The following is a 70,352-nucleotide window of genomic DNA, read 5'->3' on the forward strand; positions in this document are numbered from 1 at the left end:
CCAGGGAGTAAGGAAGGGCCCTTCCTTCCCAGTGTAGGAACCTCAAGATATTTTGGGGACCTCAAGAAGAGACGAATTCACATAGGTATTGCTTTCCTAGCCCCAAGAGGCCTTTAAGTGTTCAATCTTAGATCCTTATGAAAAGTTCCAGCAAAGAAATTTAAAAGAGCCTTTAATGAACTTCCCTGGTGGTTCAGTGGCTAAGACGCCACACTTCCAAAGCACAGGGAGCCTGAGTTCAATTCTCGGTCAGGGAAGTAGATCCTACCAGCTCTGGCACAGTCAGATAAATATTGAATTAATTTAAAATAAGAAAGAAAAGAACCTGTAAGATCAATTGCTATTTTTTTTTTTTAAGAAAAAAATGCTTTTATTTATTTATTTTTGGCTTCACTGTGTCTTAGTTGCTGCACGTGGACTCCTCTCTAGTTGTTGCGAGTAGGGGTTACTCTCTCTTTGCAGTGTGTGGGCTTCTAATTGCCATGGCTTCTTTTACTGCAGAGCCCAGGCTCTACGTCACTGGGACTTCAGCAGTTGCAGCACTTCGACTCCAGGCTCAGGGCTCAGTAGTTAGAGCACAGGGGATTTGTTGCTCTGCAGCATATGAGATCATCCTGGACCAGGGATCAAACCTGTGTCCCTGCATCGGCAGGCAGAATCTTTACCACTTGACCACCAACGAGGGAAGTCCAGATCAACAGTATTATTGTTATTTATATTTATGTAATCAGGCCGCATTATTGAAACCGTACTGATTTTGCAAACAAATTGAAAGGTCAGGGCAAGGTCGGGCGTGTTGAGGCATGCCTGGGCATGCCCGGGCATGTTGGGACATGTCCCGGCAGAGAGCCGCAGACAAGCCCCGGAGGCGGGCCGACAACCAAGCCGTCCAATCAGGAGCCGACACAGAGCCCTTGGACACCAATCACCGCTGAGCCCGCGTTTTCTTCCTTATATGGGAGCCCAGCCCGGGCTATAAAACCCTTCCCCACCCCTCATACCTCGCAGACTCCCTTTGCTTCGCAGACCCCCTTCGCTTCCTTGCTCACCTGCCCCGGGGAGTTCTGCCCGAGAGCGACCGCCCAATAAAAGGCCCTGATCAACGGTCCATAGGGGTGGCTCTTTCTTCCCGCGGGGTTTCTTACACAAATTAGTCTCATTTTGATTATATTTGATGGGAATAATGGTGATTTTAGAGAGAAAAAGTATGTTTCAATATCACACCTTCATGGATATTAGGTTCTAGCACTATTAATTTTCTTTGGGGTTTCAGTATTTACCTGTAAACTGGATTAGATCCTGGGGCTTCCTAGCTGGTGCTAGTGATAAAGAACCCTTCTGCCAGTGCAGGAGATTTGAGACTCGAGTTCAATCCCTGGCTTGGGAAGATCCCCTCAAGAAGGAAATGGCAACCCACTGCAGTATTCTTGCCTGGAGAATCTCATGGGCAGGGGAACTTGGCAGGCTACGTTCCATACGGTCACACAGAGTTGGACACGACTGGGGTGACTTAGCACTAGATTAGATCCTGAATTCTCACTCCTCCAGTATCTATGGCTCTCCAAACATTTTCAGTTTTTTTTCTTCCATCCTTGGAATCCTTGACAACTAAAACTGCCTTTACCTAATCATCAGAGACATCTCAAACTCCAAAAGATGCTTCAACCTTGACATCTAGTAGTCGTCTTCAGCTGACTCCCCTCTGGTCTTGGTGGCTTAGTGCAATCTGAACTGCAACCAGTTTTACTAATCATTGTTCTAACAGTTCTCTCTTTGTTGTTTTTAAACTGTTGGATTTTGTGTTTCTTGACGCTGTTGTTCAGTTGCTCATTCGCGTCTGATTCTTTGTAACCCCATGGACTGCAGCTTGCCAGGCTTCTCTGTCTTTCACTGTTTCCCAGAATTTGCTCAAACTCATGTCCATTGAGTCGGTGATGCCATCCAACCATCTCATCCTCTGTCATCCCCTTCTCTTCCTGCCCTCAATCTTCCCCAGCTTCAGGGTCTTTTCTGATGAGTCAGCTCTTTGAATCAGGTGGCCAAAGTATTGGAGCTTCAGCTTCAGCAACAGTCCTTCCAATGAATATTCAGAGTGGATTTTCTTTAGGATTGGTGGGTTTGATTTCCTTGCTGTCCAAGGGACTCAAGAGTTTTCTCCACCTTCAGAGTTGGAAAGCATCAGTTCAGAAATAATGACAGATTGGCATCTGGAGGTGATTGCTCACTCCTATAAGATTTCTCTTGATAAAGATCCATGCCCATTTGGAACACTACCTAAGACTCTCTTCCTTGATGGCTCCTTGTTGCTCAAATATGGGATACACTCTCTAAAAGCAGACCTCTCCCACAAATCACCCCACTCCCCTCTCGGTGAGACACAACTCTCTGGGAATCAGCCTTCCCAGTCCTGATGGAGTTCATACTGATGCCCAAAACCCAAGTGGTTGACCACTGATGCTTTTTAAAGGAAGAAATCAATCAAAAGGGAGAAATGTGAAAAGAAAATCAAAGTGAAATTGGTATTGCTCAGAGCTCTCATTTTAGAGCCATTAAGAAAGTGTGACTTACGCATGTCTCAGCCTGGATGGAATCTGACCTTTTGCCCTGATGTTAAGTCATCCCAAACATCTGCCAGAAACTCATGACAGCCTGTCTACAGTTATCGGACCCTTACCCTAAAACAACTCATGAATCCTTAAGGACAAATATTTTCTGACTCGAGTCAGAATCAATCACAGTTCTTGCCAGGCAACTCTTAAGGTGCGTACTTAGTCACTTAGTCATGTCCAACTCTTTGTGACCTGTTAGACTGTGGTCTGCCTGTTTCCTTTGTCTATGGGATTTTTCAGGCAAGAATCCTGGAGTGGGTTGCCATTTCCTTCTCCAGAGGATATTCTGGACCCAGGGACCTCATGGCTTTTTGTCCTTATAAGCCCCTGACTCTTTCTTTTCTCTGGAACACTCTTTTGCAGTTACCCCAGATTTGTGTTTTCCAGACTGCAATCTTAAAACCATAAACAAGTTCTTTTCTTATTTGTGGCCTTTTGCATCCTCATCATGTCATTATTATTATTATTTTGGTTGACACAGATAAAATAAAATTGTGGTCACTGGTGGCCTTCCTGGGTCATGAAAAGCAATAGCAATTCGCTCTTATATCTTTCCCTGCACTTGCATTTCTAAGACTCCTTTGCCCTTGGGCTTCTGGGACTTTGGTTGACGGCAGGGAGGAACTGGGGGTCACTGGAGAGGAGAAGCAGGACCATTTTCCCTCCTTTCCCTGGACTTCCTGTCTCTCTCCATCCCCTGCAGCAGCAGCTGGGTCTCTGTGGCTCCAGCTCCATGTGGGAAGCCCCCTGGCATCGTCTTAGCTCTTGCTGTGTGTAGGGTGGCCAGATTTAACAATAAGACACAGGGCACTGGTTAAATTTGAATTTCAGATAAACAAAATAAAATGTTACATTCTATTTTTATGATGGTAAAATGTGCATAGCATAGAGTTCACCATTTTAAATCATTTTAAAATGTACAATTCTCTGGCATTTGTGGTATTTAATACATTATATACTAAATTTTTTTTTTTAACAAAAGTGCTTTTAGTAAGAATACTTTCTCTGAAATTTAACCAGCGTCTGGTGTTCTATGTGGGAACTCCTGCTAGAGAAATCCTTGCTCCTTCAACTCCTCTGTGCGCCCTCTGGCCCAAGGAGACTTTCTATCACTTCTGTAACCAATTCCCTGCTTTAAAGACTGAATAAAAGACCCACAGTGTCCCACCCGCCGCTACCCGCCGACGGATGCACTGTTAACCTCTCCCCAATCACTAAGGGATCAAAAAGAAGGTCTCAGAGTTCGATGTGCAGTTCCCAGAGGGTGCCCCCACCCCAGCCAGCCCTGCTCTGCCGTCGGCCCCATTTTTCTCAGCAGCTTTTAATCCTCCTGTTTCCAGAAACTGCCAGGTGGTTTTCAATCCCCAGGTGCCCCGGGGAATTCGTCCCACGTGTCTCTCCGCCTTTGTCACACGGCCCCTCCCCCTGCCCCGCGCCGCTCCCCCGCCTCCCCATCCGCCCACCTGCCTTCCTTCCTCTCAGTCCTCATCTCCGAGCCCTTCCTGTTGCACGTCTGGCACGTCCCCTGCGTCTGCAGGCTCTCCTGTTCCCTCCCTGCCCCTTTTCAGGACAGGACAAAGGAAAGAAAAGGGTGGCCCTGGCTGCATTCACTACTTTTATTAATGAATGCGGGAGCAAAAACAGCTGGCCCTTGCAAACATTTCTGCTGAGCTGGAGGGTTGCAAAAGGAGGCCGAATCCCAGCGTTTTGGGTTTGGAAGGGCCCTTTGGAGCTAGCGATTCTCACCCCTGGACAATAACGGGACACCCCTGCCCTAAGTCACCCGAACTGGAACGCAGGGCGGGACGCTCTGGCGCATCCTGAGTACTGGAGTGCGCACCACTGGAGTGAGGTGAACAGTTCAGCCTTGGGAATATATACAAGTGTTTGTCCACCCCCCGCCCCAGTGCCCAGCTCATGCCTTCCCATCCTCAGTAGCTGAGCGAGGATACAGTTAGGTGGATTAGCGTTTCTCAGTCCCTGTGGCTCCAGCCCCCTATGTGATAGGTGTAGAAACTGAACCATCCAGAAGCATTCAGAGCAATTTGCCAGTTGCACATGCCATCCAAGCGCATGACCCTTTTTCTGTTAATTCATCTATTACTGTATTTTACAAGAGTCAAGTCCCTGAGGAATTGGAGGGAAACTGGGCTTCCATCAGAGGTAACTGGAGAAGCGCTGTTAAGAGCAGACTCTGAAGCGTCTGGGCTGGGGAAGAGGCTACAGGTCCTCTGGTGTGTGACTGCTTAACCTCTCCACCGGGACTTCAGTTTCTCCTCTGCAACATGGGATAATAAAGTGGGATTGTTGGGAGCATTCAGATTCTCCACGTCCAGCAGAGGAGCACCAGGACTGCGGGCACAGAGTGAGGGGCACGGGTGCTAGCCGAGGCTCCTTGATTTGAGCTGATGGAACCTCCAGGATCATTCTCCACTGACCCTCTTTCTGGAGCTTTCTGAGGACAGAGCTCTATTCTCACTCTTTGCTATTTCAGTGAGTACTGATTCAGGTTCTCTCCCTAGACTCCCCACTTGCTGCCTTAAATCACAAGACCACACAATGACACCTGGGTCACGAGGTCAGCCCAGAGCAGTGGGTTCACGACTGGGACAGTCAGGGAGGTCAGGGGTAGACCAGGAGAGGGGAGCCAGTCACTGGGGTCTGAAGAGAAGACATCTAGAGGGAGGGATGGGGGTGAGGGTCATTGGACCTGAGTCACAGGATAGGAAGTGAAATAGGGACTCTGCAAGGACAGCGGAGGATGGCCCCAGGAGACAGGGATGGGAGATGGTGGCAGAATTCCAACAGGCAGTCTAGCCCGCTTGCAGCTGCCTTTCAGATGCTGAGCATGTAACTTGCTGCTTGAGCTTCTAGATCTTGAAGATATTCTTGGTGTCTGACAACCCTTGTTGACAGCGTGACAGATCTCACTCATCCTAGGAAGGCATGTCTCTGCAGATCCTGTCACTTGGTGGGGATGAGACATTACCACGCCTGATCTCTCCTTCTTCAAATGGCATTTGGGCAGGAAGCTGGCAAGTCTCCAGGACCCTGAGCCACTCCTTTCATCCTGGTTGCACTTGTGTGCCCCGTCCAGAGTCTCCCTCTCCTTGAGGTACTCAGTTGCTGGATGGACAGGCAACAGCAGAGCACTCACATTGCCAGTCCTAGACTGGTGTCCAACTTGGAGGCAGGTTGGGTTGCTTTGTACAAGGTTTTTCTTTTCCAAATTTTCAAATATTTTCAGCTTGGGAGAATTCAGGCAAAAGTCTGGAGAACTGGTTTTGCTTTGAACATCAGCTAGTTTGATTACCTCGAACCCTCTTTCTCGAAAGGCTACTGTCACTAGAACTGGGCAGCGGCTGACCCTTTTGATGGCACGTGGACTCTCCGTTTGCTGCGGTCCCCACCGCTCCTAACTGCCTGGCCTTTTGCCTGTGGAACTTGCGTTCACTTTCTGACACACAGAAACATTTGACTTTGCAAACTTTTGTCCAAACTTACTTTCTCCCAAAGTCCCTAATGAAAGTCTTCTTTTCATGATTCATGGGGACCTGCTCTTTTTCATTTCTACTCTACACTCCATCACCTACTTCATTCCTCTCCCCTAATCTAAGCTCAGTTGACATTAGCATCTGTAGAGCACTTTAAAGATATTTAGACCCTACATAGAGGGTCCCAGAGCCTCCAGGCCTTTCTCATCCTGGATCCCCCACCTACTTGGATAAATGTTAAAACTTATAATGATGTACATAAAGTTTTCCTGAGTGGCCAGCATAGAAAGAACTCAGAATTGTAAAGTGTGGGTTATTGCTTTTATTATACTCTAGTTGTTCTGAGTATAGATTTCTAAACCCTTCTTGAACCCCTCCCCCTATGCCTCTCCTATAACTCAATACTATGCTCTTGTCTCTTATCTGGGGACATGGCCACAGCTTTCTAACTGGCTTCTCTCCTCTCCTTGGTCCCCTTCAGTTCAGTGCAGTCACTCAGTTGAGTCTGACTCTTTTCAACGCCATGGACTACAGCATGCCAGGTTTCCCTGTCTTTCACTATTTCCCAGAATTTGCTCAGACTCATGTCCACTGAGTCAGTGATGCCATCCAACCATCTCATCCTCTGTCGTCCCCTTCTCCTCCTGCCTTCAATCTTTCCCAGCATCAGTGTCTTTTCAAATGAGTCAGTTTTTCGCATCAGGTGGCCAAAGTATTGGAGCTTCAGCTTCAGCATCAGTCCTTCCAATGAATATTCAGGGTGGATTTCCTTTAGGATGGACTTGTTTGATCTCCGTACAGTCCAAGGGACTCTCAAGAGTCTTCAGTGCTACTGTTTAAAAGCATCAGTTCTTTGGCACTTAACTTTCTTTATGGTCCAATTCTCACATCCATACATGACTACTGAAAAAACCATAGCTTTGACTATATGGACCTTTGTTGGCAAAGTTATGTCTCTGCTTTTTAATATACTGTCCAGGTTTGTCATAGCTTTTCTTCCAAGGAGCAAGCGTCTTTTAATTTCATGGCTGCAGTCACCATCTGCAGTGATTTTGGAGCCCCCCAAAATTAAGTCTGTCACTGTTTCCATTGTTTCCCCATCTATTTGCTATGATGTGATGGGACCAGATGCCATGATCTTAGTTTTTTGAATGTTGAGTTTTAAGCCAGCTTTTTCCCTCTCCTCTTTCACCTTCATCAAGAGGCTCTTTAGTACCTCTTTGCTTTCTCCCATGAGGATGATGTCATCTGAAAATCTGAGGTTTTTGGTATTTCTCCCGGCAATCTTGATTCCAGCTTGTGCTTCATCCAGCCCAACATTTCACATGATGTACTCTGCATATAAGTTAAATAAACAGGGTGACAATATACAGCCTTGATGTATTCGTTTCTCAATTTGGAACCAGTCCTTTGTTCAATGTCTGGTTCTAACTGTTGCTTCTTGACCTGCATACAGATTTCTAAGGTGGTCTGGTATTTCTGTCTCTTGAAGAATTTTCCACAGTTTGTTGTGATCCACATAGTCAAAGCCTTTGGCCTAGTCAATGAAGCAGAAGTAGATGTTTTTCTGGAATTCTCTTGCATTTTCTATGATCCAATGGATGTTAGCAATTTAATTTCTGGTTCCTCTGCCTTTTCTAAATCCAGCTTGAACATCTGGAAGTTCTCGGTTCAAGTACTGTTGAAGCCTTGCTTGGAGAATTTTGAGCATTACTTTGCTAGAATGTGAGATGAGTGTAACTGTGCGTTAGTTTGAACATTCTTTGGCATGGCCGTTCTTGGTCTCCTACAAATCTTTTATCCCCATATTAGGAGCCACCTAAAATGCAATTTCAATGCCTGCTATTCTCCTGCTTAAAGTGCTCAATGCTCCTCCTTTGTTTGGACATAAACGTTTTCACAATTCTTCACAGGACTTAAAAGTTGCTCTAAGGCCTGTCTCCCCCCTCCTGCTCCAGCTCCCTTCCCTCCATTCTGTCTTACCCTTAACTTCCCAGCAATGTCAAACCTCCGGCAGTTCCCACCACAACCCAGGCTCTGTCTACTGCCATACCTTTGTCTGTGCCAACCCAACTCTTATCTGTCTCTAGACTCTTCCTGGGTCTTATCATCTCCAAGAGGCCCTTCCTGTGCTGAGGTAGGTATCTGTCTCATTGCCCCTACCCCTTGTTCCTCCCAGCCTACGTGCTCTGTTCATTTGGCAAGACTCTGAGTTCATGGTCTAGTTTATTTTTATATCCCTAAGGCACAGGAGGGCTTCTCTGGTGGCTCAGTGGTAAAGAAACCACCTGCCAGTGCAGGAGATGTGAGTTCGATCCCTGGGTCAGGAAGAACCCCTGGAGAAGGAAATGGCAACCCACTCCAGTATTCTTGCCTGGGAAATCCCATGAATAGAGGAACCTGGCGGGCTACAGACCATGGGGTCTCAAAAGAGTCAGACATGACTTTGTTTCTGAACAACAGCAAAAGCACAGTAGGGGCTTAATGTGAAGGGATGCCTCTTATTTCTCCAATTAAAAGGTAGCTTTTGCAGCCTTGGGAGCTTCCCTGGTGGCTCAGAGGTTAAAGCGTCTGCCTGCAACGTGAGAGACCTGGGTTCAATCCCTGGGTCGAGAAGATTCCCTGGAGAAGGAAATGGCAATCCACTCCAGTATTCTTGCCTGGAGAATCCCATGGACGGAGGAACCTGGTGGGCTACAGTCCACGGGGTTGCGAAGAGTCGGACACGACTGAGCGACTTCACTTTCACTTTTGCAGCCTAGGCCTGTGCTTTTCCAATGAAAGAGGGAGTAGGTGCTATGCAACAGAGTTCTTGGGTTTGCAACTCTAATCTTCGTGAGGCTGGAGGGTTTCTGCTCAGCATTTTTATAGAGATGGATTTGGCTAGTGACTCATTTCACACTGTTATTTCTCCAGGATTTTGCATTGCAGTGGAATGTTTTCCATCACAGGTGCTGTGACCATATGACCTGGACTGTGGGCGGTCACACATTCTGTCTTTGTCCTTATATATGCACCAATACTCTGAGACCACAGATCCTGGTTGGAGGTTGAAGTGTCATGGGCACCCTGCCCTCAGCTCTTAACCCCCATGCCTGTTCACTTTTTAGGAAAGGGAGGTTTGCACCCCTCAGATGAGAAGGTCATTAGAGGTACGGGGTACAGGGAAACGTCATTCATTCAGCAGACTGTGTTGGACCAGGTCCTGGCTAAGTTCTAGGCACACGGTGGTGAGTGCAATGGTCAGTCCAGTGTGGAGCTTACCTCCACGTGGTCAGACTGTAAGGAGCTTATAGTCTGATGTGGGACACAGTCATCAGCTACGTGCCTAACTCAGAGTGAAGCCATAAGTCTGTGAAGTGTCACAGAGAGGTCTAGGGTGCTTGGGGAGTCTGTAAGGACGGTTTAACCAATGTGGGAGAAGGCCTTCCAGAAGGTTGAGATGACGGAGGAGATGGTTGAAGGAGATGCTGGCTGGTACAAAGGGAAGGGACTGGAAGCACCAGTTAGAAAAGGGAGGTGTTCGGTGTGCAGTGAGACTCGAGATGGATGGGGACCCCACCTAGGCCCTTGATGGCAGATCTGAGGCTTTGGGTCTTTATCTTAAGAGCAAAGGAAGACCGCTTTTTGAACAGGAATTTGAGTTGCTCATAGCTGAGTTTGGAACAGAATCCTCTCTGGCTGCAGCATGGAGAGCAGACTGGAGCTGGGTCGAGCTTTCTTAAAAGGAAGCCCACGAGGCGAAACCCCCTTCCATGTCTGCCAGTCATTCCTGTTCTCCCCACCGCCTCTGTGTCCCCTGCCCTCCTCCCACATAAGTTCCACCAGGAAAGGGAGCATTGTCCGCTTTGGTCACCGATTTATCCCAAACAAAGAAAACCATTCCCGGTGCATAGCAGTTGCCCCAAATTCCTGAAGGTCTCCAAACTTTCCAGGTGCTTCAGGGAGGGTTATGGCAATCTCAGATCCATGAGTGGCTAAGACAGGCATGGGTCATCTTGACTCATTTGAATAATTTGTCCTGGAGCCTACCATGGGCTCAGGCCAAGGATTCAAAGGATCCCATTGTCTCAAAGGGAGAAAGAAGAATAATCAAGGAAATGACTAAGACAAGATAATAAGGGCCTGTCTTCAGTACAGAATGATGAGTTCTGCAAAAATGAATCTTTGGGAGTTTGCTTGATCTAGCCAAATCTCATTTGGCGCCTGCTTTCTGCAAGCTGTATGCTTTGGACAGGTCACTTTAACCTCTCAGGGTATCACTTTCCTTATCTGAAAAATGGGGATGATAAGAACTGCTTTGTGGGTTTGTTCTGAGAATTAAGTAACTCAGTGAGGTTATTTTTGCAAGTCTTTTTGCTAAGAGACTGGTACAGAGCAGACCACTCAGCTATTCCACTGCCCTCTTCCCCTCCCCCTCTCCCCCTCCTCTCCCCCTCCTTTCTCCCTCCTTCTTTCTCCTTTCCCTTTCCTGTTCTTCCTTCTCTCCTGTTGCTGTTGTTACTACTATTATTCACTAGCTAGCCTCCCTGGTGTCTCTCCAGAAAGCCATTGTGTGCATGTGTGCTGAGTTGCTTCAGTCGTGTCTGACTCTGCGACCCCATGGACTGTAGCCCACCAGGCTCCCCTGTCCATGGGATTCTCCAGGCGAGAATACTGGAGTGGGTTGCAGGTCCTCCTCCAGGGGATCTTCCTGACCCAGGGATCGGACTGGCATCTCTTATGTCTTCTGCACTGGCAGGCAAGTTCTTTACCACTAGTGCCACCTGGGAAGCCCCCCAGAAAGCCACTGACCATGGTTAATTCATAATTCCTGCTTCTATTCCCTTAGAATTATACAGAGTTGCCCACCTAAGAAACAGCTCAGTTGCAACCTTGCATGTCCTCATGCCTATTGCTCTGGGGCTTCACTTGAAACCACATTTGCTTTCTCTGCTCTCAACGGCTTAATATATGTAGTGTGTCTGTCCTAAATCGGATGTCATCCCAGCCTGCCATGGCATCTCTTGTGTAGCTGCAGAAGAGAATGGCTGCCCACCCCACTCTCTGGGGAATGCCCTTCCCTGTAGGCCACTTCAAAGGGAATTTTGCATACCCCTCACAACCTATATTTTAAGTCAAATCCTTTGAAATAAGCTCTCCAGTCTGGGTGGAAAAATCTTACCAGGCATTTTTATGTGAAGTGGAAACAGAAAATCTCATTTTTATAGAAAGGACCAGTCTGGGACCTCATCATCTAGTGGAGGAGGTTGGGGTAGGCCTGAGATGTGTTAACAGGGAAGGCCTGGATGCAGAGGAGTCCAGACTGCCAGCTTTCTGGAGAGCTTCCCCCATGGCTCAGCAGGTAAAGAAGCCTCCTGCAATGCAGGAGACACAAGAGACTCGGGTTCTATTCCTGGAAGGTCACATTAAATTCCTGTCCAGCTTCTGTCAGGGCAGGCTAGGAGCACACGTCCAGGATCTGGACAAGACTGAACCCAGCCCTTCCTCCTCATTGGATGAGACAGTTTGGGTGAGTAATGGGACCCACTGTGGTTGAAATGCGCCCTTACCTCCCACTGTGGCCCAGAAGGAACTGGAATCAAATGGGATGTGGACAGAATCATAAACAACTGCACTGCTACAGGACACGGTGCTTATCTCCACAAATATTGACTTTGGAGGATCAAACAAGTGGCCAAAAAAACAATAATATTTTCCCCAGAGAGAAGGACCTGTTCCAGATGGCTAGGACCAAGCAGAGTGGACAGGCAGCAGCAGGTGGCACACTTACAAGGTGAAGGTCTCCAGAGAGGGTAGTGCCAGGGGGTGGAGTCTTCAGCATCGCTCCAGCCTGGAGGGAAGATGGGATGAGGCTCAGGTGCCGACAGGTGGCCTTGAACGATACCAGGCACCTCATGTCCTGGATCAAAGTTTTCACAGACAGGGAATGACTGTTCTAAGAAGCAAGATCCTCACAGCAAGAACCCCCTTGGGTTGAGCAGACAGTAGGTTGAACATGATTTTTGAAATAGACATCCTGCCAGAGGCTGTCATGGATGATTCCACTCAATCCTTACAGAAGCCCTTGAGCTACATGTTCTTTCGCCTATTTGGCAGATGGTTAAACTGAGGCTCCAAGCTGTTTGGTGACGTATAAAGTCATCCTGGGCAGAATTGGCACTGGGACCCCACAGAGCCGCCTCTAAAGTATGTGGGTTTGTCCTGGTTGTTTCAAGCTATGAAGTCTTTAGTGTTACAACTCAAATGCCCCTTTACACACTGAGGGTCCAGAGATCAGGATTCTGGACCAAAAGCAGAAACTGAGGTCATTTGGCTGAGCTTCTGGGTTGTAGCTATTTCGTAAAGATGTGGATGGAAATAACTATCGATTCTTCATTCTGACCGTGGACAGGAGGCACAATTTGGAAAGTATTGGCAAAATGCCCAATGCTGCACTGTGTGTGTGTTTTGTGTGTTGTGTGTAATGGTGTTAGAGTATTCACTGTGACTCTAAACCTTCCTTTCTGCCCAGATCCCAGAGGACAATACCTTAGAGTCCCATAGCCACTGATAATCATTACAATAGAGCAGAGTCCCTGGGACTCTTCTCTACAGAATGAAAGGATGGGATGTAGAAAGAGGCCTCGAGTTGGGGGTCAGCGTGGGATGAAAAGGATATGAAAAGGATATCATTAAAGAAGATAACCAGGATGGAGAAAGGAGGCAGAGAACACAGAGAAAAAGACCAAGATAAGCTACAGAGTAGCAGAGAGAAGCAACAGCAGAGGAGATAGAAATAGTTGCACTCTGGCAGTTGCACAGAAGAGAGAGAAACACTACGGAAAATGAGGAAGACAAGTTTCCCTGGAGGCAGCAATCAGAAAGATTTCCAGTGGGAAGAACATGCACTCAGGAGGCTGTGGGTGAGGGGGTGCGTGGGGGGCTGTGGAGAAGCAGCAGAGGGTGCTGAGCGCCGGGTGACACCCCAGAAACACAGCATTGCTGCCTTTAGCAGCCCCGATGTCCTGCCAACCGCTACCAGCCTCCAGAAAAGTCGATTCCAACACGCACCTGCTGTCCACGACACAAGCCCAAGGGGGTTTTGGAGCTGAGATGTGGGGAAGGGTGACACCACCTCCAGGAAGGCTTCCCAGGCCACTGTTTAGGCTGTGGGGCTCCCCCTGAGTCACCCAATGCCTCATCATCCCCTCGCTTCACATTCGTGGCTCAAGAGATTCTAATTGGGGTCAGAAATCTCTATAGGTTCTTTTATTTGTGTTTTTCATGTGGGAGTGTATTGTTTCTTTTAATAGCCTGTACATTTCTCTACTATTTCTGTTGGAGCTCCTTCGCAGGATCTGTGCAGGGCTCCTGTTCTTTTGAGTATGTACAGCATTCTCTACTCCTTCCCCTTTTAGCAACTTATACTTTTCACAATTCCCATGCTTATTAAATTTTGGGACATTCGCCTGGCTACGGTTTCTGTTAAAAATCCCCTTTCTACTTGATAACTCTGTATAGCCCCCACTGTCCTTTGTGGGGTATTGACACCCTCAGGAAGACAGAATAAGTTACTTTCATTCCCATTTTATGGATGAGAGGACTGACCTCAGAGGCTTGCTTGAAATACTTCACCTGGCCCAAAGGTTAAAATACCTTCTATACTGTGTACCAGAGTATGGTACACAAGGTAATTTTAGGTGTATTTCGAAGAACATCTTTTAAGTTATGCTTTTTTTTTTTCATGTGCAAAGGAAACATAATATATGAAACTTGTTTTCAGAAATATTACTACTGCAGTGTTTTATTATAAAATATGTGAGTTGATTTAAAGGTAAATATTAAAGAAATAATTGAAGTCACTCAAAGCTAGGTCTCCAAAGGACTGATATTTGGGAAACATTGCTAGGCATTTGTTCTGACCGCAACGGCCCGGTCATTGCAATTTATGGCCTGCCCACAGCCAAGATAAGGAGACAGGAGTGCCAGATGGAGCGGCCATTGGGAGTGAAACTGCAGATTGGCCCCCTGACCTTGAACCAGGAGGAGCTCGGTTTCCTCAAGCCGCAGCTCTTCCATGTGTGCAAAGAGGACTCGCTGAGCCTGCCCACGTGTCAGCACCTAGGCAGGGTGGGATAATCTCCATCTACTGCGGGCAAAGCCAGGCAGAAGAGGCGTGTACACTCACAGTGCATGGGGAGAGGGGTGGGACACGCAAAAACACAAAGTGGCATAAACTCGGACCTTAGAATAGCTGCCACAGAGCTCCACTCCTGAACGCCAGGGTTCAGGTGTTCGGCACCATGGGCGGGATCACACGGGGTTGGCCTCACTGCCCCGCCCAGGGTGCTCCACAAGGAGTGAAGCAAGAATGTTATTAGAAGAGAGTCTTCACTGCTCCCCCTGCCCCGCCTCCCGCCTCCCAGGAAACTTCCCTCATCCTCACACCGGCCTGTTTAGAGTCTCTAAATTGGGGGGGGGGTCCTCTTCTTCCCCGAGGGAATGACTGTTTGCTACCTCCAACCCCCTCGGTGACTGAGCTTCCAGACCGGCTGGCTGATTTCATCATTTCCTCCCCTGCTCAAATCTCCCTCCCTTCCCCCTCAACCTCCGATGAGCAGTGGCCCTCTCACCAGCGGGCTTCTGATTGGAGGGGCGAGGCTGGGCTTTAATTGCAGAGCAGAGGAGTGCGTGTTGGATCCTAGCGTGTCCCCATGCAGTCCTTTCCTGGGTGGGAAAGGGGAAGCGGCGGGGGAGGGGGGGGGCAGAAGGGCACATTCAAACCCATGTGTCACCAGCATCCGGCAGCAACTATGTAAGAGCCCAAACATGCCCACGGCAACTTCACGCCTTCCCTGACTCTCAGAGGAGGCAACAGATTTCCTGGAGAGGGGAGTCAGGGCGATGAAGTGTGTGCCACCGTGTAGGAAGCTAGAGACGACTGGAGGTAGGGGGAAGGGGGTGTGTGTGCAGAGGTCTGTGTGCACAGCTGGACACACAGATCCCTCAGCCTGCATTGCAATAGGCTTTTGTGGTGGACTTGGGTTTCAGCTGTAGGAGGGGCTCAGGGGGTGTGTGTGTGTGTACTGCTGGTGCCCTTGGGGAGCAGAAGGCAAGCTGAACTGAGCCTGTGAGCCTGCAATTCCACATGGCCAGGGCCTTGGAAAAGCTGGCTGCATCCCTCCTCCCATCCTTTATTTGTTTAGCTTTGCCTGCTTCTCAGTGGCCCCAAGGGGGTGAGGGTGGGGGTAATGGGAAGATGAGATAATTGTGGGGCCCTGAGCAAGTTTGCTCAGACAGTATTGTGTGACTGTGATCCACTGAACAAGTCAGTGAGGGAGAGAGACCCCCTGGGAAGAGTGGGGGAGGGAGTAAAAAAAAACCCAAGTAGACAATACTAAAAGTAAACTCAAAGCCAAGAATCTGTTCCCATCGAGAGGGGCCAAAGGTGGCGAGGGTGAGCAGCCTTTCCCCCAGTGGAGGGCTGGGAGTGGGGGCGGTGCGGACCTGCCCGGAGGGGAGTTGAGGGGGGTGCGTGCAGACAGATTTAGGATTAATAAGTCTGGTGCGTTTCAGGAGCTCCCCCATCGGAATAAGATGGGCTGTTGTTTGCCAGGGCCTGAAAGGTTTATTTAACGATTCCAGATAGAGTATCGCCAAACAGATGTAGTCTTGTTCCTCGAAAGAAAAGCTGCAGCCTGGAGGAGGGGGGCAGGCCCATCTAATGGGAGCAGTGGCCCTGCTCGAATTTTTCACAGATGCTGCACCCTGCTCAAAACCTTTTCAGGGAAGCCAGTGCTCTCTTGCTCGGGTCCATGGCATCTGCCTTGCCTCCTGGTGCCGCTTGTCCTGCCTTCCTCCTCCGGGAAGTCTCAGGGAGCATCCTATTGAACTCTGAATCTTGTCTTATATGACTGGGGTCGGCTGGTGGGGGTAAGAGTGGGGGTCTCCTTGGGCCTGGCCAGATGCCGGATTGAGATCGTTTTCTGGTGACACCGGGGATCTAGACAGCTCACTGTGGGATTCTGGGAAGGAACGAGGATCCCTGGAGAGGGGACAAAGGTGGTCTTTTCAACAGGCATCCTGTTGCTCCCTTGTGGTTGCACGTAGGTACTTTCTAATGGGCGGTCAGTTGGATGCAGACTGAGGAGTAGCACTCCAGGGTCTATATTATCTCCTGGGTTTGAGCATCTTTGAAACCTGCTGTCTAGCATCAAGGAGGCCCTAGTGTAGACGTCAGCATCCTGTTGTCCCTGGGTGAATTCTAGCCATCATCTGTCCTAATAAATGAAACATAATTGGAACATAGCTACACTCCTTTGTTTGACTATAATCCTTGGCTGCTTTGGGGCTGGGATGGCAGAGAGGAGCATTTGTGACAGCAACCATATGAGGCCAGCAATGCCTAAAATACTTACCGAAGGGTTATTTTTTGTTTGGTTGATTTTTTAAAACTAAAAATGTCTTCTGGACCCTGATATGCAGGCTGGGGGATGCTCTGCTCAATGCCTCTCTTTCACAGGCAATGGGTACTCCGGGAGTTGGTGATGGACAGGGAGGCCTGGTATGCTGCAGACTTTGGGGCTGCAATGAGTCAGACACGACTGAGCGACTGAACTGAACTGAATCAAGGTCCCAAACCCATCAGGAATTTCCACAACACGTTGACCTCAACAACCTCCCAAAAAAGGAGGGAAAATATGTGACTTGTTTAATGGGTAGCACCTCTTTTCTACCATGTGGAACTTTGCTGTGCTAGATGTAAGACTGTGAGCCCTGGAGGCTGGGAGGTAGAGAACCCAGTGCAAGGAAAAGCATTGATTCATTTAATCACCTGGCTCAACTACTGGCCAGGACAGTGCTCTTGAATGCTAAGCTTAGTTAGGCTGACCCAGGTCCCAGACTCCATCTACTATAGCCACATGGAGGAACCCATGTGATGATGACCCAGAAGAGCCTGACCAGTCCATAGAACCATGATTGATGATACACATGTTTGTTTTAAGACTTAAGCTTTGGGATGATGGGTCCACAGTGAGAAATAACCAGGCCAGGACAAAGGCAATGGGGGCCGTGAGGTGCAGGTGGGATGACTAGGGTCATACACCTTGAAGTCAGCAGCTGACTTTGAACTGAGTGCTGGTTTCCTTGCCTCTCTGGGATTGTAGAAAGGTAATACTATTTGGGTGACCACAGATAGGTCACCTAACCTCTCCGGGCCTCTGCTGACATTTATGAGAGATGAAGCAATACTTGTGGAAGTATTTGCGTGGAATTACTGCTCTTAGCTCTTTTCTCCCTGTCATCAGGGCATTTCACTGCCTGTCGCGTTGGCTGTGTGGGTCCGCTGGACCTTCTGCTTACGGGAGGGAGAAGGCTCTGAATGTGCGCCTTCTGCCAGGCCTCTGCAGCATCTATGCTCTGAGGTCTTCTCTTCCTTGTCACTCTTCAGGGCATGCAGTTATCCCCGCCCTACCTCACTAGAGCCTAGGGAGCCACTCCCCCTTCCCGTCAAGCTTGATTCCTCCCTCTGCAGACATCTTACCAGCTGTGTTAGAGGAAGGGATGTGAGACTTTCCTGACCCCACACCGAGGAACTCTCAGTCTCCCGAGCATCAGGTAATAATAGCAGCACAGCTGTCTGTTGTTGAGGGCTGTGTGCCAGGTAGAGTGTGAAGGACTCACTTGGATCATTTCATTCACTCCTTGCAGCAACTCTCTCAAATGGGTACTGTTATTATCACCTCCTTATGACAGATGAGGAAACTGAGGCTCAGAGAAGGGAAGTAAGCTTGTCCCAAATGATGGAGCCAGGGAGGGGAGGAGTTGGACATGAATCCAGACAGTCCGGCTGCAGCGCCTTCTCTGAACTCTTCCGCCAGCCTCCGGTGCTCACATTGTCATCCGATTCTTTCCCTTTGTGTCCTCTCCTTTTGGTCACTTTAGAGCCATCCAACTCGATTCAGTAACTTCTAAGAGAAAGGGTTGCACAAAAGCCCAAGCCAGCACCTGGGGAGAGGTATGTGGTAAAGATGTTCTGAAGAGAAAGATGATGGTGGTGACCTGATCACATTGTTGCCCTGGTACCCGAAGCTCATTTGGGAAACCCTCACAAAGCATGCAGCCTTGCCTCTGAGAGCACATTCTTCAGTTTTCATATTGGTTATTGGGGTTTCCAACCACTGGATCAGAAGGTCCTCTTGTTGTTTCAGGATGCATCAAAGAGGAGCTGGATAGTGCTGGTCCAGAGTAAGGGCTTCCCTGGAGGCTCAGAGGGTAAAGCATCTGCCTGCAATGCAGGAGACCTGGTTTGATCCCTGGGTGGGGAAGATCCCCTGGAGAAGAAAATGGCAACCCACTCCAGTATTCTTGCCTGGAAAATTCTATGGATGGAGGAGCCTGGTGGGCTACAGTCCACGGGATTGCAAAGAGTCGGACATGGCTGAGCAACTTCACTGGTTCACTGGATGGATAGAGAGTAGAGGATACTTCCTCTGCTCAAGCAATAGTCTTAACCTTTCTCTTTTCCCTTCCTCTTGAAACAACTACAGTTAAAACCACCATAATAAAAAAGGTGGCAACTCCTACATGCAAGATGATTTTAGGTGCTACTCAAGATGTATAATCATGATACATGGACATGACATTACATCACATTATATGACACAATTCCCTTTGAAAATTCCTCCTTTCTATCATTAGAAAGGTGCTCAGCTTCTTCAGTCATCAGGGAACTCCAAAATAAAACCATAATCAGATACAATTATCAGAACGGACACATTGAGAAACGATGGAAAATGTCAAGTGTTGGTAAGGATGGGGAGAAAGTGGAACCCTCATAAAACTGTTGATAGGAAGTTAGAGTCATACATTTATTTGGCAAGACTTTCTGGCTAGATCTCCTAGAGCTGAGCATTGGTACACTTCATGATCCAGAAATTCCACATCCAGGTAGGGAGGCCACAAAAATGTGTGCCTAACAGGAGAAGGGATGAACAAGTACATGCAAGATTATGGACAAATCTCATGAGTGTAGGGCTGAGCAGGGGAAGTCAGAGACAAAAGGACTATATGTTGTATGTTTTCATTTATACGAAATGTAAAAAGGGGCAAAACTCATCCATGCTAGTAGAGGTCAAGATAATGGTTTCCCTTGGTGGGGCCGTAACCACTAGAAGGCAGCAGGCAGGGGTCTTCTGCGTGCTGTCAATGCCCTTCATCTGGTTATATGGGATTCCTCAAACCTTGCTCAAGTTTATGATACCTGTACTTTTTGGCATGTATGTTACATTTCAATAAAATGTTTTTAAAAATATTCCTCTCCTTCCGATGACATAATGGAGAAAAATTTCAGCTTGGGTCAGGCTTGCCTTTATTACTGCTCTTTAGACTCAGCTCATCTTTTGTTAACCAGAGGAGTATGCCAGCCTCAGAGGCTGCAGTGAGCAAGAGGTATGCAACTTGAACTGAGTAACATTGTTTTGTTGTCATTGTGTTTATTTTTATGGTTGCTATCTATATATGGCCATCCATCAGTACTGCTTTTCCATTTATGGTAGTGATAGAAAGTTGCATTAAAAAAAAAAAAGGAAAAAAAAAGGGGGGGATTGACTTTCATTAAGAAAATATTATGTAAATAATAGTACAGGTGGTACTTAGTTACGGTAAACCTTGTGAGGGTGGGGTTTGTGAAGCACTTTTCAAATGGAAAAAAGGCAGGGATTAGGGGGAGGGGAGTAAACCAGTTGCAGCCTGTCCCCATCTCTCAGGGAGTCCTTACTGCCTCATCCTTAGCACAGACAGGCTCTCAGGACAGGCCTAAGGACATCACAGAGGAACTCATGAGAAATGGAAAGGTAGATATGCTCTAGGGGGCTAGGAGCTGAGTACCTGGGTTCACTCAGGATTTATTCACTCTGTGCGTAGCAGGCGCCGTTCTAGGCCCTGGGACGGCAGTGGTGAACAAAACGGGGGAGTCCCAGGCCAGCTAGTAACCTGCGTGGGGTCTTGGTCAAGCCCTTGCTCCTCTTCCTGAGACTTCAGTCCACTGAGGATGTTCTGTGATTGAAGCCTCAGCAGAAGCTGGTCTTTCTGGAGTAGGACTGTGGACTTCAGGGTGGTTAGGAAAGGACTTCAAAAAGATGGAGCTGCTGGTAGCGAGTGAATGTGCATATACAGAGAGGAGGATTACCCTTAATCAGGGAACAAAGGGAACCGGTGGAGGATCTTCAGACTCATCAGAAAGAAAACTTTTGCTGAGCACTTGGCATGTGTCAGATTAGCCTTACATTGCCCGCTCATCTCCATGGTTCTGGGCTAAGAGAGCAAGAACTTTAAAGGAGATGGAAGAAGAATGCGTCTCAAAAGATAAGTGAGGAGCTGAATGAATGAATGAATGTCTCTCCTATCCTCTCAACAGCGTCATGACTGAGCCTTACCTTTCATCTCTAGCTACTGGTCACTGCAATGGCAACTGATTATCACGGCCCTGAGAGGAGTATTTCCAGAAACCACACTTTTCATTCATTCAGTACATTTACTGAGTGCCTACAAAGTGCCAGGCACGATATTTTAGACCTGTTTCCTGTCCAATCTGGCAGCTACTTGCCACATATGGCTAGAAAGTATTGAATTTTGGCTAGTTCAAATTGAAATGTGCTATAAGCATAAAACTGGCACTTCCCAGGTGGCTTAGTAGTAATGAATCTGCCTGCAATGCAAGAGATGTGGATTCGATCCCTCAACCAGAGAAGATCCCCTAGAGAAGGGAATGGCAATCCATTCCAGTATTCTTGCCTGGGAAATCCCATGGACAGGGGGAGCCTGGCAGGCTACAGTCCTTGTAGCTGTAGCCCAAGTATACAGTCTTGGGTTGCCAAGAGTCGGACACAATTGAGCACACACAGACACATAAGCATAAGATACACCTCAGAGTTTGAGGATTTAGTATGAAAAAAGAAGTGTTAAATCTCTAATAACTTTTAATATAGACTACACCTTGAAATGATATTTTGAAGAAACTAATAAAGTATATGCTAAAATGGGTTTCATCTATTTCTTTTTACTATATTTTAACATGACTACTAGAAGATTGAAAATTGCACATGTGGTTCACGTTTGTGGTTTACAATAGATTTTTATTGGACAGCATCATGCCAGAGTGTGTCTACTCTGAAGATGCTCAGACTCTAATGGATGAGACCAATAGAAACAAATGTTACAAGGTTGGCACAGAACGCCAGGGCACACCAAAGAGTGACCAGCAGCTTCCCATGCCTGTCTCTTCTGAGTTCCATCAGATCTGCACTGTGATTTCCAGAAGCCCATCAGATACAGCGCTGTGATTTCCAGAAGTCCAGCTCTGTCTCTTTCACTCCTCTGCTCAAACACGGATGCTGCACCTCCCTGCCCTTTATATGAAGCCAAACCTCCACCCAAGCCAACTGGATTTCCTGCCAGTCCTCCCCCTGCCTTTAAGCCTTCCTTTCTCCATCCTTGCTTTCCTATTTCCAGGTCCTTGCTTTAGCTGGTCCCTCTGCTCAAGATGCCCTTGCTATGCCTGTATGTCCCCTGGTAGAATTCCAAGCTTCAATTTAAATTCTGATCCACCCCTGCAATCCCCATCACCTTGCCATTTAGACATTTCTCCTCCTCAAAGCCTCTGACAACCAGTTATTTGTTCATCTCACCAAACTCACCCCCATAACATTGTTGGTTCCTTAAGATCAAGCACTTGCCTTCCTGGGGCATGGTGCTAACTTTCAAGGCCAGGTGGGTGGCATGGAGGTATTGAGAAATTAGACGCAGGCTGGAGGCAGTTCAATGGTCCTATCCCTACCAAGAGAATCTGACAAGAATCTTTGTTAGGGTCACAAGAGATGTGTGATAATTAAAGTGGGGTCCAGTCTGGAATTTCTGAGTTGGGGACAGCTTGGATGGATGAATCAGTAAATCAAGCTGAACAATGAAGGGAGGCCATTCTTGTTCACCTGCATTTATTGGAGTGAGCTCTAAATGACCTTACCGCAGGGCATTCTCCCACACCTGGAAAACTGATCTGACCTAAGACCCCTGAAGCAAGGTGTTCTGTCCTGCGGCAAATGCCTTCAGACCTGGAGTGGGTGCGGCGGGGGCAGGTCCCCAAGGGATTCTTTGCGGAGGGAGGGGGTGTGGAGTAAGCCCGGAAGAGGGGAGATTCCTTAGTGTCCAGAAATTGCATTTCAGATACTTACACGTTACCAGATGCCTGCAGGGTTGGGAAATTGCAATGGTCCCTAAGAGGGGCAGTTCGGGGGGTAGGCTGATCTAGAGGACGTGAACAGCCTCCTGACTCCTAAGTCACTGTCCCAAGCAGCACGTCAGCGGTGGGGGAAACCTCGAGGATGGAGGGAACTGCTGGGAGTAGACCGAAATCTACTTGAAGGTCATGCCTGACGTCCTCTGCATTCCCTCCAGCAGTGAGCCCAGCGCCGGCCACATGGGAAGCGCACAAAGTCCTTCCGAATTGAACCGAAAACAGGAGACAAAAGCACCCACTCCTGCCCACTCCCGCGTCGATCTTAACCCAAACCCCCAAGTTATTCTTTTTCCTGGAGTCAGGGAGCCCGGGGTGGAAGTGCGTGAAGGGACGGAGGCCAGAGGGTATAGAGGACCCACGTTGCCTGTGAGGAGGTGGGGATGGGCGAGTGGGCGTGCGCGCACGCAGAGGCCCGCGCGCGGGAGTGTCGGGGGGAAGGGGGTGGTCTCCAAAAGGAGGAGGGGAGAAGGCAAGGGGGCGGGGAGAAGCAGGGCCCTTTAGGACCCGGCTGCGGCGGCGGGGGTGGAGAAAGAAGCGGAGGAGGCGGCTCCCGCGCTCGCAGGGCCGTGCCACCTGCCCGCTCGCTCGCCGCCGTCGCGCTCACCGCCGCCAACATGCAGCCGAGACTGGGCGGCCCCGCGCTGCTGCTGCTGCCGCCGCTGCTGCTGCTGCTGCTGCTGGGCGCGGGCGGCGGCGACTGCGGGGCGCGCGCCGAGGTGCTGTTCCGCTGCCCGCCCTGCACGCCCGAGAGCCTGGCCGCCTGCAAGCCCCCGCCCGGCGCCGCGGCCGGGCCGGCCGGCGACGCCCGCGTGCCCTGCGAGCTGGTCCGCGAGCCGGGCTGCGGCTGCTGCTCCGTGTGCGCCCGGCTGGAGGGCGAGCGGTGCGGCGTGTACACCCCGCGCTGCGGCCAGGGGCTGCGCTGCTATCCCAACCCGGGCTCCGAGCTGCCCCTGAGGGCGCTGGTCCACGGCGAGGGCACTTGCGAGAAGCACGGCGATGCCGAGTACAGCGCCAGCCCCGAGCAGGTTGCAGGTAACGCGGGGCTGGGACAACTAGTTGGGAGAAACTTAGTGGGCAGGGGGGAGCCCGGCTAGCGGCCCTTCTGGAGGGAAGGAGTGTGCGGCGGGACCTCGGAGACCGTTTTAACGGATGAAGAGCAGGGTCCTGGGCCGGCTCTGGGTGGGGGTTGGGAGGTTGTTGGGAGGGCGGCAGACCCGAAAGTCAGGTCCGGGGAGAGGGACTGGAGTTGGAGATCCCCGGCTGCTAATTCAGTGGGGAATAATACGGAGAGAGACGGCATCCCTATTACCAGAGGCTTTCCTGATGGAAGGTACTCGACTTATGTTTTGGAGGGGGGATTTGCCCGGGAGGAGGGTGCTGGTCAGATCGGTGGGGGTAGGAGCTTGAGGCTTATCTGGGGCACCACTTGAGCTGGTGGTCGCCGGCCGAAGGTTCCCGGAGAGGTCCTGGTGGAGGACGCTGCCCGGGGTGGGGGTGGGGGGTGCGGGGGCGGAGGCTGGCGGGTACCGGTGACACCAGGGACCTCTAGTGAGAAGGGGGCGCATTGAGGTCCCTTCCTTCTGGGATTGCGAGGTGAGAAGAAAAGACTTGTGCATACTTTTTGTAGGGTGGGCTGCCTAGGAGTTAAAAAAAAAAAAACCGGAACGCTGCTATTTTACAGAGGACGAAGAAGGCGCTCGCTTTTGTGTTGGGTGGAATGATAAAAGAGGAGCATTTGGGAGGCGAAAAGGAGACCCCAATCGTTGAGTCACTGAAACTCAAGCCAGGTCGCCGGCTGCTTGCAGTCTGGGGCGCGGGCTGTCTTGCCGCTCATTTTAGCATTTGGGCCCCCGGGCGTCTGGGCGGGAGGATGCCCCAGCCGGGACGCAACTACCCTTACCGGAGCGAGGTGTCGCCCCCCGCCGTCCCATCCTAATTGACGGAGCTCTTCCTGTCCCATAGAATGGGGACTCCGAGATTCTTTGTAAGGAGCTCTAGGCCCCCGCCCCCCGCCCACAAGTTTTTTTGTGTTTTTTTTTTTTTTTTTTGGACACAACCAGACTATATCTCACATGTTTTTTTGTTATTGTTGTTGCGTGATATATATATTTTTTAATTACAAAAGCCTCCTGCTTCAGTGGTCTGGAGGAAGCTGTAATTATTTTCTTTCCTCTTGGAGACAGTGGTGAAATGTGTTCACTGCCTGCTGCCGTTGTTTAAAAAGCAAGCGAGTCTGACCAAGTTTCTCAAACTTAAGAGACATTTACAAAAAGAAAAGGAAGGAAAGAAAAAGGGAAAAATTCTTGCTCCCTTCTTAGCTTCTGTGGTCTTGACCCCCTCCCCCCTGCGCACCCCCCACCCCCGTTCCTTCAGCCTGCTGTTATTTTTTGCCTGTTCTCCTTGAGAAGACAAGTAGGGGTCAGAGTTGAAATCTTTTTTCGGTCGCATTTTGACCTTGAGTGCACGGCAAGTTAGGGCTTCCTCCAGCGGAACCCCTCGGTCCCTTTCTTCTGGCTGGGGCTTGCCTCCCTCCCCAGCCTGCCTGGAGGTTAACCCTTCCCTCCAGCTTCTCTTAGAAAGCGCTGATGCCAGGGAAAAGACTCTGCGAAGTCCTTTCACCGCGGGCGCCCATCCCCCAGCCTTGCGTCCGCGGCCCTCCTCCATCGCCCGCTAGCACCCCGTGGTCCACCGGGAGGTACTGTGGTTTTCTGAACTGAACTCTGACAAACTAAACATCTCCCCCAGCAGGGTGAACTTTTGTTCAAAAGGCCTCCAAGTTCATAGAATCCTTTGGATTTTCACTGTTGTAACCAAGTGCCGTTGTACACGTCCTTCCTAAACGTTTTAGTATTTTTTTTTTCCGTTCTTCGTTCTTCTTACTTTCTGCCTGAAAAACCAACTCTCCTGCCTCCCAACCCCCGAGGCAGGTTAGGGTTCTTCGGAAGGGACCAGATGCGGGGAATTCTCCCATGCACTCCTCCCTGCAGTCGTCAGGGGAACTCGGGGACAATGGAGTGAGTTCACGGGAAGAATGTCACAGGATTTTCTGCCTGGCTGTGGGACTCCTTTCCGCCAGCTAGCCCCAGCTGCCTCCTCTGCCTGCTCCCAGTGGCCAGACAGCCGCCTTCCGCATTTTTCTCTTGTGCTGCACACTGGGAAGAGGGGACACCAGGGTTGGGGGGGCGGGGAATGTGAGGTGGAAGCTGAGTGGGTGCCCTGGAAAGAAGTGCCAAAAGCAGGGTGTCTGCAGTGTGAGGAGGGCTGGGGGGAAGGGGACACTGCTGGGAGAAGCCTGGGCTTGCAGGGGTAGGGGGGAGGCTGGGTGGGCTGGGGGTGCAGGGAAGAGAGAGGGGGAGTTTGGAGGCTCCTGTGCACGAGAGGGTCCTGGGCTGGGGCAGGAATTGGGATGCTGAGTGAAGAATGTGGAGGTCCGAGTTGGGTGGGGTGGCCCAGATGAGACCTTAGCACTGAACGCCACTGCCTGCACTCCATCACCCATCTCTTCTCCCCCACTCTGAAGAATAACGCCCCCCGCCATCCCAGCCTGCCTTCCTCTGTGAGCAGGTTGCTTTTTGAGAATTTTAAACACACCCTTCTTATTTCGAGGCAGCAAACCCCAGCAGTTCCGGCTTTGCTGTTAGCTCTTTTGTCTTTGTTCCCAGGACTCAGGGGCTGTGCTGCTGGCTTCCTGGGGATGGCTGGGATGCTGGGGGTGGGGCTGGGCACATCAGCGGGTGCTGAGCTTGCATCCCATGGGGGTGATGGGCTGGGACCAATTGGTTTCAAAGAAACCCAGAAGTCACACGGAGGCGAGGCGGGGGGCTGGTGCGGAGGGGTGTGGGGGTGGAGTAGGTGGGCCTGGAAGAAAAATATCAGGGGACCCTGAGACCTGCCTGAAGTCTGGACCTGAGAAATGTGTGGGTGTGTTCGGTAGCGGAGTGTGCAGAAGTGCCTAGAAATGTTAGGGAAAGAAAAGGAAGCAGGCCTGGGCCGGTCCGGGCCCTTTCAGAATTCAGGTCCTCGGCCGGGCCGGACTGGCTCCCTCCAGCATCTCCCCAGCCTCCTTCCCCGCCGCGTACAATGCCTGGGATTATGCCGAGGGGCGGAGCCGCCCAAGTGGCCGTCTGGCCCGCTGCACTTATAAAGGTGCTATAGAAATGTGCAGTCATTCAAAGTCCCAGGGCAGGCGGGCCGGCGGGCCGGCGGGCGGGCCAGGGGAGGCTTTGCATCTGCAGTTGCTGGGGCAGCATAAAGGGGGGCAGAGGCGAGGGCTGATTTACAGTGGTTCAGTGCAGCTTCAAAGAAGGGGGAGAAAAGCAACGGGACTTCTGGCTCAGAGCACTGCTTTGCATCTTGTCTTGCATAAATTTGCATACTGAGTTCAAACTTGTAAAATAGTCTCGGGAATGAGTGGGACCCACTGTCACTGATTGCTAGCATCACTACCTTCCGGCCCCCCCCCCACCCCCTTCTGGACAGAACACCCAGAACTAGCTCTGCTAAGCTGCTCTGCCTGAGTATGTTGGAAGGGAAGATGGGGGACTAGAGGGCTGCTGCTCCTGGGTTCTTCTGGGGAGACCGGAGACTTATAGTTCCTGGACTACAGGATCAAGCTGGGTGTGGCTCTGGGCGCTATGGCCTTGGAGGCAGGGCTCCTCTGGAGGGTGTGATTCCCCAGGTTCTGAACCAGCCTGGCAGAGGCAGGCTGTGTTGGAGTCTTTGCCTGCAGGCTCCCTGCTCCCCTTCCACTCCTGCCTAGAGTTCACTGAGCTTGTTCCCTTTGTGCAGAAATAATGACCTATGGTTGGATGGCATCACTGACTCAGTGGACATGAGTTTGAGCAAATTCTAGGAGATGGTGAAGGACAGGGAAGCCTGGCGTGCTGCGGTCCATGGGGTTGTGAAGAGTTGGGTATGACTGAGTGGCTAAACAAAAACAATGACCCCATCTATTCCTTTGATGGGGTATTCGAGTGAGCTTTGAGGGAAAAAAAAAAAAGTCCTATATAACAGTGTCAGAGAACTTAGAGAAACAACACCAGAGGTAAGGAGCCTTTGAATTAGGATAGGTGGTGAAGTCTAGGGGGAAAGAAGAACTTGTCTGTTGTGGACATTAGGGTCTTCCTATGCAGTGGAAGACTTGCAGTTGGATCTTTCCAACCACTGATTGGATCATTGAGTTTCCTGGCAGGCACAGGGAAAAGGGAGGTTTAGATTTTCTCACTGTTAGCTTACCTTAGCACTCAGCTTTAAAATAAGTTTTCATGCGCATAGTTTCTTTGGGGGGAAATTATTCCTATAGAAATGCCTGCAGGGTAGCTGTTACTCAGCTAGAGTCATCAGCTGTTAGTCACTGAGGGTGACTTTGAGAGCATCTCTGTTCTCTAGCCCATTGATCAGGTTAGCTTCTGGTTTCTCAGATTAGCTGTTCACTGCCATAGAAAATGGGACACACAATTGCTAGTTTTGATAGCAAGTTCCAAAATTCTTGGTTTAATGAAATGCAGGATTGTGGGGGGCTGGGGGGGGTGGAGGGGGAGTGGTGGTGGTAGTGGGCAGGAGGGGAGGGCAGGGCAGGGCAGGAAGTGCTAAAGGGAATGAGGGAGAAGCAGAAAATGAACAGGCTTGGGCCCACGTTTGGTTTTGTTGTTGGTCCTCCTCACATACTACAAAACTACCGGAAAAAAAAAAAAAAAGTTTGGTCATCATTATTATTGTTTTTAAGGAGACTGCATATCCAGGGACTACATTTAGTTTTGGTCTTTCTCCTCTCTGTCCACCTCTGCTTTCTCCAGCCTGTGAACTGTTCTCTTCTCCCGTGCTTCTCCTCCTGTGGCTCTAGAACACCTTGCTGGATGCTAAACAGGAGAACATAGCTTGAAAAAAAATGACGTGGGAAATAGATTGGCCCAGCCATCCTCAGAGATCCAGAAGTAGATGGAGACCACATAGATAATTGGGGATTGGCATGTTTGAACCAAACCTGATTCTTAAATGAGAAGGGCGGTTAGCTGGCGGTGCAGGAACTGGGCTTGGCTGGGGGTAGAGGGGGGAAGCCTTATCCTCCCAGGGGGTTCCTGCTCAGGCTGCTTCTGCCACCGCCAAGACACAGTGAGGTTATACTTCTAATGCCCCAGGACGCTGGTGGTCTGGTTGGCAGATGTTCAGAGCCCCTCTGCTTCTCCTTGCAATCTCTGGCTAGTTCGCTGAGATGGCAGGCAGCCTCACATCTGTCTCCGTCCTGGTTGCAACCAGCTTCTTTGCCTGCTTCATCTCCTGTCTTAACAGCAACCCTGTGAGGGAGGCCTTTTACCTCCATTTCGCAGGTGTGGACTCGGGGGCTCAGTGGAGGGGCCACCTTAGCAGGTAAGTAGCGAGGTGAGAAACTAAGCTGGCTCCCTTTCTTCTGAACCCCTCTGCCTCCATGGCCAAGCAGGGGAGTGGGGGCCTTTGGCAGCAAAGGCCTGTGACCCCATCAACCAGGTTTGTTCCTAGATACCTGCCACGTGCAGGCGATGCTTGGGCCACTGTCAGTAATTTCCTCAGCTCTTTTGAGAGGCACAACTTGAGCTTGGGGATTTCAGAAATGGAAGTGGCCAGCGTGCAGCAGCCAGGAGTCACAGAAGGGCCCCAGCAAAGGCCTCTGGAGGGGCAGGGGAGGGCCTCTGGAGAGGCCTCTGGAGAGCTGGTGGGCAGGGGATGGTGGTGGAAGCAGCCTGGCCTTGGCTAGGGGATTGACCTGCATTCCGATGCAAGCCTGTCTCTGAGAACCTGAGTGATGCGAGTCTTGTCCTTTGATGAAATGAGGATGATTGTATTTCTCAAATGGGGTGTGTGTGAGGTCAGCTGTGATAATGCAGAATGCCTGGCACATAGTAGGTTCTCTTAGCTGCCTTAATCTTGGCAAGCAACGTCTCCTCTCTGATGCTTAGTCAGCCAGCCTTTAAAACAAAGGCCAAACTGGCTGTGTCAGACAGGCCACTTGTCTCTGCAGGTTGTACGCGGCGTTGCGGGGCCTCATCCTGGTATGAAATGGCTTTGGTTCAAACCCCAGTTTTCTACCACATACTTGCCACCCAAGGCAAGAGATATATTTTCTCTGAGCCTCCTTTTGCTTATCTGTAAAGGAGGAATTGATAGCATCAACTGCGTAGGGTCAGGTCTGCATGTGTGTATATAAGTATGTAAAGATAAAATACATATAAAGCCTAAGCACTTGGGTGTAGTTTCTTTTTGGAATGATTCATTTGATTTCCACCTTTCTGTGTATACATTGGAAGCATCCACATCAGATCCGCTTTTGCAGACTGTAGTGGGGCTGTTTGGAGAAAAGGTAATGAAACTGTGCTTTCCATGTGGCATAAACCCAGTTGGCAGTAAACAGATGACTGAGGTCCAAGACTTACATGTTTCATGGATGAGTTTCTGAAAATCGCTCAGTCGTGTCCAGCTGTTTCCAACCCCATGGACTATACAGTCCATGGAATTCTCCAGGCCAGAATACTGGGGTGGGTAGCCTTTCCCTTCTCCAGGGGATCTTCCCAAGCCAGGGATTGAACCCAGGTCTCCTGCACTGCAGGCGGATTCTTTACCAACTGAGCTATCAGGGAGGCCCATGGATGAATTAGGCGTGCTCTTTAGGGCTTGTGCACTACAGTCTGGGGCTGACCCTTCGTCCTCTGGCAGCTTCACTCTTGTGGTTGTTCAGTTGCTCAGTTGTGTCCAACTCTCTGAGACTCCATGGACTACAGCACGCCAGGCTTCCCTGTCCTTCACCATCTCCCGGAGTTTGCTCAAACTCATGTCTCTTGAGTGGGTGATGCCATCCCACCATCTCATTCTCCGTTGTTCCCTTCTCCTGCCTTCATTCTTGGGCAGCATCAGGGTCTTTTCTAATGAGACTGTAGTGCTCAGAATGTGCGTGGAGTGGCTGTGGAGGCATAGGGGGCCCCAGAGTTTGACCCTGGACACTTGGTGCTGCTCAGAAACGGGATGGGTATAGTCGGACATTATTAAGAACTTAGCCCAGTTCCCAGAAGCAGAGTCCTGCCTTCATCTGCCAGCCGAACTCTAGGACCCAGCCCTCCAGTTGCTGGCGTTCAGAGGACTGGGGAGTCCTTGAGGCTACGTTTCGGGGCTGGGCAGCACTGTTCTCCACGAATGGCCTCCACAGGACACCTGCCAGGACCCAGCTTCAGCAGACGAGGATCAGAAGCGGCGTGTGCTAACATGCTTGGTACATAGGGTGTGTGCAGGATGAGCCGTTGTGTTGTCCACGCAGCCAGTGAAGACTCCAGGGCGCCATTTCCCCGCTCCAGGAACATGGGTTTTCAGAGCCCATGTCTGAGCCTCAGGTGCCAGAACATTGAACATGATCCTGGCAAAGAAACCGGATGTTCCGTCCAAAAAAGTGATGTTTCCTTACTCCGCTGTCTCCAGCATTGACCTCACTCCTGAGTGGAGTGGGGACTGAAGGGTTCCCAGTAGATGTGGGGGCGTGTTTTCTGGGCGCTGGGGTTCTTCCTAATGTCCGATTCCACTGTGGGCCCGGAAAACCCTCTGAATGGCCTGAGTGGCTAGTGACAGGACACAGCGATTCAGTGTCAAGCCCCGGATGGAGCTGAGACCCCAGGAAGCCAAGAAAGCTGGGTGCTTGAGTCTTCAGGGCTCAGCAGGTACTTGTGGTGAAACCCACGCCAGGAGGCACAAAGCACAGCATTTCTCCCAGGGAATCTGGGGTGGAGGCTCTTCTTAGACATCTTGGTGTTGGTGGTGGGGGAGGGGAGGAGAGGATAAGCTCTCCTTACAGATGGGGTGGTAGGTCTAGGGAAGTGAAATGTGTTGGCTTTCAGATTCCAGAGTAACTGCCCCCTCCCTCACCCTCACCCCCACTGTGAATAGAGTGGATGGGCCATAGGAAATTTTTTTTTCCCCTACTGGAAAATGGACCATCTCTGTCTGCCCCTCCCCCACTTGGCTCCTGAGGCCTCCCCTCCCTTCCCCTCCCCCTCCTGGGCCACTCCTGTTCCTTAACAAAGCCAGGGAAGATCTGGGTTGGCTCAGCTCCTGAGTGTCAGTCAGGACGCAGAGGGAGACCTTGCTCAGAAAGCCGGCTCCCCCGGAAAGAAATACAGAGTCGACTGTAGTCAAGAATTGTTTCCTTCCCCCCGTCCCCCCTTTTTTCTCTGCAGGGAGGAGGGGGGCATTTGGCAGCCCTTGGGGCCCCTTCTGGCTGCCAGCCCCATGTCTCTTCCTGGCTGTATGGAGGCAGGGCAGGAGTGAAGGTTGGGGAGAAAGGGGGGCAGGGGCTGGCAGACCTCCAGCTGCCAGGCTGGGGAATTGGCCCACAGGCTCTGCTTAAGTTGGCCCCGAGCGGAGCCTGGGGAGGCTTCTAATTAGTGAATGGGGTATAGGTGTGTCAGCCTGTGTTCATTCAAGGAATTGAGCTCTGGGAGCGAGGAAGCCCTTCGAGCAGGGGCACTGAGCCCGGGAAGAGAGGGGGGCGGGGAGCGGGGGAAGGCTCAGGGGTTCCCTCCTGATAGGGGTTGGGGAGATCGGTGCTTTCTAGTGGGAGTAATCCAAGTTGTAGGACTGCAGAGAGCGAAGGGTCTACCTCACAGGGTAAATGGCAAAATAATCATAATTAAATTGCTTTTTTTTCTAGACTTTGTTCACTGCCACCTAAATGCCAGTAGGGTTCCCCCCCCCCCCCCCCCCCCAACTGTTTTAGCCTCAGGATTGTCCCCACTTGACGGGTGAAGAAATCAAGGCTGCATTCAGGTTCAAAGCCAAGGAAAGTACAGACCAGGATGGAGTCTGGGGCTCCAGCTTCTCATTCCAGAGCTCCATCCCATCAGACTCACACATGCAGAGAAGCAGTGAATTATATACTGCTGCTCGGAAAAGCTCCTTTTCCCTGGGAGGTAGTAATTAAGGCATAACTTCTCAAAAATGTTCTTTATGCACCTCCCCAGGGAGTTTCTTTTAGGTCTATTGTCTTGGCTTCTGGATAGAGGTGCCAAGATGCCTGTGGATGGAGAACTTACTTTCTAAAGTGCCTGAGGCCATGATAAACCGAAAATGGCAATTCCCCTGGGCCCTGCCCTTGCATTTGCCTGATAACACTGGGTGGTTTCCATGGCAACAATGGCAAGAGGTGTGTCAGGCAAGATAAAGGAAGGTGGGGAGGGATGTGTGCTTGTATGTTAGTTGGTTGCCATTCCCTTCTCCAGGGGATATTCTCCACCAAGGGATGGGACCTGGCTCTCCTGCATTGCTTGCAGGCGCATTTGTTACCATCTGAGCCAAGTGTTCTTTAGGAGGGACTGGTTTACTGGATCCTAAATGTTTTTGAGGTTGGATAGGGGGCCATTTATGACTGATGGCTTCCTTCTCTGGGAAGACAAGAGAGGATCCTGTGGAGGTGGGAAGGGACAAAGTGATAGGGAACAGAAAGGAAGCCCTGAGGTTACATGGTCTCTGTTAAGCCCTGAGGTTACATGGTCCCTTGCCAATGAACGAGGGCCATTCTGGTTGGTTAAGAGCTGTGGAAGTAAACCTCCTGGGCTTCGGTTTTGGCTCTGCCGTTGCTATCTGATTTTGTGCCATTGGCCCCACATCCTGTGGCTTCTTAGTCAAGTGTGAGAGGAGACAAATTATCAATCTCATGTGATTGCTTGATGATAAAACAAAGTTCTATGCACAAACTACTGAGCATGGGTTGGAAACTCAGAAGAAGCACTTGAGAATCTCAGGGAAGTGTTTCTGCTTCTGAAAGGAGGGAAGGGCACAAACTTTAAAAGAATGACATAACCCGAGGACATGACATAAACTGATTATAATCAAATAAGTCCAAGATGGTGGATGAGTTGGCTTCTATTAGACCTTGAGCCTCAGCATATCTTAATACATCAGCATGCTAAATGACACACCCAACAGTGCCATGATAGTTCTGAGGCCGATCATCAAAGGCCAAAAAGTGGGCAGTGGCCCAGTTCCTGGAAAATCCCCATCCTTTCCCCAAAATAGTTGGAATAATCCTCCCACTCATTGAAAGAAAGTGAAAGTTGCTCAGTCTGACTTTTTGTGACCCCACGGGCTGTAGCCTGCCAGGCTCCTCTGTCCATGGAATTCTCCAGGCAAGAATGCTGAAGTAGCCATTCCCTTCTCCAGGGGATCTTCCCAACCCAGGGATCGAACCCAGGTCTCCCCCGTTGCAAGGGAAGCCCAGCCCCTGAAATTACCAGGCCATAAAAACTAAGCATGCCGTATTTCAAGGCTACTCTTGCCTTTGAGATGGACCACACTCTGTCTGTGGAGTGTGTTTCTCTCTAAATAAACCTGCTTCTTACCTATCACTTTGTCTCTCAATGAATTCTTTCTGTGATGAGACATCAAGAACCTGAGCTTCATCAAGTCCTGAGACCAGGTATGTGATCTCAAGTTAAAAGTCCGTGGGTTCAAGTCCCGGCCTGTGGGTTCAGGTCTCAGTCTGAGTTGCACAGTTAACTTCCACAGGGTGTGGCTCACCTGGACCGCCGCCCTTTGCTTTGGAAAGTCCAGAATGGAGTCAGTTGTGGGCGATGTTCCAGAGGGCAGTCGCAGCCTCTGGTGCCATTGTTATGGCGTGTGTTTCTACCAGGGCACCTTCATTCCCCAGAAGGGAGGGTTCTTACCTGAGGCCCTGCTGGTTATCTCTGGTTCCTTTGTTGCCTCTAAACCAAGAGAGTGTAACCAAGAAAGACAACTGATGTGCTGCAGGATTATATCAGACAAAATTAGTGAACTTTTAGTTGAAGGAAGAGAAAGCATGGTGACCTATTTAAAGACACTTATTTATATTCAAGACGCTTCTTGTGCTGGTTTGAGAGTGTGGCCGGCAATCCTGGACATCTCTGCAGGTTTTGAGTTTCTTTTTGCATCCCGTGGGTTCAGTTTGTCAGGCCTGGGGTATCTGGGAGTGGCCTGGGGATGGAGAAGAGGTGGCAGAAGGGGAGGGTGGGAGGAGAGAAGTGGGTGGAAGCCAGTGTTTATGGCTCCCTGGGAGGTGATCTGTGTGGTGGCATCAGAGCTGAGTGTAGGGACAGCTGTTTGAATGTGGGTCTCAGTTGACGGAAGTGACTTCTCTCTCCAGCTCATGCTGCACTTTGCTCACTGCCTTTCTCTTCTAACCACTCTCGCTACTCTGGGGCTTAGATGGTGAGGGAGAGACCAGAAAGATGAAAAGAAGAAGCAATGTAATAGGATGCTCTAGGCCAGAGTGGTGGGATGTGTTTCAGACAGTCCGTTTTCCTAACGTTTAAACACTGATTAAACACGTGTACAAGCTATGAGACTGACTCTGCAGGTACAGTCATAACACCTATATAGCACATGCTTCCTGAAATTGTTTATGGCGGAGTATAGCTGGTTAACAATGTTGTGTTAGTTTCAGGTGGACCGCAAAGTGATTCAGTTATACATATGGGTGTGCATGCCCAGCCGCTTCAGTCATGTGTGACTCTTTGCTACCCTAGGGACTGGATCCCGCCAGGCTCCTGTGTCCATGGGATTCTCCAGGCAAGATTACCGGAGTGGGTTGCCATTCCCTCCAGACGATCTTCCCAACCCACGGACTGAACCCATGTCTCCTGCATTGCAGGCAGATTCTTTACTGCCGAACCACCAGGGAAGCCCTGCTTATACATATATATGTATCTGTTCTTTTTCAAGTTCTTTTCCCATTTAGGTTACTATAGAGTATTGTGGGCTACAGTCCATGGGGTCGCAAGAGTCGGACATGACTTAGCAACTAAACCACCACCACCACCAGGGTATTGAGAAGAGTTCCCTGTGCTATACAGTAGGTGCTTGTTGATTATCTATTTTTAAATATAGCAGTGTGTACATGTCAGTCCCAAACTCCCAGTCTATCCCTCCCCAACAACACATGCTTTTTGATCCTAAAGGGGAGCAAGACAGGCATTTGAAAAAGTTGATTATTATCCAAGAGGAAATCAAGTCAGTAGAGATGTATTTAAATGTCATACAAGTGGCTCTTTTAGCCTTTTGACCAAGGCTCTTGAGAAGATCTTTTGTGAAATAATGGGGCTCTTTTCTGGTGGATGAAGTCTCAGAAGGAAGGGTATCTCCAGTCTTATGAAAGAAAGGACAACCTTTTTCTTCCAAAAAATTGAGCGCACAATATGTCTTCCTTCCTGCTCCCTTTTCATGATAAGTACTTTTTTTTAAAAAAAAACAAAACAAAAAAGGCTCTATGGAAGCCAGGTCCAAGTTTTTGTCTTCAAGAAACTCCCTCCTTTGGGGGAGGAAGGAAAAGCATGGACCCATGGCTTTGTGCCAGTACACTCAGGCTCCGGGGCTGTGCAGGAAGCTGAGTCCAATTACAAGGGTGCTTGGCCCAGGAATGCGCGTCATCCACTGAGTCAAGTTTCTGTTGGATGCTTGGAGGGCATTGTCCTTCCTCCTGAATGATGATGTGTAACTTCATGACAGAAGATGTGTAATTTTTTTCCACCTGCAGTTTGTCGCTGGTTTCCATTCTTCCCTTGAAACTGTTGAGTGGTTTCTAAGCTGGATCTCTCCCGTTTCAGGTTAAGGCTGCTACCTCTCTGCTTCTTAAGAAGCCAGAACAGTCATCTCCCTTCACTGGGCGTGAGTGGCCCTTGAGTGGCGATTCCTGCATCTTCCCCTCCTTGACCCTGTGGCCCTCTTCTACTCTCTTCAAGCCTTTCCTGATTCATTTCCCGGTTCTTCATGCTGCAGAGACCTCGCCAGGAGCCCGGCGTCAGTCTCGCCCCTGCTGGCACCAGGTAGCTCTGGTGACACTGCCCTCTGAGAGTGTAGGTGAAGCTGGCCACGCCACTGGTGCTGTCCTCTTTCAGCCATTGGGGTTCACGGAGCACATTGTAATTATTGATGCCCCTGCTTGACAAGGAGGTTGAGGAGTGGATGGAGTGAGTTTCTTTTAAAAGAAAACTTAAAAAATGCAGAGAAGTACTAAAAATGACATAATAATGCCAGTCTACCACCCATAGCTGGGAATGGTTGATATTTGTTGGGATATTTACTTCAAGTCTTTTTTTTTTTAAAAAGCTTCCCCTCTCTACCAGCCACCCCCGTTCTCTGTCCCTGCTCTCTAGACAACCACTTAGCGTTATTCACTGCGTCTCTTCCTTAACTAAACAGATTTGCTAGTTGGATGACCAACATTTCAGAGTTGTTCTCTGAGAATAAACGGGAAAACGTACATAAAAGGTTTCTTTCGGCAGCTTTTTCTCCCATCCACTTTAGGTTTTGAGATCTACCCGTGTTGATGGACACAGGTCAGAGCTATTCTTTTTAACTGCTCTGATTATTTCATTGTATCACTTTATTGATTTATCTATCCATTCATCTGTTGAAAGGCTTTTGGATCCAGTTGCTAAATAGTTTTCACAAGTACATTGATGCTGTAATGAAAGTTTTTGTGCACAAATCAGAGAGAAGCAGAATTACTGGGTCATGCACATTCTTCTCTTTCCTATTAGCCTCTGTTCCAGGTTTGCTCCAAAGCACATTCTCTGCTCACCTGGGCCTTCAGCAGGTGGGTCCCCTGGCCAGGTTCTCAGATGACTTGCGTTGAACCAGATGAGAAACGCTTGGGACCCCCGGAAAAGAGGGAAAGCTGGTAGGGCTGTTGACACTCTCAATATCAATTTCTCTGGCTCTTCAAGGACAGCCTGGCTTGCAGAGCCCCAGAGGACCGTGTTGAATTTCAGCGTGTTTTTGTTTTCTCAAACTGTCTGCCTCCGCCCTGACCCTCCCCAGGCCTTGGCGATTCCAGGAATGACCCTGGTGTTTATGTAGCAGCCCTTTGGAGATCGGAGAGGCAGAGAGGCCCTGTGCTGTGTTTCTGCTCACTCAGGTTGGCGGGGAGGGGGTGAGATGAGAGCTGCTCTGGAAACCTCCATGGTGCCTGGCCAAGGACGGCCCCTCTGTGTGCATCCAAGTGAGGACACGCGTCTGTTCACGAACCCGCCTGCCAGCAGGTGCAAAGAGCTTATGAGTCTTTGTCTTTGCAAGGTGTACACGTGAAGCCGTATCTCTTGAGCAGAAGCCTTTTCTCCCACCACCAAGAAGTTCTTCAGGAGACCGAGGCAGGAATGGGGCCCTGGACTAGAGGGGGGTATTAAAAGTATAGAGTCTCTGACGCCCACCCGGGTCTTGCTGTCTCCCGACTGCAGCCATGAAATTAAAAGACGCTTACTCCTTGGAAGAAAAGTTATGACCAACCTAGATAATATATTCAAAAGCAGAGACATTACTTTGCCGACTAAGGTCCGTCTAGTCAAGGCTCTGGTTTTTCCTGTGGTCACGTATGGATGTGAGAGTTGGACTGTGAAGAAGGCTGAGCGCCGAAGAATTGATGCTTTTGAACTGTGGTGTTGGAGAAGACTCTTGAGAGTCCCTTGGACTGCAAGGAGATCCAACCAGTCCATTCTGAAGGAGATCAACCCTGGGGATTTCTTTGGAAGGAATGATGCTGAAGCTGAAGCTCCAGTACTTTGGCCACATCATGTGAAGAGTTGACTCATTGGAAAAGACCCTGATGCTGGGAGGGATTGGGGGCAGGAGGAGAAGGGGACGACCGAGGATGAGATGGCTGGATGGCATCACGGACTCGATGGACGTGAGTCTGAGTGAACTCCAGGAGTTGGTGATGGACAGGGAGGCCTGGCGTGCTGCGATTCACGGGGTCGCAAAGAGTCGGACACGACTGAGCGACTGAACTGAACTGAACTGAACTGAAGCTCTGGGGCTGGAGTGTTGCTGTTTAGTTGCCATGTCTGACTCTTTTGTGACTCCATGGGCTATTGCCTGCCAAGCTCCTCTGTCCATGGGATTTTCCAGACAATAATGCTGGAGTGGGCTGCCATCTCTTTCCCTAGGGAGTCTTCCTGACCCAGGGATTGGACCTGTGTGTCCTGTGTTGGCAGGCAGGTTCTTCACCACTGAGCCACCGGGGGACCCCTGGGGCTGGAGTGTAGGCCTCTGGTTTTCCACAAGCTCTTCAGATGCTGTCTGATGAACAGCTATGATTAGGAACCATTCGCCTGGTCTCACTCGCTGAATTTACAGCTGAGCACACAGGGGCCTGCACATCTGAGACACCCAGCTGGCATCAGCCAGAATCCCAGGCCTGGAGGGCATGTCAGGATTAGAACCTGGGGACTTTAACTTCACAGCCAGCACTGCCCTTTCCACCACACTGGAACCGGTTAGCCAAGGCTTTGAGCCCAAGAGCCCTTGTTCCAAAGGAAATCCTAAAAGGGCTCAGAAAGGCTTGGCAGGTGGTTGCCCTCTGCCCTCCTGTTGTCCACGGTCGCTGTCTCCGGTAGTGGTTCCTTCCAGCCTGAGGATGGGACTGGGTGCCCATTGGCCATCCCCCTCCACAGACTTCACCCAGCTCTATAGCCCTTAGCTGGGTGGCGGGCCCTGGTAGCTGTAGGGGTGCAGGGCCACGGTCCTCAGGTGAGAAAGGGCAGTACCTGCACCAGTATGATGTGACCACCTGGGTCGAGTTCAGCACGGTTCTCTGGGGCTCTGCGAGCCAGGCTGTCCTTGAAGAGCCAGAGAAATTGATATCAGATGGTCAACAGCCCTGCTAGCTTTCCCTCCTTTCTGTGAGTCTAGAACATCAGAAGAGGCTGCTTATTTGCAGCCGTTTCCTTACGTAGAGGGTGGTCAGAAACCTCTTTTGTTTGCAACTTGCTTGGTTTGCAAACCATGCAGAGGAGCTACTGGTCTGGTGGCAGCTGAGAGATGTCAGATTGCTTAGTGGTCGCCCTTGCGGGGAGCAGGGGCTCAGAGTGGGAGAAAGAACGGGAAGGGTGTTTGCATTGAATCTGGGTATGAGCAGGGGGTAGATGGCCTGATCAGGAGAGTCATTAACTGAGCTGGAATGTCACCACTGCTGACATCCATGCATGCGTGCACTACTCAGGATTCCCATGTGAGAGGTCACTGTTGCCAGCCGCCCGTGACCATCTAAAAAAAAGTAGAGGATGACATGTGATGTCTCTCACCCAGAGAGACTATGGACCTCAGGTTTAACTTTAGCTGAAGACTAACAAATAGGCCCCCTTTGTACCCTGTGTGTATGTTAGTTGCTCAGTTGTGTCTGACTCTTATGTGACCCCATGAACTGTATGTAGCCCGCCAGGCTTCTCTGTCCATGGGATTCTCCCAGGCAAGAATACTAGAGTGGGTTGCCATGTCCTTCTCGAGGGGATCTTCCCCACTCAGGGATTGAACCCAGGTCTTCTGCATTGATGATAGATTCTTTACCATCTGAGCCACCAGGGAAGCCCCTTTCTACCCCACTCATTTCTGACTTCTGCCCCCACCTCCCCCACCTCCCAGCATGGTTTGAATTACCCACCCCAGCCTCTGGGCGGCATGTGTTACTGAACACAGTGGCCACAGGCTAGGCGTGTCTGGTGAGCACAGTCAGCCATACAAAGGGAGGGACTGGCTTCAGATTCTCTCCAACAAAAGCGGAAAGCTTGCTGGCAACTTTACCTGGGAGCATCCACGGCAGGCATGAGACTCTTGTGTTTCCTCTCTCCCTTTCTGCCTTCTTTCTTCCCCTCATCCTCCCATCCTTCCTTCCCTTAGTTTCTGTAAGCAGAGTTAAAGTAATTTTGGCAAATCCACCCTTGCCCAAGGATTTCATCAGATGGCAGAGAGCTTTGATGTTTGCAACATAGTATATATATTATCAACAGAATTGTTTCAGAAGAAATATTTGAATAGATGGTTCTGCACAATACTCTTTTCGCTAGTCCCCACCCCACCCCCACCTCCAATTCCATGCATTTGGCCATTCTGCAGATCAGGTATCACCCACCATTCCCCTCTGCCTGACAAATGCACCTTTCATTTACTCATTCCGGAACCAGATGATGCGCGTGTTTCTTCCAAGGCCTGGTTGCCCACACTGGGAGTCTGCTAATGCTATAGACTGTTTAAGTAGCAGCCTTCACTTTTGTTGTTGTTAAGTTGCTAAATTATATCTGACTCTGTGACCCCACGGACTGCAGCACACCAGGCTCCTCTGTCCTCCACCATCTCCCAGAGTCTGCTCAAATTCACATTCATTGAGCCGGTGATGCCATCTAACCATCTCATACTCTGCCACCCTGTTCTTTTGCCTTCAGTCTTTCCCAGCATCAAAGTCTTTTCCAGTGAGTCGACTCTTCACATCAAGTGGCCAAAGTGTTGGAGCTTCAGCTTCAGCCTTCACTTAAGTATAATGATTATTCTTTTTTTTTTTTTTTTTTTTCAGCTTTGAGAAATTAGAGCTCAGAAAGGTTAAAGGGTTTGGCCCAAATCACAGGTGACCTGTCAGTGGCAAAGCCAGAACTGGAATTCAGGGCTCTTGACTCCTGCCCATTCGAGTTTGTGAATGAATTGTCCGCGGCCATGGATATTAGTGGAGAAGTTATCTGGGAGGGAGGAGAAAGATTGTAGTTAGTATTTAGTTTTTGCGCAACATATATGTCAAGGTTAAGTGCATTTTGGGGAAAATCAACAAAGAGCCATGTGACTTCTGTACCCAGCGGGATGGAACCAGGGAAGGAGCCAACATTCCCCTGGCCTGTTACTTGCGGTGTAGTCTCGAAGGGCCTGGGGATGCTAGTACCTGTTGAAGGAAGTGAGTTCACCGAGAGAGTGAGTGATGGATTTAGGGTTGGGTTAGATCATCTCTATGGTGCCCTCAGCCCTCAGATTTCCGAATAAGTGTGAGACAGAAGGTTGGAAAATGGCTAGGATTTCTTTAGAATCAAAAAGGAGATGTATTGACCTATGATGAAGATGTGTGATGGTTTTTGGAAAAGGTCTTCTTTTCTCATCTGTCCTGCATAAGCAGGAAGGGGTAAGGGGTTGCTGTTAGAGTCTTAAGGCTTGTTTTCCTCAGAGTGTACCAAGATTTTTTCTAAATCAGAAATTGTTGTTCAGTCTCGAAGTCGTGTCCAACTCTTTGCGATCTCATGGACTGCAGCATGCTAGGCTTGCCTGTCCTTCACTATTTCCTGCAGTTTGCTCAAACTCATGTCCATTGAGTTGATGATGACATCCAACCATCTCGTCCTCTATTGCCCCCGTCCCCTGTTGCTCTCAATCTTTCCCGGCATCAAGGTCTTTTCCAGTGAGCTGGTTCTTCACATCAGGTGGCCAAAGTATTGGAGCTTTAGTTTCAACATCAGTCCTTCCAATGAATATTCAGGGTTGATTTCCTTTAAGATTGATTGATTTAATCTCCTTGCTGTCCAAGGGACTCTCAGGAGTCTTCTCCAATACCACAGTTCAAAAGCATCAATTCTTCAGCACCCAGCTGCTTTTTGGGTCAGACTCTCACATCTCTACATGACTACTGGAAAAACCATAGCTTTGACTATACAGACATGATGTCTCTGCTTTTTAATACGCTGTCTAGGTTTGTCATAGCTTTTCTTCCAAAAAGGAGCAAGCGTCTTTTAATTGCATGGCTGCAGTCACTGTCCACAGTGATTTTGGAGCCCAAGAAAATCAAATCTGCCAACTGTCAAATGGAGCAGAAGTCAGAGCATCCCAGTATGAGAAGGTAACATTTCATGAGAGGAAAGGTCTGTTGGACACAAAGGTCTTCGTTAAATAAGGTTGTTAGTGCTGCAATCAGACAAGAAGATACTGAGGGGGAAAGGGCTGTGCCCAAAATTAAGTTTTAGTATTTATGCATAGAAGTAGGCAGCTGGAATGTCACCCTCCTTGGGTAGGTTAGGAAGGCTGGGTCCCAGAGCAGTGTGGAGGCCAATTATGGAACACTTCTGACAATAGCAGAGAGGTTGTGTGTGCTCCTGGAGACCCAGGTACTGGTTCTTTGGGGCCTCTAGTTTGCTGTCTGTAAAATGGGACACCTCATCCATTTCCTCTCTTCTGCCTTTCTCACTCAGCTTTCCTCCAGGTGTGTAAGGGGTGAAGTTGGGACCGTGTCCCTACTGCGTGACCAGCCTTCTCCCTGCCCTACAAGTCTCCCACAGGTGCACTGCACTCCAATCATCTTCCCCACTTCCCCACTTGGAAAAGCTTGACCTTCTATATATCATTAGGAAACTGCCTGCTACAGCATTGACCCATTTCCTGGGTCACTAGGGAGAGGAGAACAGTTGCTGCTTGCTAATCCTTAGGCAGTGTCTCGTCAGGGGTCTTGGAGTTCCCTGTCAGTCATCTCCAAGCCTTCAGGCTTTTCCAGTTCAGTGATTCGGGTTGCTAAGAACCGTTTCTTAGAGTGACCTTTGCGCTGCAGCCCATGGAGCTGCATACATAAGTGGTTGCTTAATAAATATTATTCTGAACCAAACTCCTAGGCAGGAAAAAAAAAAAAAAAATCCAACTTGGTATTTTTGTTCCTGAGGGCAAATTCCATCTCTAGCTGGAGTTCTTCCTGTGGAATGTTTTCCTGCGGACTGCCCTGTCACCTATAAGAGAACAGATGGGCAAAGCTTGGTGACATGTGATGGTGTCCTTGTCCTGCAGAGGTGGGGGTGCCATGCGGGTTTGTCCCCGAGGGAGGGGCAGCCCTGTGTGCTCGGCACTGTGTATACGCGCAGCCCTTGGGATCCTGCCTGCCGCCCATGGGAGGTGGATCCTGTTTGTGCCCATTTTACAGATGAGAAGTGAAGGCACAGCAAGTTTAGGTAACTTGTCCAGGGCTGCACAGCTCGGTGGTGAAGCTGGGATTCAGCCAAGCGATTAGGCTCTGCAGGCTGAGTGCTTGAACCTCTTTGGCTGGTAATAGAAGCAGTCAAGGAATCAAGGCTCCTCTCAGCCTGCCGGCTTTTCTCATCTCCATCCCGGGAAACGATTGCATTTCCCTGGCTCTGGGCTTCCACTTCAAGGTGGGGGTGGGGGGCGGTGGGGGGCGGTGGGGGGCGGTCAGCACCTGCGTCAGCGAACCAGGCCCGTGGATTTCCTCATCTTATTAGCGCTTTCATCGGCAATGATGAAATCAATAAAGGAGTGGGTTCCAGGAACATACCCTGGAACCCAGGCGGCCTCCATGAGGGTAGACAAACTGACCTTCAGCTCAGACCGGTCAGGGACATCTCGGGACAGGAAACCGCCTCTGTCCCCCTGGGATAAGACTGCTCCCTGGAGCCCTGTCCTCCGGAACCCAGTGTAGGGCTATTGTATATGACTTGGGGCCCCTAGACGTATTTGCCTCCATGGGCCCCTTCCCCCACAAAAATGTCTTAAAATCATTATTTTTATAACTGCACACGGATCAGTGTTATATGACGATGTCTGCTGTGACCTAAAAGTTTATTGTTTTTTTCTTCTCATTTTAAAAAGAAATGAAAACATTTCCCGGGGCTCTGGGTACCGTGCCCACCGCGGTGCGTGATGAGCAGGCCAGCCCTGCCAGGAGCTGGAGGCCCTGACCCAGCATTCTTCTCTGTACCCTTCGCCTCTGCCCAGCGTTTCCAGAGCTTTCCAAGGGCCTGGTTCTGAGCGTCAACTGTGGGCTCACCTCTAGGCACAGTGGTACGAGTGCCCGGGAGAGCTGGGGAAGAGGGGTCAGCAGGCTGCCAGTTGTGTGAGGTCCCCACCACCATTGCCAAGAAGGTGGGCTCGGAGACCAGAGACGTGCCTGGGGATGGAGCCGTGGTGGAGGGGGTCGTAGCTGAGGCGGGGAGGGGGGTACAGTGTAGCTTAGATCTGCTTTGTGAGGGGCTGTGGGTCTTGAGCACTGAGCCACGGAGAGCATCAGGCCTCTGGATAAAGCCTAACTCCCGAACAGTGGCTTTCACCTGGGGGCATTTTCACCTCCCAGGGGCCATTGGGTAATGTTCAAAGGCATTTTTGATTATTACAACTTGGGGCGGGTGCTGCTGGCATTTGGTGAGTGGAAGTCTGGGATGGTGCTGGGCGCTTCACACAGGACAGCTCCCAACAAAGAATCGTCTGGTGCCAAGGCCAGTAGTGCTGGGGTCAGGAGACCCCGACCTCAAGAATGTTCCAGACATTGGTTCCTGTGAGTAGGCCCTTTCCAGAAGCTCCTTGAGATGACTACACACACAGGCTGACCTGCCCTCTTCCAACCCAAGGCGGTGTGGTTACGGCCGCAGGGGAGATAGGCTGTGTTCATCTAAGCCTTGGGGTGGCTTCCCATGAAAAGAGAGGAGCCAAGTGAGCTTCTGAGAGTCACAGCGGATGGGTCCAGAAATGGTGGGAGATTCCCAGAGCCCTTGTCTAGTTCCCTGATCAGCAGAGTGCATGGTCTGGAGTGCTGGAAGTGGTGTTGAGGTCTCCAGAAATTCTGCCATGCTGGGGCAGGAAGCTGGCTGGGCAGGGCATGGTAAGGTCGGGGTCGTGCCCAGGGTGAACTGGGGCTAGGTGAGGGCAATCCGTAGGTTCCTGCATTGTCTTTCCCATGGGGTCCTGCGTGGTTCCTGCATGGAAGCAGGACTTTTGTAATCATCTTGCTGTTTTCCTCCTGTGTTCCCTGGGCCGCGCCAGCAGGGATGGGGGCAGAGAGCCTGAAATTGCCCCACAGGTCCAGGGGCAAAGAAGCCTGTAGAAACGGAAATGGCAGAACTGGCGGTGAGGCTGGGGTTGAGTCTTCTCCTCCACTTGTGCCAACATCTGCCGCATGCGTCGAGGTTAACGTGAAGGAGATGGAGGGTTACCTGTCAGACCATCCTGTTTTTTTGCTGGGTTTATCTCAGACTTTCTCAAGCTTTCCCTGCAACCTGCTGCCCTCCACCTCTGATATCTGAGGAGGGAGTGGGGGGATCTTATCTTCTTTGTGGTTGGCCTCAGCTGCCTGAACACTCCCAGAGGAAAGCTGTAGCCAGCCCCCCACTCAGGGGAACGTGGCTGGTAGCTGAGCTGGGGAACCAGGAGCGCCTTCTCTTAGGGTCTCTGGGTTTCTGCTGTTTGGGCTTCAAGGACAGAAAGGGGAGGGGCGCAGGGTGAGGAGCGTCTGGGGCAGGTTGATGTAGACCATGGTGGATCTGGACTCCCACCCGACTTGGTGTCAGATGCTTCAGGCCCGAGTTCCTCTGCGGGTGGTGCTGGGGTTTCTGGAATAGGAAGTCACCTGCATTTGGCTATTTATGATAAAATTTGGGCTACCCGGAGCCTCTGGGGAAATAGCCATTCTGGAGAAACATTTTCTGGGTTTCAGAAGGCTTCCTCATTTAAAGACTTCAATTTTTATTTTCCTAAATTTAACAATTTTGAATAGAACTTTTTTTTTTAAAAATACTGAATACTTGACATGTTTACCCCTTCCCTTTTTGCATGCTCCGAGGGCATGACAACCTGCTCCAGTATTCTTGCCTGGAGAACTCCACGGACAGAGGAGTCTGGCAGGCTACAGTCCATGGGGTCACAGAGAGTCAGACTCGACTGAGCAACTAAAACACACTCAAGGTCATATTATCAACATGAGTCTTATTTTGGGCCACACAACATGGACTTTTTCAGGGGTCATCAATGGCTGTGGAGTTGTTTGTGGGGCACTGAACATCCCCAGAGTTCTTCTGTCTGTTTTTTTTAACTGTCTTCTGTCCTCTCTGCCATTTGGTACTTCTTGTACCGACAACATGCCTGCCTTCTTATTCCTTTTAATTTTGTTGATTTTATTCTGTCCTGGCCTTGGAAACCAAACATGCAGAAACCAGGCTTACTCGAGCAGTGCTCCTGTGAACCATCAGGGTTCTTCATGCCTTGACTTTCCCTGTCTTGTTGGGAAAGCATCACAGCTTTACAATGCTTGGACGTGGTGACTGCTGTTCTGAGGCTTGTGAAACTTATCTTCCTCTGCTTCCTGTTTCTGGGTCAAGTTCTGCATGGCCAGCGTAGCGGATCACTGAGGCAGATGTCATCAGCATCCCATCATCACTATTACCATTTTTGTCATCATCAAAGTAATCATCACCAACAGGACGTAGTTTCTGCGCCCGCCTGTAGAACAGCTTTCCCTTTAACATACACTCAACTGTTCTGCGAAGTAGGAACTATTATTATCCAACAATTTGCAGTTAAGGAAACAGAGGCACAGAGTGAGTATATATGCAGGAGAAATACAGGCTGGTATAAAAAATGGTAGAGCTGGGATATAGCCCGAGTCTGCCCTCCTAAGCAGTGCTCACCAGTCTGGAAATAATGTATCAGGTTCTAAAGGAATCCTCTCCTCTGGCTAGTGAGAGCTGACACACAGGCAACAGGTCCAGTGTGAAGGGAAAGGATGGAACCCAACCTTTGTTGAACTCCTCTGTTTGTGGGGACCCTGCTGGTGCCTGCTCCCCTGGAGTCTGCTGGAAGGAGATGCTCTGAGGATGTAGATACTGGCTCCCCAAGGCACGGAGGAGGGTCCCACCCCTTAGCTGACGAGGGAGTGAACACCAAAGCTCACAACAACCCAGAGAGGTTATTGCGGCCCTCCTTTTACAGGTAAGGGTCAGCTTCTTTCTCCATACAGCACTACCTGGGACAGCGACCCTCAGCCCACCACGCTGTGCCTGAGTTAACCGCGTACTAAGCGCCTTGCTTGAAATCCTTGCGTAGAAGTATTTATCGTAAAAGACATTTGGGTTTGTTACCCAGACTGTAGGCTTTTGGAGGTGCACTAAAGGGGAAGAGAAAATGTGCATGGTTTGTTTGGAGACAGCCCTGAGTGTTCCCTGGGCCTGCAGGGGGCTGCAGTGCTGTCGGAGGCCCTGAGGCCCCTGCTGTGTCTGTTAGGGGCTGTGTGCAACCTGGCCTGCCTAGAGCTCTCCGGAAATGGTCTCCTGGTCAGGACCCTTCCAGACCATTCACTGTTCCCTGGCTGGACACACCTAAGCCTACGTGAGACGGCGGGGGTGTGGGGCATGCCACGTGAGCTGTGCACGTGGCAGGAGCTGTTCCCTGTGGCTGACTGGCTGGGGGTCTAAGAAAGTTCAAAAACTTAATGGGTGGACCTTGGAGAATCATTTGGATATGAGGCTACACGCCCTGCAATAAGATGAAACTACAGCGTGGTCCTTGTTCCTGTCTGGGAGCTCTCGATGTCATGGGTTAAAGTGGTAGTCGCTCAGTTGTGTCCGACCCTTTGTGACCCCATGGACTATAGCCTGCCAAACTCCTCTGTCCATGGGCTTCTCCAGGCAAGAATACTGCCATTCCCTTTTCCAGGGGATCTTCCCCACCCAGGGATTGAACCCCGGGTCCCCTGCATTGCAGCCAGATTCTTTACCATCTGAGCCACCAGGGAAGCCCTGTTGGGGGGAGCGGGCCAGCAGGCATAGACAGACCGAGAGACAAGTCAGGGACCCTGGGTCGCGCTGAAGGAGCAGAGTGTCCGTGCGGGCAGCACAGAGGAGGGCAGGCGGGCTGATGAAGAATGACGGCGGAGGCGGCGTTGGACGCTGAGTTCTGCTGGCGACCTGACTCTCCATTGCACTAACCACCAGACACTGCACAGCCCAGTGCTCTCTGTGGCTTGAATTTCAAAAACTCATCCAATCCGCGCCTTTTCAGACCATAAATGATGAAGACTTTAAACAGGGGGGGTTAGTGGTGGGTGAATCTGAGAGGTGTTTCTAGGGAAGAGTTGATGGCTTTAATCCCGTTCCCTGTGAGGGCCTTGCCTACTCAATTCTCCAACCCTGCCTGGCCTCCTGGGATATGGACAGAGCAGAGTAGGTGGCCCAGGCTCCTTTCGGGAGTCAGAGTCTGCGTTCACATCCTGGATTGTGATCTTGATCAAGAAGCTGACCTCCGTGAGCCTCAGCTTCTCCGTCTGTAGAAGTTGGGGGATGTTGGTACTCCTAGTGGCTGTGAAACTGAAATTGATCATCTACGCATCTTGCTTAGCGCTGTTACTTAGACGTTGGTCATCCCCTTTCTTGTCACTGTCAGGGGTTCAGCCAGTCCCTGGAGGGCCCGCATCTGGGGAAACCAGACCTGCAGCCCTCAGTCTCATCCTCTCTCTCTGCAGACAATGGCGAGGAGCACTCTGAGGGAGGCCAGGTCGAGAACCACGTGGACGGGAACGTGAACTTGATGGGAGGTGGAGGTGGTGCCGGTCGGAAGCCCCTCAAGTCCGGCATGAAGGAGCTGGCTGTGTTCCGGGAGAAGGTCACGGAGCAGCACCGGCAGATGGGCAAGGGTGGCAAACATCACCTTGGCCTGGAGGAGCCCAAGAAGCTGCGGCCGCCACCTGCCAGGGTCAGAGAGGGTCGGGTCTGGCTGGAGGGGTGGGAGGACGGTCAAAGGGAGTGTCCCAGCAGGAGGGGTCAGGAGCACTGCTGTGAGATCCATGTCCTGTGTGCCTGCAGGCGAAGTACTTTCTGATTCCGTTGCTAACATTCAGTGTTTTTTCAAGCACATCAGTATTTTTTCGAGGGCCTCAGCATCTTTGGTTGTGAAATGGGCTGGACATATGGACTCTTGAGGTCCCTCCCTTCTAAAGCCTCCACATTTCTGCTCGGCTTCATTGCTGTTGTTCAGTTGCTAAGATGTGTCTGACTCTTTTGTGACCCCATGGACTGTAGCCCGCCACGCTGCTCTGTCCATGGGGTTCTCCAGGCAAGAATACTGGAGTGGGTTGCCATTTCCTCCTCCAGGGGATCTTCCCTGACCAGGAAGTGACCTGCATCTCCTGCATTGGCAGGCAGATTCTTTACTGCTGAGCTACTGCGGAAGCACTGCCTGGCTTTGAGATACAGGCCCCCCCAGAAAAGGCTACAGTCCATGGAATCGAAAGAGTCAGACACAACTTAGCAACTACATCGCCACCACTACCGCCTGAAGTTGCCCACTCTTGCTGCAATACACTACCCTCACTGAGCCACCCCTCTTCCTCTTTCCAGCTCAGCTCTGTTGTCTTGGCACTTGGATGGGTTTATGAAAGGGAATGATGGTTGGGGCACTGGATGGGGTAGAGATCCTTGAATTCAGTGTTTGCAAGTAGATCCCATTTTGATCCCTGAAAGGAATGGAGGAGAGGAGGGAAGACTCACCTGCAGGGTGACTTTCTCTTGGAGTGGGGCGGGGCCTGGTGGTAAGGCAATGAGCTTGCTGGGCTGGGTGTCAGAAGTTCCCGGTTCCACCAGCTTGCTGTGTGGCCGTGGGAGAGTGGCATTCCGCACACGCGCTTCTTTCTGAAGCTGTGCTGGGGCTGGTGTTGCATGAACCCGTTCTCTAAGTGTCCTCTCCGTGTGCCTATGCCTGCAGACCCCCTGCCAGCAGGAACTGGACCAGGTCCTGGAACGGATCTCCACCATGCGCCTTCCGGATGAGCGGGGTCCCCTGGAGCACCTCTATTCCCTACACATCCCCAACTGTGACAAGCATGGCCTGTACAACCTCAAACAGGTGAGTGAGGGTGTCCCTGGCCTGCGTGTGCCTTGCTGCCCCGCAGCTGCCAGTAAGCCCCTGAGGTCTCAGCGCTGAGTCCAAGACCAGTCTTCTGCGAGGAGGAGGGCAGGGATGCCAGCCGAAGGGGATGGGGATGCCAGCTGCCAGGCCAGGGAGGGTGGGGCGGGGCTTGTTGGCTTCAGTCCCTTCCAAGGCTGACTTCGATTCCCCCGCTACCTGCCAGCAGCGGTTAGCATGAGAGGGAGCCTCTTAGAGAAGAGATAGGGCCTCATAACCGTGCCTCTTGACTTTTACTGAACATTAGAATCACGTGCTGGTGATTCTGGGGACCCGGCTGTAAGAGATTGCCATTCAGAAGGTTAAGTGGGGTCCAAGAGTTTGCATGTCTAACCAGCTCTCAGGGATGCTGATGGTCCCTGGACCTCACTTCCAGAATCACTGACTTGAACCATTCAAAACCAGGTAGCCTCTCTGGTTTTCCAGTATCTCAAGGAATGGAGAAACACCACTTGAAATAGTACTAAAAAAGGTAATAGGAGAGGGTTTCCATCAGAGGCTCAGCAGTGAAGAATCTGCCTGCCAGCGCAGGACACTCAGATTCGATTCTTGGGTTGGGAAAGTCCCCGGGAGAAGGAAATGGCAACCCACTCCGGTATTCTTGCCTGGGAAATCCCATGGACAGAGAAGCCTGATGGTGTAGAGTCCTATGGGGTCAAAAGGGTCAGACATGACTTAGTGATTAAACAGTTAACAACAACATGAGTACAGTAGAGAAAATTAAGAAAGTTAAGTTTTTAAAAGAAAAGAACCCTTTTTCCTCCCCGCTTCCACTCTGTTCATATGCCTTTTAATGATCTATGTGTATTTACCTAACCACATAGAGTTTATAGTGGTGATTGTTACCAGTTGTTTAATCTTGGTGGGTTGTCCTTTTAACCTACCCCACTGCCCACTTCCTCAAGCTCATCCCTTGTGTAGGGAGAAAAGGGCCGTGTGCATTTCACGTAAGGCAGGATTGAGAGAGTGTGGGCTCCACCAGCCATTCTGTTTTCCAGTGGAGGATCTGAGCCCAAGTGTACAACGGGCTTCTCTAGGGAGCTTTAAACAGTATGAATGCCTGGGCCCCACCCCCAGACATCCATACTCTGTGAGTCTGGGGTGCTTTCTGGGCACTGGCTTTTCAAAGGCTCCCCTGGGGATCCTAATGGGTATCGGAGCTGACTTAAAAGCCGGCTGTGTGGGAACTCGCCTGGTGGTTCAGTGGCTAAGACCGTGCTCCCGGTGCAGGGGGCCCAGGTTCAATCCCTGATCAGCGAACTAGATCCCACAAGCTGCACCTGAGACCTGGCACAACCAAATAAAAACACTGAGGGGAAAGGTGGGTGTGTGGAGCCAGAAGATGGGGTATGGGGCTCTGCTGACCCCCTAGGGGATCTCACTTCCCCATCTTCTTAGCCGAGGCATCTTGTCCCTTGAAATATCAGTCTGCCATTAAAAGCTATTAGTTTGCACACCTGCCCTCTAAATGTAAGCCAGCTACTTTGGAGCGCCAAAGAAGCAATAGCAATCTTTTCTTCCAAATCTTATGGATAAACGGGATTTTCCAGACGAATTGGCTCATGGGTAAGAGCAGGCACCCTGGGAGGGAATGCCTTGGTTGGTGCTCCATCTGTGGCTCTCACTAGCTCTGTGACACTGGCCTTCTGACCATCTATAAAGTGGTAAAACATTGGTACCTAATCTGCAAGGTGATTGTGGGGATTAAATGAATGTATGTTAGATAGGAACTGTAAGCAAGCAGCATAGAGATTGCTTACACCACACCCAGCATAGAGTGGGACCTTTTACCGCTGACCTCCCCTTACAAGTGTACATCCATCCATCCCGTACACTGGGTCATCTGCTGGATGGGACCTCCGCACGTGTGGGGGCCAAGCCATTCTATTGAAGCCCCCCCCAGCAGCCTTGCTAATAACCAGAGCGCAGTTCCTGGGCCAGCATCACGCGCCACACTGGAGCTTGAATGACCGTGCGGGATTGGCAGGCACACCCAGACCTTGGAACAGGAGTCTGCATGTCAGTGAGACCCCCTCGTTTTTATCGGGGTGTCCTTTATGTCCTCTCTCCTCAGTGCAAGATGTCTCTGAACGGGCAGCGTGGGGAGTGCTGGTGTGTGAACCCCAACACTGGGAAGCTGATCCAGGGAGCCCCCACCATCCGGGGGGACCCCGAGTGTCATCTCTTCTACAACGAGCAGCAGGGGGCTCGAGGGGTGCACACCCAGCGGATGCAGTAAGCCACAGCCAGCCGGTGCCCGGCACCCCCCCACCTCCACCCCTCTCCGGAGCGGGCCGAGCATGCAGAGCGCATGCGTGATGGGTGGCGGGGCGGAGCTTCCAGGAGTTCTGACATGTGTATTTATATTTGGAAAGAGACCGGCACCGAGCTCGGCACACCCCACCCCACCCCCACCTTCCCCCTCCCCAGCTGGAGATGCCTGCACCCTCCCTGCTCGAGGCCCTGCTGGGCAGGAAGGGGATGGTTGCAGTGGCGGAGCTGGGGTAAATGTTTGGGAGAGGGAAAAAAAGAAATTTTTATTTTTGAACCCCTGTGTCTCTTTTGCTTAAGATTAAAGGAAGGAAAAATAAAGCTTGTGTGTCTTTTGCCTGAGTCTTTGCTCCCCCGCCCCCGGTCCAAAAGAGGTTCTGAGGCTTGCCAGCTTCCTTCCCTCCAGCTTTGCCCCGACTGCGTGGGCAAGCTGGGCAGGCCAGCCTTAGGTTCATAACAGAAAGGAGATGGATGGAGCGGAGGAAGTCATGAATCCAGGTGGAGCCCCCTAGCACAGCCCTAGGAGTCTGGCCAACCTCCCCTGCCCCTGGGGTGGGCTCTGGGGGAGGAGGGGTGGACCCCAGTGTCTCTTCTTCCATCTCACATTGAGATGACACTGCAGAGGAAGAAAGGGATCCCAGAAATTGGAATTGGGGTCCTCTGGCCCCCCAAATTAAGGAGAGCTCTGTTACCCCACGGGAGACATGTAATCACCCCGAAGGGAAGTTAGTGGGTCTGTTGTGACTTGGAGTCTCAGACCTGCTTGCTGAGGGGCCCAAGGAGCTGTCTGGCTCCAGAATAGCAAGCATCTCTTGGCTGAAGCCGAGGGACCAGGGAAAGGGCACAGACACAGGCCCTAGTTCTGAAGCAGAATTCTGCCCGCTTGGTTCTGTTGGTATCTCCAGCCCCGGCCAATTCCAGGGGGCTCCCCACCTGGCCGGCGTCCCTGGTGGCTCAGTGGTAAAGACTCTGCCTGCCAATGCAGGCGATGCAGGGTCGATCCCTGGGTTGGGAAGAACCCCTGGAAAAGGAAACGGCACCCCACTCCAGTGCTCTTGCCTTGGAGAATCCCATGGACAGAGGAGCCTGGCGGGCTGCAGTCCATGGGATCTCAAAGGGCCTGGCGGGCTGCAGTCCATGGGATCTCAAAGAGCCTGGCGGGCTGCAGTCCATGGGATCTCAAAGGGCCTGGCGGGCTGCAGTCCATGGGATCTCAAAGAGCCTGGCGGGCTGCAGTCCATGGGATCTCAAAGAGCCTGGCGGGCTGCAGTCCATGGGATCTCAAAGAGCCTGGCGGGCTGCAGTCCATGGGATCTCAAAGAGCCTGGCGGGCTGCAGTCCATGGGATCTCAAAGAGCCTGGCGGGCTGCAGTCCATGGGATCTCAAAGAGCCTGGCGGGCTGCAGTCCATGGGATCTCAAAGAGCCTGGCGGGCTGCAGTCCATGGGATCTCAAAGAGCCTGGCGGGCTGCAGTCCATGGGATCTCAAAGAGCCTGGCGGGCTGCAGTCCACGGGATCTCAAAGAGCCTGGCGGGCTGCAGTCCACGGGATCTCAAAGAGCCTGGCGGGCTGCAGTCCACGGGGTCTCAAAGAGCCTGGCGGGCTGCAGTCCACGGGGTCTCAAAGAGCCTGGCGGGCTGCAGTCCACGGGATCTCAAAGAGCCTGGCGGGCTGCAGTCCACGGGGTCTCAAAGAGCCTGGCGGGCTGCAGTCCACGGGGTCTCAAAGAGCCTGGCGGGCTGCAGTCCACGGGATCTCAAAGAGCCTGGCGGGCTGCAGTCCATGGGATCTCAAAGAGCCTGGCGGGCTGCAGTCCATGGGATCTCAAAGAGCCTGGCGGGCTGCAGTCCATGGGATCTCAAGGAGCCTGGCGGGCTGCAGTCCATGGGATCTCAAAGAGCCTGGCGGGCTGCAGTCCATGGGGTCTCAAAGAGCCTGGCGGGCTGCAGTCCACGGGATCTCAAAGAGCTGGGCACAACTCAGTGGCTAAACAACAGCTTCACTTTGCAGGAGGCCACGGGGAAGTGGTGCTCGGTGCTTTCAGGCCCACTGTTCACACGGCCTCACTTTCCGCAGCGCCCTTCTGTGACATCGTACCCCTTCCCATGTGGAGGAGGGGACCAGAGGCAGCCATGCCTGGGCCACCACCCTCCTGATCAGCCACCTGGCAACTCAGGAAGGAGAGGCAGACGGACACCTGGGGCCAGGCCTGGGGGTGAGATGAGCTTCACTTGGAGAAGAAAAAAAGCAGGTGCCCCAAAGCAGGCAGATCCCCAGCCAGAGCCTCTGGGCTGTACCGGCGAATGGCTGACTGCCCCGGAAGTACATTAAAGCTCAGTTAGTCCTCAGGAATCCACAAATAAGGTGCTATTGTTAGCTTCACTTCACAGATGATGCCTAACCTGCACTGCCTGGGACCGGGTCCCCTGACTCCTAGGTGGGTTTGCTGCTCAGCCCTGAGTTATACTGCCCTCTGTGGGTGGACGCAGGGAGGTTCTGGAGAGTCTAGAGGGCTTTGGGCACTGGTTGGATCTGTGCCCTGTGGGTCACCAGCCCCTCCCCGAGGGGTGCGCCCCCTATCCTCTGATCCCCTCAGCTGTCGTCGGCAGCCGGTGGCTGCTACCCTGGCAGTTTTCAGCTTGACTAATATTTGAATCAACCGAGGCACTAAAAAAATTCTCATCCTGGGGCTGTGCCCTGCCATCAAAAAACAGGCAAGGTGTTTTAATTAATTAATGTAATCAAGGTTCTAGTGCTTTCCAGCCGAAATTGAGACACCTGGGTTTGAATTCTGTCCCACCACTTACTATTCGTTTGCCCAGAGCTGCATTACTCAACCACAGTTCAAAAGCATCAATTCTTCGGCGCTCAGCTTTCTTCACAGTCCAACTTTCACATCCATACATCACCACTGGAAAAACCATGGCCTTGACTAGATGGACCTTTGTTGGCAAAGTAATGTCTCTGCTTTTGAATATGCTATCTAGGTTGGTCATAACTTTCCTTCCAAGGAGTAAGCGTCTTTTAATTTCATGGCTGCAGTCACCATCTGCAGTGATTTTGGAGCCCCCCAAAAGAAAGTCTGATACTGTTTCCACTGTTTCCCCATCTGTTTCCCATGAAGTGATGGGACCAGATGCCATGATCTTCGTTTTCTGAATGTTGAGCTTCAAGCCAACTTTTTCACTCGTCTTTCACTTTGATCAAGAGGCTTTTAGTTCCTCTTCACTTTCTGCCATAAGGGTGGTGTCATCTGCATATCTGAGGTTATTGATATTTCTCCGGGCAATCTTGATTCCAGCTTGTGCTTCTTCCAGCCCATCATTTCTCATGATGTACTCTGCATATAAGTTAAATAAGCAGGGTGACAATATACAGCCTTGACATACTCCTTTTCCTATTTGGAACCAGTCTGTTGTTCCATGTCCAGTTCTAACTGTTGCTTCCTGACCTGCATATAGGTTTCTCAAGAGGCAGGTCAGGTGGTCTGGTATTCCCATCTCTCAGAATTTTCCACAGTTTATTGTGATCCACACAGTCAAAGGCTTTGGCATAGTCAATAAAGCAGAAATAGATGTTTTTCTGGAACTCTCTTGCTTTTTCAATGATCCAGCAGATGTTGGCAATTTGATCTCTGGTTCCTCTGCTGAAGAATTGATGCTTTTGAACTGTGGTGTTGGAGAAGACTCTTGAGAGTCCCTTGGACTGCAGGAAGATCCAAACAATTCATTCTAAAGAAGATCAGTCCTGGGTGTTCTTTGGAAGGACTGATGCTAAAGCTGAAACTCCAATACTTTGGCCACCTCATGCGAAGAGTTGACTCATTGGGAAAGACTCTGATGCTGGGAGGGATTGGGGGCAAGAAGAGAAGGGGACGACAGAGGATGAGATGGTTGGATGGCATCACGGACTCGATGAACAAGAGTTTGGGTGAACTCCAGGAATTGGTGATGGACAGGGAGGCCTGGTGTGCTGCAATTCATGGGGTTGCAAAGAGTCGGACATGACTGAGTGACTGAACTGAGCTGAACTGAACATTACTCACCTTCTCTGAGCCTCAGTTTTCTCACCTAATGGGCATGAGCCTCAGTTTTCTCACCTAATGGGGATGAGCCTCAGTTTTCTCACCTAATGGGGATGAGCCTCAGTTTTCCTCACCTAATGGGGATGTCTAATGGGGATGATTTCAGCCTCAACAGGGTTGATACCTAATGTCACCCAGTTGACAACAGCGTGGTATCAATGTGAGACAACAGATGTGGTTGTGCTCCGAGAGCTATATGAGTACCAAATGACAGGGGTTAGGATGGGGCCACTGCTGGGGTCAGTGCTCACGCCAGCCCCCACAATAGCTCACATGCCCCAAGGTTGCTAACTTGCTTGGATCCTTTCTGCAATGTTTTTTGCAGAGTTCTCCTGAGGATGCCACAGTCTCTTTGCCCATTTTCATGTCACTTGCCCACAGCCTCCTTGTAGCCTAAACCCTGTGAAGAGGTGGATTTTTACAGGTGTGTGAGCACCCTTCTGCTATGACTCTTGCTACAGGAAACACACTGACTGATGTAGTGTGACCTAGAAACCTTTTCAGAGGGAAAGCTTAATTGCACCCACGCGGGAAGATGGTTGGCTGGGCAGCGATCTCTGCTGATCAGAGATGTCAAGCTGATGGCTCACCTGGGATTAACTGCCTCTTCCAATTTTAGTTTTAAGACGGGAAGGTGATGAACACTGTGGCTATACTGCCACCGTGTGGCAATATAGGGAACTGCATCTGAGTTTGCATGGTCTCGAAGTCATTTGGGAGAAGGCAATGGCACCCCACTCCAGTACTCTTGCCTGGAGAATCCCAGGGACGGGGGAGCCTGGTCGTCTATGGGGTCGCAGAGAGTCAGACACGACTGAAGCGACTTAGCAGCAGCAGCAGCAGCAGCAGCAGCAGCAGCAAAGAGTTATTTGCATAAGGGTTGGTCCCAGGAGTCCAGGCTGAGTCAGCCGGGGATGCTTGTTAAACTTGCGATCTGTGGAATCTATCCTGGACTGCCTGTTCCCGTGCCCTCTGAATTTGGAGAATCACTGCTGTAGTGACCTCATCTATCTGTCAGGTGTGTCTGGAATACTAGCTCCGTGTGATGGGGTAGTTGAGAGCATGAGTTTGGAGATAAGGCAGTCTTGGAATTTAGGCTGTACCTACTTAAGCGTATGTGAACTTTTTTTTTTTTTTTTGCTGTGCCATGTAACTTGTGGGATCTAGTTTCCTGAGCAGGGATTGAACCTCGGCCTTTGGCAATAAAAGTGCAGTCCTGACCACTGGACTGCCAGGGAATTCCTTGACTTAGGTGACTTTGGACACATTTCTAACTTCTGAACCTCATTTGTTTCATCTTTAAATATTGAGATAATTTCTCTCAAAGAATTGCTTTGAGAATATAAAATCATTTCTGTCATATAATAAGTGCTACCTACATGCAGTTGTAGGCATCCCTGGTAGCTCAGATGGTAAAGAATCTGCCTGCAATGTAGGAGACGCAGGTTCAGTCCCTGGATCAGGAAAACCCCCTAGAGGAGGCAATGGTAATTCACTCCAGTATTCTTGCCTGGAGAATCCCACGGACAGACCATGGGGTTGCAAAGAGCTGGACACAACTGAGCGACGGACACACACACACATGCCGTTGTACTGCATCCTGGGTTCAGTGTTAGGGTTTTACAATATAAAGAAGGAAAAGATTATGGTCCCTGACCCGAAGGGGCTGACATTCTAGTGGAGGGAACCAGCCACTGACAGAAGCGTGCCCCGTGAAATTAAGAGGGACATCTGTGTCTTGGGAGACGCAAAAGCAGAGGCGTAAGGAGGAAGTGGGCATTTGGAGAAAGGAGTAGTGTGTGTATGTGAGTGTGCATGTGTGTATGGTGGGGTTCACACACTGTGTAGCATGAGCTGCACAGTGACCGTGGAGACCTGCCTGAAGTTGAGGCTGCCTGTGGAATGGGAGGTTTAAGGTGAGGAGGGCCCACCACGAAGGACCTGGGTATCTTCCTAAAGGGTTTTGGGCTGAAAACTCTCAAGAGTCAAGGAATTTAGGCAGAGGATAATGTGACTAGTTGTTGTTCAGCTGCTGAATTGTGTCCGACTCTGTGACCCCATTGATTGCAGCACACCAGGCTTCCCTGTTCTTCACTATCTCCTGGAATTTGCTCAAACTCATGTCCATGTAGTCAATGATGCCATCCAGCCATCTCATCCTCTGTCATCCCCTTCTCCTCTTGCCCTCAATCTTTTCCAGCATCGGGGTCTTTTCCAGTGAGTGCTCTCTGCATCAGGTGGCCAAAGTATTGGAGCTTCAGCTTCAGCATCAGTTTTTTTAGTGAATACTCAAGGTTGATTTCCAATAGGATTGACTGGTTTGATCTCCTTGCAGTCAAAGGGACTCTTGACAGTTTTCTCCAACACCACAGTTCAAAAGCATCAATTCTTTGGTGCTTAGCTTTCTTTATGGTCCAACTCTCACATCCGTACATGACTGCTGGAATAACCATAGCTTTCACTAGACAGATCTTAAAAGGACAGATGTCCTTTTTAATATCCTGTGTAGGTTTGTCATGATCTGTGCATTAGAAAGTGAGTTCTGACTGCAGTGTCCAGCGTGGAGGACGCGAGTGGGGATGGAAGGTCCCAGCAGGAAGGAACTGCAATGACCCAGGTGAGAAGAGAGCATGGTCTGAAGCGGGCAGGGGAGGTGACGAGAACAGTCAGACTGTCAACGGAGAGCTGTCAACGAGGTGGCTTATTCCTGGGGTTTGGGACCTTATCAGGTGTCAGAGGTTAAGGAGAGTCAGGCTGAGGCAGCTGGGTGGATGGTGATTCCATTCTCTGAGAGCAAAGAGAGACGGGGAGGAGGAGAAGAAAGGAGATGAAGAGAGAACAGTTCAAGAGTGGGGATGGCGAGTCCAAATTTTGTTTGTGGTTTTGAGCTTTGTGCTTCTAAGGTATAAAATCAGATGGGCAAAGTACATGAGCTTATGGTACGAGTTCAGTTTAGGGCGCTTTGAACTTGAATTGTCTGGGGGACTTTGGGTGGAGAAAATATCCTTGACCCTCCCGTCATTCTCATCGTAATATCTGGTTCATGAGCAAGTCCCATCAGCCTGTCCGTCCCCTTCTCTGCGTCTCCTCTGTCGCCAGTACAGCAGGAGAGGGGATGGCTGATGGAGGGGATGGGTAGGGAGAGAAAAGGAAGGGGACTGTCCCTTGGAAACAGAGGCGGAGTGATGTCAAGGGTGGCACGTGACGTTGGTTTAGTGGCTGACTCCTTTTGGGTTGGGAAGGGGAGGCAGGATGTACTCAAAGGTGGGTCTTGGTTTTCCCTGGTAGCCAGATGACAATATGAGGCAGAGCCCGAAGTTGTGTAGTAGATGGGAGGGGGAGGTGGGGGACTCCCCAGGCAGGCTTTGGAGCTTGGTGACCCCTTGGTGGTGTCAGCTCCTGTGACTCTGGGACTTTCTCCAGCAGGGCTCAGTGGGGCTGTGCAGGAGTGACAAGGGGAGGTTTCCCTGGGCCGAGGGGCTGCAGGGCAGGCGACACCAGACGAGTAGATGCTAACCATGGAGCGCCGTGGGCTCCAGGCTCCTAGGGGAAGGAAGCTGAGCCAGGGAAGTGTTGATGAATCGAGAAACAGAATGTGGGAGGCCAAAGGCTCTCGTTCTCCACTGAGTAAAACGTTGACACCGCAGCCCTCTCACCGCATTCCTCTCACTGAAAGAGCTAGCTGGGCTTGGAATGGGAAAGTAGCATCTTCAGATTTTCCGTGTGGAACCCCTGAGAGAACCCAGGCTCGGAGAGTGGCTGCAGTGGATGGAGGACCTTGGAGTTGAGAACATTTCTAATAGAGTGTGGATAGAGTGTGGCTTCTCTGATGCCTCAGACGGTAAAGAAACCGCCTGCAATGCAAGAGACCCAGGTTTGATCCTTGGGTCGGGAAGATCCCCTGAAGAAGGGAATGGAAACCCAACTCCAGTAGTCTTGCCTGGAGAATTTCGTGGACAGAGGAGCCTGGCGGGCTACAAGTCCATGGGGTTTCAAAGAGTTGGACACAATGGTGGGACGACCACTTTCACTTTCGCTAACAGAGTGTGGTCTCCGATCAGCCCCCACACCTAAGGGTGAATATGGGACAGAGCAGACCCCAGGCCCCTGCCGGGTCCAGATCACAAGGCCTCCAGAGGAATGAATGATCAGCAAGCTGCTGTGGGTCTCAATGATGAACTGTGCCAGGAGGAGCAGGTTGAAGGGCAGAGCAGCCTGGAGCCAGATCTCCTAATGACGTGGGGAGGTGAACAGGGTGTTGGGTGGTGAGGGTTGTAGGGGTAGGGGGCATGGAGGAGTGGGTCTGGGGGGTGGGACAAGCCTTGAAGGAGGAACAAAGGGGCCAAAAATCCTAGGTCACTGCCCCCCACCCCAAGGCAGTATGTGGGTGAGCAGCTGGCAATGGAGGGGCCAGGAGACAGTGCTGGGGCTGGTGGTGCCCTGTGGCCGCACTTGGGCCAGCATGGCCTTCCTGCGTGCTGCTCTTTCTGCACCCCCACCCCCATCAGCACCCCTGCAGCACCCCTCCCAGCACCGCTGTCCCACCCTCCGACTCTCCCGTCCCTGCTGGGTACTGGCTGAACGGCGCTACGTCTGCAAGGTTGTGCACGGGCTTGAGCGCTCTCACGGGAGAGAGCTTCAGGAGCCCGTGTGCCCAGCCACAGGCCAGCCCCTCGCCAGGCAGGGACACTACCAGTGACTCTGCTTGCCACGTGACTTGGACGGGGCAGGGCACCAGGTCCAGGCTGGGCTGAGTGGAGATGCCCCCAGCTTCATTCCCCCACTGTGCCCACAGATGGAGACCCTTGTTGGGGGCAGTGCCTACTGTGGACTCGAGGATGAAGAGGGGACATGCAGATGGGGAGAAGAGCCTGAGAGAAGGGGCCAGAGGAAGGAAGGGTGGACGGTAGGAGCCGGCCCTTTACGTCGATGGAGGGTTAGCCATTTCATAATGTTCCTCTTCGCCGGGTGGAAATGGCAGCGGAGAGCTGGGCAGAAGCAGGAGGTAGGATTCACCTCGACCAGAGGTTCCCAGGAGTTAAGATCTTGTGAGGTACATTCTAGCAATGCCTTCCTTAAAGTCCTACCTGAGGAGAAGAGACCCATCACTTGCTTAAGAGTCAATTAAGATCACTTTTCTTTAGGGACTTCCCTGGTGGTCCAGTGGTTAAAAATCTGTCTTTCGATGCAAGGGTCTGGGGTTTGATCCTTGGTCCGGAAACTAAGATCCCATATGCCAGAGGCAACTAAACCCATGTGCCGCCTCTAGAGAAACCTTGAGAAAGCCTTTGCACTGTAACAAACACCCAGCAAAGCCAATAAATAAATAATAAGATGACTTTCTTTGGCAGCAGGAGCTAAGCTTAAATGGTAATAATGGTAATAGTCCTAGTGGTAATAGCAGCTGACCCCGCAGGACCACTGGCCCTCTTAAGTGCTATGTGTACTCACTGAAAAGGTTTTGAAGAGCTAGAGAAGGGGGCACCAGAGTGCCAGGTGGGAAGGCGGTCCAGAGGGGCCCCTCTGGAGGGTGCAGGCCCTAGTCCTACCTCCACTGGTCCCTTCTTCTTCCCCTTGTCCTCTCTCCCTTCGCCTACCTTCCCTGGGCCAGAGGAGGAAGCTGAGGCAGGCTAACTGAATGCATAACTTTATTAAATAAATGCTTTGTCACGATAAAAGACAAAGATCAAGGAGTAACATAAATTATAAGTTGAATAAATAGTATACAGTAATCTTCACTTCTTGTAATAAAACGTGAGATCCTCAGGGGTTTTTTGTTTTGTTTTATTTCCTTAGGTACAAAACACTAAACAGGAGGCGAGCTCTTCCACATTCAGGTCATTTTTTTTTTCCCCCGCTTTTTCGTTTTTTTTTTTCCACAAACAGGTTTTGTTTGCTGGTTAATTGTTTTTTTCATCCTTTTCACCAGTAAAGATTATGAGCATTTATTTAAAAACAGGAAAGTCAAAAACAAAAAAAAGAGAGAAGAGCACTATGGTATGTATGTCAAACTATAAAGAACTACAGTAATACGTGCTGTGATTATTGCTGTCTAAAACAAACAAACAAACCGGTAGGCAACTCGGAATCTGAAGGAATCTTGTCTGACAACTGTCTATCCATGTGGGCTACTGTGTGATGATGGTGGTGGACGGTCCGGGACTCGGGCTGGTGGCCGGGGACCAGAGAGGTGGGGTGAATGGTGCAGAGTGGCTGCCCCCCTCACCTCCCCTTTCCTCCATCCAAAACAAGTTAAAGAGAGGAGGCCAGAGTCTGTGGAAATAGCTAAACTATATACTCCATTAGGGAACCAAGAAAGGATGCTTAAAAAAAGACACCAAAAACCTACAAGAAAAAAAAAGTAGAGAAAAGTGCAAAATAAGGCTTGCACTTTAGTGGTTTTAAAAACAAAGACAGTACAACGCCCAGTACAACCACCTCTCAAAATACAGCCTCCTCAATCTTGGAAGCCAACTGTGTCTTCTCCAAGACCGGGGTGTTGCTTCTCCTTGGCCCACTCCTCTTTGCAATTCCCATCTGAGCTGGAGCCCTGTGGGGGCTAAGCGGATGGAGGTGGGGCACTGCCCCACGTGGAGGGGGGGCTTGGTGGCCGCATGGTAGCCCTGTGGCTGCTGACGAACTGGGCAGTGGGAGAGTGGTGGTCCAGGCCCGCTTCCCCAGGGGAGGTTGGCCCCACTGGGTTACCATGGAGACCACAGAGGTGGTGATGGGAAAATGGTGAGGAGACAGGAGGAGGGACCGCGCAGGGCCTCCGGTCATTCTCTGAGTTGGGGCTGAATGTCTCCAGGCCTGTCTCTCTAGGCCTGGCTGTCTGAGAAATTTCCAAGTCGCTTCTGTCCCAGACCGCCTGCTTTCCCCGGGTTGAGGCGGGGCGGGGGGTCAGTCCTTGCTGGGACCTCCTCAGTCACCTGGCAGCAGTGGTGGAGACAGGTCTCCTCTGCTGGAGTGAGGCCTGAGTCAAAGGGAGATGGGAAGAGACCTCGTCTTGGCTCTTCTGGCCAATGTTTAGATTTGAGGCCATGGAAAACCTGGAGTCTGAGGCCTCTGGGTGAGCAGACAGTGGCCAACAGGCAGCCTGGGGTCAAGAAGGTCCCTGCTTGGAACTTCAGAGCTGGCAGCTCGCCACACCTGCCTGCTCACCACCCTGCCCAGAGAGGCCTCACTTTCCTCAATGATTCCCTCCCCCTGGACTCCTACCCTGGGCTCTGTCTGAAGGTCCAGCATCCTCTAGGGAGTGGCCAGAGGACCAGAGTCTCCCCACCCACTCTGCAAGCAGAGACTCACAGATTTGGGGTTGTCAGCATGAGCTCTGGAGATCTGAAGACAAGGGTGGCGTTAAAGCAGGCCCTAACCCCCCACCTTGTGGCTGACTGCAAAGAGCCCATGGAAGGAGCCGAGGCCCCTTCAAAGTCCAGTAAACAGTGGGAGGAAAAGACGGCCCCCTCTCAGGAACCAGGAACTGGGTCCAGGCCTTGGTGGGAGGTGGTGGGGTGGGGTCTGCAAATTCCTGGCTCAGTCTTAGGGGGAATGGCACCCCAGTATCCACGTGGCAGTCCCAGTTTAGATGACTGCTGAAGATCCAGAGAAAGAATGGGTGGAGAGAAGAGTGAAGTGGGAAAGGCTGACAATACTGGCCTAAGACGTTGAAGTGTGGGTCGGGGGTTTGGGGACAGTGGCGCAGGAAGGGGCCACGTGGACACACAGCAGGTCAAGGAAGTCCTCACGGCTGCCATCCCATCAGGCCCTTTGTCCAGTGAAGATCGATGCCTCTGCCATCCCAGCTGACTGTCCACTCCAGGGGAGCAGGGGACACTCCCCTACCGAATCCCAGAGCTGCAGGCTTGCCACCAGCTAAAGCGTTTCTGCTCCTTAGCTGTCCCTCTTCACTGTCCCCGAGTTCAATGCTGGAGTAGTCTCCACGGTGTCATGTCGTTGGAGAAGAGTGGAGTGAGCTGTGTTCACAGCGAGAGAGGGTCTCCTTTGCTGCGTCCAAGCCCCGTCTCCTGGCCAGAGTTCTCCATCAGGGCTGCCCATTTGTTGCGGGGGTGGGGGGAGTCAGCAGAGGATGGGAGTTTTCTTGGTTCAGAATCTTGGCTCCCCCAAAGTATCCATTCACTGCTTATTCTGTGCTTTTCTGCCATCTCCCACCCCAGGAAGGAAGCTGGAAGGGGCCAGGGTGGACCAAGAGCTTGAAAGCCTCTCCAGCCTCCGTCCCTTACTGCAGGGTGAAGGCGGGCAGGTGAGCTCGTAGACTCGTCCCTTCCAAACCATGGCTGGTATCTGCTTATCCTTGTTCCTGTCCAGCTCCTACAGTCTAGAACCCACCGAAAGTTTCTCACCTTCTCTGGCTCACAGGGCTGGGTTAAACTCATTTCTCTCTTACAACCTGTTTCCTTTTCTTCTTCTTAAACCTCTCTCCTTCTTCTTAAATCCCAGAGGGCTTATCAGGTGGGGACCCAGGGAAATGTCTCTTGGCTTTGTCCCCTCTTCTTTTTGCTTTGCTCCAAAGCTAGGACAGGGCAGCTAGCCCTCTGTCTCTCCTGTCTGCTCTTCTCTCCATCTACTCTGGCCTGAACAATCACTTTTATTGTTTCCCCGTATTCACACTTTTCACCTCCATCTCCCTCTTGGCCATCTCTCATTTCAGTCTCTCTCCTGCTCTGCCAGCATGAAGGCTGAGGGAGGCTTTCCAAATGCAGGCTCTGTCCAGATGAAATGAAAGCGCTGGGCAGGACCAGGGGGTTGAGCATGGACTGATTGGGTTCTCTGGGTACAGGGTCCAGAGACAGTAGCTTCCCAAGGGTCTAAAGGTGAATGTGACATCCTGGGGAGCTTGGTGGGCGCACTGTTGGGTGTGCTCAGTGACCTAGCTTGGTGTCACATGAGCACGAGTGCACATGGGAAATCATGGAAAAAAAAAAAAATCAACACAGTGTCCCGCAGAGGGCTGAGTTTGCTGCTGCTCATGGGAGGCAGGCAAAACTGGTCTTATGGATTGTGTTAGAAAAACACGGGTTTTCTTGGTTTCCCCAGAATAAGGACGCTCTTCAGCCCCCAGAGGAACTACTTGGAAAAGTTAATGCAAACCTTTGACAGAAAGGAAGAAAGGGGTAAAAAAAAAAAAGAAAGAAAATAGACTTATATGCCTATATATGACTATATGGAGCCTTGTAGATAAATACAAGCCCACTTTTGTTTCAGCCTATCCTCCCCCACGAAGGCTGTACTAGCTGTGAATTGGATGCAATGAAGGGCTGAAACCATAGGCTTCGTTCGGCGCTGAGTTTCAGCCACCCTGGAAGCACATGGCTTCCCACCATCGGAGTGTGGATTGATTTCTCAGGGTCTGCATGGGGAGTGAAATCCGCACATACTCTTCATATTCATGGATCCGCTTTAGGAACACCTACCATCTAGTATCACTCAGTTATGAATTGGCCTTGTGTTGAGACGGATGGAATGCATTTTTCCTTTGTAAATTGGAGGGAGAGAGAACAGTGCTGAGGTGGGAGGAGAGGAAGGACAGGGCTTGAGCCGTGCGAGCTGCTGGCTGCAGGAGACTGACCCAGGAGAAGCAGTGGCATCTGTTTGCTTCTCTCTTCCCCTGCGACCCATCCAAGCTGGGCAAATTCCAAGCGTGGCATCAAAGGCCGTACCTAGGGCCGCACTTGCTCCCACCCAGATGCTTCCCCACTCGGGCCAGGGCTGGACGTAAAGATGGATGCTTCTGGCCCAAGCTCTGTTTCTCCTCCTCGTGACTCTCATCCTCCCCTCTCTTACACACGTCTGCTTTCCTCCCTTCTCTTTCTCTTGTTCTTCCTCTCTTGCCCTCCTTGTTCATTCAAACTGTCTCAAAAAGAAAACCTTTTTTTTAAAGGGGGGGGTCTCCTTAGCTTTTCACATCTCTGTTGTTGCCGTTTTCAAAGTTGCGACCTTGCCAGAGATTCCGAGGTCCTCAGTTTCCTCAAATAGATAGATATATGTATTTTTTTTTCCCTTACATGAGATGAAATGAGTGGCGTCCTGGGGTGGAGGGAGGCGCTGGCTGGAGTCGGGGCTGGGGGTGGGATGGGGTGAGGGAAAGATGGGGAGGGGACGCATCACTCAACATTGCTGCTGTCAAAGGTGTGGCACTGAAAGTCCCCGTCCACGTACTCCATGCCTGGCAGCTTCATCCCATACTTGTCCACGCACCAGCAGATGCCACGCTTGCGGCCACGGGAGGGTTTGCACTGGGGTGGGGAGATGGACAGGCCGTGAGCATGGCTGTATCCTGAGGCTCTGCTCCTCCCTGACCCTTTGCCTTCTCTGCCCCAAGACAGACTCTCTTCCCCAAAGAGTTGAGGGCACTGTATCACCGACTCAACTGGACGTGAACTTGAGCAGACTCTGGGAGATGGTGAAGGACAGGGAGCCTGGCGTGCTGCAGTCATAGGGTCACAAAGAGTCGGACACGACTTGGCAACTGAACAACATCAACACCCAACCCTTGGGGTTCTGGTGTCCACATTGCATGGGACAACCCAGCGAAAGGTGCTCATTTAGGCAGCCTGTCCTCGGCTAGCTCTTACAACTTTGTCTTATGTCACCCAAAACAAGTTGGTTTTTACCTCCAACTTGGTATTCTCCAGAGAGCGACATAACTTGATCATGATCATGACGGTGACAATGATGGTAAATTAAATTATTAGATAATGTGGTGGTGGTTGAGCCACTAAGTCGTGTCCAACTCTTGCTCCTCTATCCATTGGATTCTCCAGGCTAGAACACTGGAGTGGGTTGCCATTTCCTTCTCCAAGGAATCTTCCCAACCTAGGAATGGAACCCAGGTCTCCTGCATTGCAGGCAGATTCTTTACTGACTGAGTTATGAGGGGAACCCATTAAATGACAGCAATAATAATAAAAAGCAACACTTGTATAGCTGTACCATATACAAGACACCACTTAACACTTAACTATGCTGTAGATACTGTTCTAAGTGCCTTACAAAGATGACTCCATTATTCCTCATAATCACGTGAGAACAATAGGTACAGTTATTCTCCATTTTACACAATAAACTAGAGCCAAAGGGACTGGGGTAAGAAGATACAGCTAGTAAGCAGGACACCCAAGGATTCATCCAAAGCTGTCTGGCTCTTGAGCTCTACCTTAGATGTTGTGGTTTAGTCACTAAGTCATGTCTGACTCTTTGTGGCCCCATGGACTGTACCCCATAAGGCTATGCTGTTCATGGGATTTCCCAAGCAAGAATACTGTAAGGGGTTGCCGTACTCTCCTCCAGGGGATCTTCCTGACCCGGGGATCCAACCCACGTCTCTTCCGTCTCCTGTATTGGCAGGTGGGTTCTTTGCCACTAGCACGACCTGGGAAGCCTCATATGTTTATGTAAGTGTATCAGAAAATAACACAGACAACATGGGCTGTGACACAGTGACAGAAAGTTTCCTTTTAGATGAACTCAGGTACCTATGGTGAATCATTAAAACATGAGTAGATTACAGTGTAGGTGGGAATGGGGTCAGTCATGATTGTGGTGGGAGAAAGGATACTGGTGTTTGGGGACACAGTGTTGTTAACACAGAAATCCAGGCATTTAGAGGCGGAGATTTGGTGGCGTCAGTGGTAAAGGACACACTGGCCGATGCAGGAGACATGAGACTCAGGTTCCATCGTGGAGGAGGGCACGGCAACCCACTCCGGTATTCTTGCCTGGAGAATCCCATGGACTGAGGACCCTGGCGGGCATGGGGTCCACAGGGTTGCACAGAGTGGGACACGACTGAAGCGACTTAGCGTGCATGCCCTGAACATGGGCTATGGGACGGGGCATGCGGCTTTCTTTTTTTCCCCAAGTTTTACTGGAGTCGAGTTGATCTACAGAGCTGTGTTAGTTTCAGGTGTCCAGTCTCTCCAGGAAGTGGAGCTGGGGGCACTGGACGGGCCTGCTTTCTCTTGCAGAGAAGGAGCTTCACGTACGTACCTGCTTTCTCTTGTAGAACCCTTTGCGGTCACAGTTGGGCAGGTACACGGCGCGGGGCACCATGCGCGGGCTGGCTTTGAGCTCCTGCAGGGATGCCTCCATGTGCCTGCGGCAGGGCCCCTGTGTGCGGATCGGAGGCGTGAGAGGCGTGGCCAGACCCCAGGGAGTCACCTAGACGTGCAGAATGCAGTGGCCGAGGTGTGTGGGTCAAGGGTCTGCACGGAAAGTCACCACCTTTTGTCGAGATTAGGTGCTACCCAAGGTCTTCCTCTGCCTCCCCTGCCATGGCCCCTGGGTGTATAAAGCGCTACCACACATGCTCATTTAGACAGCTGGGGGCCAGGTTAAAAGCTGCAGGTGGCAGAGACTGAGGGTGTGGATATCGAGGGAGATGGGGAGAGGGTCCTTGGGCCTCACCTGCTCGGATTCCTGTCTCAGCTCGGGCGCCGAGATGACCCGGGGGTGGGCGGTGTTCTCAGCTCCCCCCACGAACTTGGACTGGGTCAGCTTCTTTCTGCGATCCTTCTTCACAGCCTCAGCCTTCAGCTCGGAGATGCGGGTGTGCTTGGGCCGGAAGATCTTGGGTGAGTAGGTCTCCTCTGCCATCTCGGAGGTGGTGGGCTCCTCGTGCTCACGGGAGTCTCTCTCTGCGGGGAGAAGCGGGTGGAGGATTAACGTCTGCCGGCTGAGAGCCAACCCTGTGGAGCCCAGAGCTCCAAGCTTTGGAGCGAGGAGACAGGCTCTCTGCACCCTCATGGGGCTGCCCAAACTGCGGAAAGGGGAATGAGAATCAGGACACGAGGCCACACGCCTGTGAGTGGCGGAAAGTCCAGTAGAGCAAAGCAAGGGTGACTTCGTGGAGTAGGAGAGTGCTGGGAAAGTCAAGCTGATGCAAGCAGGGAAGTGACACAGGAGGAAGAGGGCAGTCTGGGGGCAGGGAAGGGACTCGTTTGCTGGGAAGTGGAAATGGAAGTGTTCAGTCCTGTCCTGTCTTCATGACCCTAGGGATTGTAACCTGCCGGGTTCCTCTGTTCATGGAATTCTCCAGACAAGAATACTGGAGTGTATTAGCCATTCCCTTGTCCAGGGGATCTTTCCAACCTGGGGATTGAACCCAAGTGTCTTGCCTTGTGGGCAGGTTCTTTACCACCTGAGCCATCAGGGAAGGCCCTGTCTGGTGGTGGTGGTAGGTGTGGAGCTGGCTAAATAGATGGGGAAGTGGCTGGAGGAGGGGCTGAGGTGTAAGAACACTGTCTGGAGGTCGAAGCTCTCAGAGGAAAAGGGATTGCCAGGGCGTGGACAAGAGGCCAAGTCCATCCTCTAGCGAGATCTTCCTGCTTTTGGAACTGCTGGAGTTGAAATACATCTGCATTTGAGGAGCCGAGGGTAGGAGGGCCCTGGGGTGTCTGGGCTAGCAGGGTGGGGGAGGAAATCATAGGGAGAACAGGAGGAAGGGACTCCAGAGAGCCAGAATATGGGATCTGGAGGGGATCAGTGCAGGCGCTGGGGGTAGGGGGCATGGGGCCTGAGGCCTTGCTCCCTGCTCAGAGCTGGCCCTGCGCTCTGTGACCTGGGACATAACAGCTCCCGGCCAAGAGCGGCAGACAGCTGGCTGGGGCTGGAGTAGCTATATATAGCAGTGACTTGGTGACAGTCTATACTTAGCTGACTTATGACCTTTAAAGAACCAGGACTTTGTTCATTTATTTGTCGATCTTTTAATTCCACCCCCCACCCCCCAGCCTTTGGCCTGTTCTTGGTCCACAGATTTCCATGAAATTCTCCTCTCACAGGCACCCTCCCCTGGGTCTCCCCTCTCAGCTCCCTGACCCCACCAGACCCAGACTGCTCTTCCCAGGTGGTCAGGGCATGGTCAGGATGCCCAGGGCCAGAGCAGGTGCAGGGCAGGATGGGCGGGGGGCAGGGAGCCCTGTCTTCCCTGCTTTCTTTTCGTTTTCAATTCTGGAAAAAGAAAATAGGGCTTTGGGGTGGCCCCAGAGAGTGGAAATGTTAGTTACTCTTTGTGACCCCATGGACTGTAGCCCACCAGGCACCTCTGTCCATGGGATTCTCCAGGCAAGGATACTGGAGTGGGCAGCCATTCCCTTCTCCAGGGGATCTTCCTGACCCAGGGATGGAACCCCAGTCTCCTGCATTG

The 70,352-nt window shown here is 51.1% G+C and overlaps 2 protein-coding genes across 3 annotated transcripts in view; one reads left to right on the forward strand and one right to left on the reverse strand.

The window, feature by feature from the left end:
* Positions 1–22,988: 22,988 nt before the first annotated feature.
* IGFBP2 (insulin like growth factor binding protein 2) lies at positions 22,989–52,424 on the forward strand (the record flags this gene model as incomplete). The annotated part of the gene is given in 4 exon segments (NM_001009436.1): positions 22,989–23,414; positions 48,394–48,623; positions 49,632–49,772; positions 51,907–52,424. Coding segments are annotated over 4 exon segments (954 nt in total). The 3' UTR covers positions 52,072–52,424.
* Positions 52,425–61,819: 9,395 nt separating this feature from the next.
* The window catches only part of IGFBP5 (insulin like growth factor binding protein 5), a 22,904-nt gene continuing 14,371 nt past the window's right edge, over positions 61,820–70,352 (reverse strand). The window contains exons 2-4 of one of the 2 annotated variants that reach the window (XM_012110889.4): positions 68,612–68,841; positions 68,195–68,365; positions 61,820–66,441 (exon numbers count right to left, since the gene is read on the reverse strand). In XM_012110889.4, coding sequence (XP_011966279.1) covers positions 66,310–66,441; positions 68,195–68,365; positions 68,612–68,841 — 533 coding nt within the window. In that variant the 3' untranslated portion in view covers positions 61,820–66,309. 2 annotated transcript variants of the gene reach the window in all.

This window comes from Ovis aries, chromosome 2, assembly GCF_016772045.2.
Source record: "Ovis aries strain OAR_USU_Benz2616 breed Rambouillet chromosome 2, ARS-UI_Ramb_v3.0, whole genome shotgun sequence".
Lineage (NCBI taxonomy): Eukaryota > Metazoa > Chordata > Mammalia > Artiodactyla > Bovidae > Ovis > Ovis aries.